The sequence below is a fragment of the Ursus maritimus genome, unplaced genomic scaffold (assembly GCF_017311325.1).
Source record: "Ursus maritimus isolate PB19 unplaced genomic scaffold, ASM1731132v1 scaffold_12, whole genome shotgun sequence".
NCBI classification, from domain to species: domain Eukaryota; kingdom Metazoa; phylum Chordata; class Mammalia; order Carnivora; family Ursidae; genus Ursus; species Ursus maritimus.
The window spans coordinates 9,077,330-9,149,418 of record NW_024423564.1 but is presented as its reverse complement, the minus strand read 5'-3'; the positions used below and the strand labels follow the sequence as shown (position 1 = coordinate 9,149,418).

Below are 72,089 nucleotides of genomic sequence, written 5' to 3'. Positions count from 1 at the left end.
TAGTTCGTTGGCATATTAACCCAATAATTGGTAATAGTCATTACAGCAATAATTGCAATAGTTAGCAATTACTGTTTTGTGGGAGGCTCTATGCCAAATACCCACATTATCTCATTAAAACCTTAGAGAAATGGTATGAGGTGGGGCTTATTATCCTTAGGTTACAGAAGAAACTGAGGCTTAGAAAAGTCATATATTTCCTCACGATTGCACAGCTAGCCAAGGGCAGAGCATGGATCTGAATTTAGATTTGGCTGACCCTGCAGTTCTCTCAGGCACCATATTTGTATAACATACTCAATATGTAGGCTCTGTGGAAAGTCAACTTCGTAAGCCTGCCACCCTAGTTTGGGGCCACCCTGCCCCCCTAGATTGGGTCCATCCTGCCCTGAAGCCACATCCTCCCCCCTCCAGCTCAGATACGGAGCAGGTTGGCAAGCTCAGCAGGGTTCACTGCCAGGAGGGACTTGTCTTCATCACAACCACAGAGACTGCAACAGAAGCAAATAAAAAATGAAGAGAAGGCTTCCCAAAGCGCCCAGCCTCCCTGGTGGGGCTGGCTGTTTTAAATCCTTCAGCACAGCATGAAAGTCATAAAATGGGAGGCTGCAATTTCCTCCCTTCTGCACCGTTCTGGCAGCATACGGAATTGATGGAGGAAGGGGACACTCTAGTAGGGTCTCCACTTCTTACTCAGCAAGGCCTGGGATGTTTCATTGGTTGTGCTGTAGTTGGGACTGAAATGGCATTTCCATCTCTGGGTTCAGGAACTTGGGAAGTGGTGCCTCGAAGAGAATATCAACCCCCACTAACACTTTCTTGAGTTTTATAATTTAGAGAACATTTGTGCTTTATACTCTGTACCTGTATCTCCTGATTATTTTCCAAATTCCTGAGCCAAAGTTTATGAGTCTTTTTGACCTCAGGTATTGACGTTTCGATAAAGGCTGGAGAGTTAATCAAGAGAGTTGTCAAATTATTTTGGTCCTTTTGCCCTTGAAAGAGCACTGCATTAGGAGTCAGAAGAAATAGATTTCGAGCCCTAGTTTGCTCATGTGTAAAAGGAGGATAATGCTGATCTTGCCTGCTATACATGGATATTGTGAATATCTAGTGAAATGCAGCTAAAGAGTTGTTGGAAGCTCTAAAGTCCTAAAGCCAGGTATATTAGAGATAATGTATTATTGCTCCTACAATGCATTATAATTTAATTATAAATGCATACATTTAGCTTCTTATTCATGCCTTGCAAGTATTTCATTGCTCATCCCTAAAATTTATCTATACTTTTAAAAAATTGCAATTTATTAACTTCCATTAATTTATCAGTGCATAAGCTTTTTAAAAAAAACTTTATTTTTTAGGGCAGTTTCATGTTTACAACAAAACTGAGAGGAAGATACAGAGATTGCCCACATGCCCCCTACTCCCACACATGCATAATGTCTCCCATTATCAACACCACCTCTTCGGATGGTACATTTGTTACCAAGGATGAACATATGTTGACACAGCATGATCATCCAAGGTCCAAAGTTTACCTTAGGCTTCACTATTGATGTTCTACATTTTATGGGTCTGGACAAATGTATAGTAACATATATCTATCATTATAATATCATACAGAGTATTCTCTCTGCCCTAAAAATCCTTTCTTCTCTGCCTATTCATCTCTCCCCCACCTCCTGTACCCCTGGCAACCACTGATCTTTTTATTGTGTCCATAGTTTTGGATCTTCTGGAATGTCATATAGTTGGAATCATACAGTAGATTAACTTCTTTCACTGAGTAATGTGCATTTAAGATTCTTCCATGTCTTTCCATGGCTTGATAGCTCATTCTTTTCAGTGCTGAGTAACATTCCATTGTCTGGATGTGCCCCAGTTTATTTATCCATTCACCTATTGAAGGACATCTTGGTTGTCTCCAAGTTTTGACAATTATGAATAGAGCTGCTATAAACATCCATGTGTACATTTTCGTGTGGACATAAGTTTTCAGTTCCTTTGGGTAAATACCAAGGAGCACAATTGCTGAATTGTATGGTAAGAGAATGTTTAGTTTTGTAAGAAACCACCAAAATATCTTCCAAAGTGGCTGTACCATTTTGCATTCTCACCAGCAATTTCTGTGGCTCCACATTCCTCACCAGCATTCGGTGTTGTCAGTGTTCTGGATTTTGGCCCTTCTATCGGGCATATAGTGGCATCTTCTTGTTTTAATTTGCATTTTCCTGATGACATATGATGTGGAGCATCTTTTCATATGCTTATTTGCCACTTGTACATCTTCTTTGGTAAGGTGCCAAAGTCATTGGCCTATTTTTAAATTGAGTTGTTCATTTTTTTATTGTTGAATTTTGAGTGTTCTTTGTATATTTTGAGTAAGAATTCTTTATCAGATGTGTTTTGCAAATATGTTCTCCCAGTCAGTGGCTTGTCTTCTCATTCTTGTGATAATTGTCTTTTGAAGGGCAGAAGTTTTTAATTTTATGAAGCCTTGTTTATCGATTATTTTTTTCATGGATTGTGTCTTTGATGTATCGAAAAAGTCATCATCGTACTCAAGGTCATCTAGGTTTTCTCCTATGTTATCTTCTAAAACTTTTATAGTTTTGAATTATACACATAGGTCTCTGATTCATTTTGAATTAATTTTTGTGAAGGGCATAAAGTCTGTGTTTAATTCATCTTTTTGAGTATTCATGTCCAGTTGTTCCAGTACCATTTGTTGAAGAGACTGTCTTTGCTCCATTTTGTCATCTTTGCTTCTTTGTCAAACATCTGTTGACTGTATTTATGGGGGTCTATTTCTGGGCTCTCTATTCGGTTCCATCGATCTATTTGTTTATTCTTTTGTCAACACCACACTGTCTTGACTACTGTAGCTTTATCATAAGTCTTGAAGTTGGGTAGTATTTTTTTTTAAGATTTATTTGTTTATGGGAGAGAGAGTGAGAGAGCGAGAGAACACAAGCAGGGAGAAGGGGCAGAGGGAGAGGGAGAAGCAGACCCCCACTGAGCAGGGATCATGATACAGGGCATAACACTGGGTATTATTAGTTATCAATTTTGTTCTTCTCTTTCAATATTGTGTTGACTATTCTGGGTCTTTTGTTTCTCATATAAACTTAAGAGTAAATTTGTGGATATCCATAAAATAACTTGTTGGGATTTTTACTGGCATTGCATTGAATCTGTAGATCGAGTTGGGAAGAAGACACCTTGACAATATTGTCTTTTATCCACAAACATGGGATATCTCTCCATTTATTTAATTCTTCTTTGACTTCTTCATCTCTTTTCTGATATCTTATAGCAACCATGATCAATAATATTCATTTAGTAATAAATCATGAATTGTTTCATAATAACCCAACTATTATTTTGAGCTCTTATTATCATTTAAAGTTTTATGTAATTCTAATTCCATATTTTCTAATTATATTTTAAATGCCACCCTCAGGGGAAATGAATTTTAGAAAGTTTTAGTATCCTGCAGGGTCATGTGTGGCTCACTGAGGTTAGCATTCTCTAAGAGTGGCAGCTTTCCTTTCTTGACACTGTAGCTTTCATTGCAGATGTCAGTGGGGTCCATTTCGAACAGTTCTAACATCCCCTCAATTTCTTTTAAGTTGACTTTCAATAAGAGCAACAGGGAGATGTTTGATAGAAACTGAACCTATACTATAGAAGGAACAGTGTAGAATTTATTAAACAGTTAATTTAAGAGCATGGTGAGTGTACGTGTGTGTACCCCAAAATACATATGTGCTAAAAAAAAAAAAGCACAGTAGTACAGTTCTGGTTCTGGTGCTTACTACCAAAAAACCTTGTTCTGTAGGGCACTAGTGAAATTCTGGGCCACAAATGATTAAGGAGGATGGATTCCAGTTTGGGGCCTCTACCACTATTGTTCTTTTCTGAGCGTCAGTTGATTCAGGATAGCACGTGTACATCGGTCACTTCCTTTGACTACTCTGTGGGTTTATACTAACTATGGAAGATGTGCTCCTATGATTCTGTGCCTGGATTGGGTTAAGGTACAGAATTACCATCCCCTTTATAACTGCAGTCTTCACTCTGGTCCTGCTGTTTATCATATGTATTTGTGTAATGCTGAACCTAAGAAAAAGAAGGACTTTACTTCACTGTCTTTTCTGCAAATTTTCCTGCTTTGATGATGCGTTATACAGCACGTGTCTCTATGGCCTGTGGCAGTTAAGGAGGATTTATTCCATATATTCCATATGACAGAACAACTCAGGGCTGAATGATGCCACCTTTGTCTTCCCCCATCACTTATGGTTACTTTCTGCCCACTATCAAACCCTCCCTCCTCACCTGCTGAGGTAGACTGAGTGTTTAACAGCATCACATTTATCGTACATCTTACACTTAACACTTCTTTTATAAATTTTGTTAATGTGGTTCTTATTTTGATTTTTAATGATTTCTGTTTTATTGCATGTTTTATGCAGCATTGACATTGGGAAAACTCTAAGGGTGGTTGGGTTGGTCTTTGTGTCTTTTCCTTGGGTTGGGGAAAGGGCACCTCCAGGTGTCCCATGATCCCTTGTCACCTCTTCCAGACAACAATCTGTGGTTTAGGACAGCTTTTCTTATAAATCTGTTCTTAGCTCACAGAGAGAAGGTGGTCATCACTGATGTGGGTTCTACGTAAAATCATGTGTCTTTCAGGAGGAAAAGGCAGAAGACTGGAGTCATGTGTCATGATGCCCCAAAGTATTAGAAAGAATAAATGACTTCTGGACTCATAGGCAAGGTGGAAAGAATATAGCAAGATAGAGGTCAGAAGGGAATGTATTCTAGGAAGGAAGACAGGGATGAAAATGAGTGCCAAGGACAGCATGAATGAGGGAGAGATCGCAGCAAGGGGAGAAAGAGAGGGGACAGAAGCAGTGCCTTTGGAGCTATGTATAGATAGCAGGTGTGAGAGGCCGCCCTAAAAGGTGAAGCCGAAATGTCTGCAGAAGCAGCAGAGCGCCTGATAAATTCTGGTAGTACTTCATACATTTCTCTCTTAGAAAATGGAAGAAGCAGTGAGGGGGAACTGTCAGTCATTCTGGACTTCATCTTTTAAAATGTATTATTTTATTTTGAAGAAAAGTATGGAAAAGTACCCAAAACAATCTAACAGAAATGAATGTACTAACCTCTAGAATTGACAAATGTTACAGCTTCAAGATCGAGATAGACTTTCGTTAGAGAGGTAAACCATTTTGGGATCAAGTGAGGCTCCCTTTGTTTCCTGACCTCAGTTCTGTGTCCCTCTCTTTCTGAAGACTGCAACTGTTTTGAATTTGAGAGAGTCCTCAAAGTCTCTGGACTCAAAGGTGAGCAATAAGAAACAATGGATTTTGAAGCTAAGGAAATCACAGAAAAGGTGGGGGAAATAGTCCTAGATAGAAGGAGCCAAGGATGGCAGCACAGTTACCTTCCCTAGATTTAGGGAAACTAATGCCATAAAAAATCAGATGTAATTTCCGGTCTCTGTAAAGCGGAAGCAGATTTAAAAGTCGGAGGAAGTCTCAGAAATAGATCTGGTACTACTCAATTGCAAAGGAATCTGCTGAGGAAGAAAAAGGTAAACAGCCTTTAAAATAATGTAATTGCCTTCAGAGCTCTCCTTGAGTTCAGCTTTCCAAGAGCACATCCCAGAGACTTGGGAGGAAGTGAGGAATCCAAGGTTAGCACTGAGGAACCTCATTTCAAATGGAGTCGGGAGGCCCTGAAGGGGGCGCTGTCGCGCAGATCCCACTCAGGGCGGCCTATGCAACTACAGAAAGAAGGAAGATCAGGATTATCTTGACAAAAGAGGACATTTTTCACGTAGGAATTTCACAACCTGCTTTTAAGAGATCCCTTCCGGCCCAGCAACAACACACTAACCACTGCTTGCGGCTAATGAGGAACCACCCCAACCTTGAACTCTTGCTTTTCCCCAATGAACTTTTATTTAAAACAACCCTCCCTAAGTTCCTCCTAAAACCTAATAAAGGTGACGCTCCCTTTGTCTCTTCAGACTTGCTAAGATTCACCATAGTTTGCTTGTTCCAAATTACAAATGCTCTGCTCTTCCTGAAGAAACTCAATTTGCTGATATAATAACTGGCTCTTTTATTTTTAAGGTTGATGGCAGAGACCTGTAAGAAAAGCATCAGAGTTCTGAAATTGCTCAAGGAGATGCAGTTCTCAAGTAATGCTGAGAACAAGAACCAAAAAGCTGCTTTTAAGGCTCTGATCAAAACAAAAGAAAGATCAAAGGGGTTGCAGGCCCACTTCTTGGGACAGCTGGTGAAATGTTAATGGATGGTAGAAAGAACCCAGAACAACTCATCTTCCGTTTTTGTTCATTTGTTCATTTCCTCCATTTCTCTATGTAAGAAAAATGGACATCAATCAGTTACAGCAGAGCCTGAGGTCTCAGAGAGGTGAAGAGCTGGTAAGAGAACACACAATGTGGCCCAATGAGCCATTATCCCAGAGGCAGATGAATTACGTGCCAGGGGATGAGTACAATTTCAGATGTGATTATAGAATCTTAAGTGCTTCCAAACTTGGGATGGGCAGATGTCTTAATTTTCAAAATAGTGGAAAAAAATATTCAGGATTTAGAGACCAGAAAACTTGCTTTCTTTCCTAAGCAAGATGTGTGAGGTGTGGTATGGAGAGAAGCCCATAGGGGCAGATCTTTGGCAAGAGATTTCCTCCACCTGAGGTCCTTCAGTTCTTGGTGGCAAAGGAACCAGAAGACATAATCCTGAGGGGACACCCTACCACCAAAGGGTACAGTTCAGAGTGGAGCTACTAGGAGGTAATGTGTTCACCTTTGTGACCCTGAGGAATCCCTTCCATCTCTGAACTTCTTTTTGGAAGAGTCTCCAAAAATCCTTTACCAGCGTCAATTTGAGTCATGGAAGCTTAGGTGCCTGGATTGGCAAGGTCCTGAGAGAGGAAGCAACCTGTCCAAGTTTACACAGCTGTTAATGGCTGAGCTGGGCTCAGAGCCAAGTGGGCTGAGTCACCACCTGGGGTTCTCCTCCTGCATGCCGCACTTGCATTGCCTCGCGTGCACTTTTCTTCGGTGCCTATATAGCTTTTATCTACCCAATAAGACTGCATTCATTTCACATTTATTGAGCATTTATTGCATGGCAGACACTATGCTAGCTGCTTTGTGGATGTAAAGATGATGAAAATATGGTTCTTGCTGAGCTTCTAGTGTAGTGAGGGACATGAGCAGTGAACCACTCACAGCGTGAGACTCAATGAGAAGAGGAACAGGCAGAGTGCTATGGTGGAAGGTGCCATTGTGGCCTGGAGGATCCAAGGAGGCTCTATCAGGAGGCATGAACTTTCTATGGGCAGGGAAAATACTTCACACGAGTTTCTGTACTCTTCCCAGAGCATTGCACAGTGTGGTGGAAGCCGAGAAAATGGCGTTGCCCCTGTCATCCAAGATATCACGGAACTTCTTGTTTTAGAATTCAGAGAACTAGCTCAATCTGCTCTTTTTTTTAAGATTTATTTTTATATTGGGGGGGGTGGAGAAGGGACATAGAGGGAGAGAGAGAATCTCAAGCAGACTCCAAGCTGAGCGTGAAACCCAAGGTGGGGTTGGATCTCATGACCCTGAGATCATGACCTGAGCCAAAACCAAGAGTTGGATGAGCAACCAACTGAGCTACCCAGGTGCCCCTAGCCCAACCTGCTCTTGATTGCTGCTCTGAAGGATACCTGAGACCAAGATATATCTCTTTCTCCTCCCCCCCTCTTTTTTTCCTCATGCCTTTCAGTTCTCCTGGGCTCCTCTTCAAAGATTTGATGGAGATTAAAATTCATTTTTGAGCCAAGATATGTCACTGGCTGGGAAATGAGAGGCCAATGAATCATACCAGGAGGCCGCCAGTTTCTGGTGCTTGCACTGGCTCTGAAGCTGGACTGTACCCAGACCTGCCTGCGGGAATGAGAGGAAGTTATGGGGCAAGAAAAAGTTGCATCGTGGGGCCTCCACTCTGAGGCAGCATAGAAGCATCCATAGCTCAATGAAGAAATTCAGAGAAAGAAATGGAATCAAGGATATGGATGTTAGGAATACATTCTTTCCCATTGAGCCTTGGTCCCTGGGGTGCAGGCCTGTGGGGTGGTTTGGAACAGAGACAGCTCTGTGGGTGCCTGGACTACACTGGCAAGGACCAGATTTGACCTGGGGCTCCTTCAGGCTAGAAGCCAATGGTGAGAACAAGGATACTGTGGGGGCAGCCTGCTGCAGTCTCTGCCCCCAGCCCTATGTACCCACTAACCTTCACTGGGTGTCTGCAGCAGGAGCCTGGTGTAAACTAGGTAGAGGGGGTTGGGGAGGACAGTGCTGTTAGAGCCATTAGATCTTAAAAGTCAGCTTCGTTCTCTTACTAGGTTGACCTTCAGTTCAAGCGCACATACCTAATTCTCCAACGCTAAGGAGGACTTCATGTAGCTGATGGATGTTTGGAACAGAAAACCTCTAATGCTCTTTCTATCTCAGGAATCTGAGAGTCCATGAGATAGAGTTTGAGAAAGTCCATTTGCCTTCTTTTCTGTCTTTGTCGCTATGTTCCCATCCTCACTTACCAGCTGTGTGACCTTGGGCTCTTACCTTCCCTAAGTGTCGGTCTCCTTATTTGTAAAATGGGCATAAAACTTCCTACTGCTCTGGTTTGTCACAAAGATTTAGTGAAGTGTATGTGAAAGTGCGTGATTAAGCTTCATAGGTTACAGTTTCCTCCCTCCCTCCCTTTCTTTGCTGCTTCTCGCTAATATCTTACAAAGATGCTGAACACAGCCAAGCATGAAAACTGAAGCAGGCCTTTTACAAACTCAAGTTGCCCAGGTGAAATAACATTAAGAAGACCCTCCTTGCCCTACCCTAGTCAAAAATGTTATCTTCCAAACCCTGTGATGATGACTGTGATAATGCCTGGTGAGGTGCCATTAGTCATTGTTTTTATCATATGATATCGTACTATATGTATTAGTCATTAAAATCTTAGTGGGAAGTAATTTTAAAAGCATAGCTTCTCAAGGTTGGAGGTCACTTTTTCCAACTTCCATCTCCACCCCACCCCCAAAATTGTTTTGATAACTCCCTGACAGAGGGTCATCCAGACTCTTCTTGATGCCAATGGCAAAGTGTTCAGTACTTTATGAGGTAGACCATTCCACTGTTGTGGAGCTGGAGTTGACAAGACATTCTTTTATAAGTTGAAGTAAGTTTACCTCCCCAGGTCTTTGTTTCATTGGCCCAAGTTCTGTGAAGTAGAGCAAGCAATCTGTTCCCTCTTTCACTTGACAGAACTTTAAATATTTAAAGATAGCAAACTTCTCTTTTCCAGCCTCTATAACTTGGTTTATCTGATCGTTTCTCTTGTGACAGTTTCTAGATCCTGTACAACCCAGGCTGCTCTTCTCTGAGGTTGCCCACATTTTCCTGTGTTCTCTAAATGTCTCACCTCAGCCCTACCAGGAGGGTTCTAACATTGTGGAGGACAGAAGGTTAAAATCTTCCTTGGCCTGAATTTGGGCTGTTAGCATTACAGTTTTTGTTTTTAAAATCAGATTGCATGATTATCTAATATTCAGTGTCTAATAAGTTAAAACCCCAAGACATGTCCATAGAAATTGCTATCAAGTTAGGCCTTACTTGGACTAACATATTAGACTAATACATTAGACTAGTGTATTAAGCAATTAATATTTTAACCTAAATTCAGATAACTTTATCATTAGGTAAAAATTTCTCTCTCTCCCCCTTCTGTTTGTTTCAGGCCATTGTTCTTGTCTGTGCACTGAATCTTAATTTGTTCCACACCTATTAGTGGCTCCTCCTGGCTTTGTATCATCTGTAAGTCTGAATAAGCAGGTGCAGTGACAGAGCCCTTTAGCCCAACACTGAAGTCTTTCCCAAAACTGGCACATATCCACCATCCATGAATAAGTTTGCTGAACTGCAAAATTATTTAATAGTGCTGTCATTGAGTACAATCTTGAGAACTCCCAAGTCCGGATGCTTCCATAGTCATTCAGTTAGCGAGTGGAAGTTCATTTGTTAATAATCTGAGTAGGGTTCTTAACATGCATATGCTTGGCAGACAGTATTAATCAGTATGAGGTTTCTGGATGCTAGCAATGCCACCTACACAGTGGAGTGGCTCTGACCCAGAGGCAATATACTCATTCACTGAATAACAGGAATATTGAGAAATGCACATGTGAAATTCTTGATTTGCCTTGATGTCTCAGAAGGTTGAGGAAGAGCTGGCTGGGTTTAATTCTGACAGCCAATGGAATCCTGATCCACCCAGGGGCCAGGATGCCCAATCTTCAAGTGTTTCTCTGTTTCACTTTACTCCATAAACCAGCAATTGTATGAGAGACCTCTGCAGTTGTGAGAAACTGTTAAGATATTCAAGGACTTGGACAATAGGAGAAGGAGGAGGGACTGTCATTAGGAGGAAACCTAAGCCTTAGACAAAGGAAGTTTTGAACACTGGGCTCCGTGTTGGGAGAAGTGGGCTGGAGACTGAGGTCAGTGGGAGGAGGAGATTGTGCTATATAATTATTTTCCTGAGACCTTAGACTTAGCTTGGACATTTGAGTTGATTTTTTCCCCCATCAACTGGTATGCATTGTTGTAGGAGACCAGCATGAAGCAATCACCACTCTCAAGTCTGGTCCCAAATATGTAGAATCCCTCAGCATACTGGGAAAGCCAGTTATCAGGGTCCTAGGCTCCTCTGGAAATATTTACCAACTTATCAGGGATGTGGAAGACAGGAACTTTGGGTGAAAGTATCATATTTTCATGTAACTGGTCAAGGCCAAAGGAGGGGATTTCTTGTTGAAAATGGCATATGGCTTGAGGGTCCCAATACATCTTCTCAAAATATCCCAATGACATAAATACCTCTGAAGGACCAGCAAAAAAGACAAAAACCAATGAAACTAAATTAAACTAAAAACGATGGACAACCTGATGCTAGAATCTAAGAAGAATCTCTTAAGTATAAGAGAGAAAGAACTAAATTGGGGTACTAAATCCTGTGTAGCTTTCTCTTCATGGCACATTCAAGTTTTGCTTAAGTTCATGAGACAGAACACCCGTAGGGAAGAAAAGTCACTTCATAATCCATGACATCTGCTTCATTGATTAGAGGCTGAGGGTTTTCACAAACCAGAAAATAAGGAAATATTCTTTTTAAAAATTTTTTAAAAAAAATTTTATTTATTTATTTGACAGAGAGAGCGACAGCCAGCAAGAGAGGGAACACAAGCAGGGGGAGTGGGAGAGGAAGAAGCAGGCTCCCAGTGGAGCAGGGAGCCCAATGTGGGGTTCGATCCCAGGACCCTGGGATCATGCCCTGAGCTGGAGACAGACCCTTAACGACTGAGCCACCCAAGAGCCCCAGGGAAATATTCTTTTAGAGCCCAGGGTAGAGCATTTTGAGGTTTCCTGAAAATTGTTCTCCTACCACTTAGCCATCTTTCATAGAAAGACAGATATAGTCTCATCAGTTATGAAAATGATATCAGTGAGTGTACTGGGAAAAACTACTGAACATCTGGAAAAGAGTTGCAATAGCAAAAATGGACAGGCAAGAATTAGGGAAGAGCTGGAGGAACCAGGGGGAACAATGCATTTACATAGGTATTCTCCCGAATAATGTAGGTGAGAAAAACAGTGAAATAACAATGTCAGAGAGAAAAAAACAATGTTGATAACACACATGCTGGAAACTATAGATTTTCTTTAGCCACACTTGTTCAAAGTATTAGAGCCTGGAACAGTAAGTATAAGGGAAAATGCCACAGAAGCTGAACTAGCTGAACTAGATATTGTAGCAACGTGAGCCATGAATATCAACCTGCCCTTTATCTGCAGAACTGAGGAGAGGAGTCATCCTTTAGCCTAGCAGTGGAGCCAAGGACAATTTAGACACCCTGTTATTTGCAGAGATAGATTCTGCCTTATATGAGGATGAATGAAGAAGAACACTGTCCATGGAGACAATCTAAAAAAATACTGTAGAACAAAGAAAATTTAACAAGAGTATGAACACTCAGAGGAAGAGGGCTTCAGTTTTTCATGACATGGAAGAGACTGGAGAAACTCTCCATGTGAAGAAACCTAAAGATGCTGGATAATTTATTTAAATGCTTTGTTGAGTTGATGGAAAAATAAAAGATGTCTTTAAAGTCTGGAAATGACAAGAACATTCTTGCCAACCCTTGCCCCAGGGTTTATGTGGGTCCCTGGAGCTTAGGATTTAACTGGGCAGAAGACAGAGCCTATGTTAGGTGGAAGGTTAGTCAGATCTGAGACTCCTGCTTAAAGCTGGCATCACTGAAAAGCAACATCTTCAGTGGTAAACTAGTGAAAAACCCCACACTACAGAGATAAATAGTAGGAATCCGTGCATGTCCTGGCTTTGAGTTTGGGTGGAGGAAAATATGACAGTAGTCTTCTACTAGAATTCCCAACCCCAAGCTTACCTTGGGGTATCTGGGACCAAAATTTACAACACTTTAAGATTTTAAAGCTGTCTTCAAGGTGAATACTTATTTTAAAGAAATCTCGGGATTCGTTGTCCACCATGTCCCTGGAAGAATTAAATGAAATCCTGTCTGTGGGAATATTTTTTAAATTTCAAGACCCAAAAATTCCTGTAGATAAATTTCTAAGGACTATGAGTTCACACACACACACACACACACACACACACACACACACACAGAATGACAGAGAGAGAGAGAGAGAGAGACAGAGAGAGAGACACCACCATGTGCTAGAATCAGAAGACACCATAAACTGCAGAACAGAAACAGAAAGTCAAAGCCTGAAGTATTGAAATTGTCAAAAATAGGATGTAAACTATGCTCAATAAACTTAAAGAAATAAGATGGCATTTAAAACCCTACAAAGGGGAAGGAGACTATAAAGAGTGACTGAAAAGAACTAAAAAGGAACCAAATGGAACTTCAAATTGAAATTAGAAATTCAATGTGTGGCTGATTGGGTGCCTACTCTTGGCTAGGCACTGGGGGGTAAAGTGAGAAAATAGACCAGGTGTTTGTCCTTGTGAATAAATAAGGGAGAGGAAATGAAATAATCCCATAAATACATGTAGTTGTAGATTGTGGTTATTGCTATGAAAGCAAAGCAAAGAAGGCAGTGAGAGTGTAATGGGAGTCCTTCCCTGAGGAAGTGGCATTTAAGCCACTTCAGTGCAATGCCTGCCAAACAGAAGGCCCCCCCTATATACAATTTTTGGATGATTGCTTCTTCTACCTTCTCTATTCATTCAACAATATGTATGAGGAACTTCCTCTATGACCGGTATTATTATAGGTGCTGGAGATACAACCGTATCTCCTTATAGAGACACAGCCAATAAACAAAGCAAGTAAATTGCATGCTGTGTTTGAAGGCATTGAGGTCTATTGAGAAACATAATGAAGGAAAGCAAGGCAGAGAGTATTGGGTGGGTGTTGGCATTTAAAATAAGGTGGTCAAAAAACCTGTATTTTCTTGAGAATGTGAAATTTGAGCAAGGCTTGAAGGTGGTATAAAAGCAAGAAAAAAATTGATCAATCTACAAAGGGGAGCATAGAGATGGTTAAGAGGAAATTGAGGCCCAATTTAGGTAAGAAGTAGTTGCTTTCATTTCCAATTTCCAAGCCCAGAGACCTTTCATCCTAGGGGATTTAAGAAAAGGTGTATAGCATCTCTTCACTCAAATGGAGACACATAAATATTCTGTTTTTTTAAAGAAAAATCAGGAAAGGTAGATGCTCGCACTGACCAACCAGTTAGATTTCTCTGCATCCTTGATAGAATTCTAGAATCCATAACAAATGCAAGATTTGTGAGCATTTATTTTATTATTTTAAGTAAGCTCTGCACCCAGTGTGGGGCTTGAACTCATAACTGAGCTAGCCAGTCACCCTGATTTGTGAACATTTAGACAAGGAAATAGTTAATTGGTGCCCAAATATACCCTATTATATAATATACCTTGATATCCTTACACTACTGTGTATGTGTGTGTGTGTATGCGTGTGTGAGTGCATGCCCAGCACAGATTCCCTGGTCAGCTAATGTGAGATTCTCCATAGAACACCACTCTAACTAAAACTTCACAATGCACATTAGCATATTAAGATCTCCATGGTAAATGAACTAATTTCGTTTCTTTAACCCAAGAACCACTCCTTAAAACAAACAAACAAACAAACAAACAAAAAAACCCCAATAACCTATTACTGACAGCAGATGTGTTCCATGAAACACACTTGTAGATACATTGTGTGAGAAGAAAGGATCAGGGATGGGGCTAGAATGTCAAGGAGTTTGATGAGGCAGGGGAGGGTTTGGGAACAAGATTGGGCTGGACTGGACTAGAATAAGCAAGAATAGCCCTGTGCGGTGACCCCGAGCCACTGGGTAAGTGGTGTAGAGGAGCCAGGCTGGCTTAGAGGCCACAAGGAGGGCAGACAAGCATGGAAGCCAGCATAGATGCTCTAAGAGCAAGTCGTTCCAAAGTAAATAATTTTCTTTGATGGGTTTATTGACCTTGAAGATCAAGGGAATGCTATAGACAAGTAGGTTTTGACTCGAGGAAATCATTTGACGGAGTTTCGTCTAATATTTTTATGGAAAGGATGGATGGAAAAAGTTAAATGATAGTGCACATGTTTGACTTCTAGCTGGTTGACTCCGTGGTTCCTAAAGAGCATTGGTTGTTGGTTTAATGACGTCAAAGTGGAGGGAAGCCTCCTGATGTCCTCTAGCAGGGACAATGCAGAGCAGTGGGTAAGAACACAGGCTCTGGAGCCCGACTGCCTGGCCTCAAATCCTGCCTCCGCCATTTTTTACTCGCTGAGGGACCTTGGCAAGTTACTTAACCTCTCTGTGTCTCAGCTTCCTCATCAGTAAAGTAGGGATATTAATAACACCTATATATCAGGATTGATGAGAGGATTAAGTGTGCTAATTCCTAAGAAGTGTTTATTTATTCATTTTTAAAAAAGATTTTATTTATTTATTTGAGAGAGAGAGAGAGCACCCGAGTGTGGGGTGGGGGGCCGGTGAAGGGAGAGGGAGAAACAGACTCCCCGCTGAGCAGGGATCCTGATGTGGGGCTTGATCCCAGGACACTGAGCTCATGACCTGAGCTGAAGGCAGGCACTTAACTGACTGAGCCACCCAGGCACCCCAAGAAGTGTTTAGAACAGAGCATGGTACATGGTAAACACTCAGTAAATGTTGTTAACTGCTATATATTCTGTCCTGGGCCCTGTTGTATACACACTTTTTTTTTCTCTAGATTTTGGGCTTGGATTAAGATTAAGAAGTCACTTTCCTCACAAATCTAGAGGGACAGATGAAATGTTAGATGACAAAGTTACAATTTAAAACAAGTTCAATAGACTAAATGTAGCCTATAAACTGTGAACATAAAGCTTTCAGAGGTGAAGGTCAAGGTCAGCTCTATGCTCAACAAAGTCCAGGATGAGGGAAAGGTGACCTAAAAGCCTGTTACTGCAGGAAACACACAGATAAACTGCAGAATGCTATGATGGTGTTGGTTTTTTTTAAAGAACAAAGGACAAGGGAGATAGCAATTCCAGTCTCCTCTGGACGCACACCACGTCTAGAGGATTTTATTCCTATCTGGGAGCATCCAGCCTGTCTGCAAGACATCTTCAAGCAGGAGCATGTCCGGGGGCTGCCCGAATGGGAAAGAGTTTGACAATCCCAGAGCTTGTGGGCCAGGTTCAGGAAACCAGGACTATTTAGCCCAAAGAAGGGAAGACTCGGAGGAGGCCTGTCAACCATTTCAACATATTTGACTATCTGCCACGGGAAAAAGGGATTTGATGTATTCTTCGAGGCTTCACAGGGTAGAACAGGTCTGATGGTTTGAGTTACAAGGAGCAATTGAGAGTGGAATATGGAGATGAGCTAAAGAAAAGAGGCCTGGGCCACCCCTTGAGGTGGCAAGCACCTGTCATTGGGAGACCCCCTACAGAGGGGAGATGACCCCCCCAAGCACCTTGTGCTAGAGGAAAATTCCCAAATGGGGAGGAGTATCCCACTGGATGAGAATTAAGTGTCCCGCCTACTCTGAGATTCGCCATTCCGTGAACAGGGTCTGGTAGGTTCGGGAGAAATTCCTTTGAAGAAAAAAAATTCACGAGTCTGTCTGGAGGGAAATGCAAGGGGGTCTTTGGGAGTTGGTCTATTATTTCTGGAAAGATGGCAGTGAAAGGGGCCACTACCCACCCTGTGGTCTCAGCCTGCTGGCCAGTTACTGGCCTGTACCCTCTTTCATATCATGGACAATGCCTTGGAGACAGAGCCATTTTTGGAAAAACATAAAGAGAAATGAAGCAAGTCTATGCAGTATAGAAGGCAGGCACTTGTTTGGAGAGTTTGTTTTATTCTCTTCCCTTGGTTATTTTCTAAACAGCTTGGCGGCAGGACCTATTGGAAATGGTGTCTATGCTCCCGCGTGTGAGTTTCCGAGCATTATAGGCACAGATGTTTTGGAAATCTAAACAGGCTGTCTGAAGCTGCTTTTTCAAATGAAGGACTGTTTTCAAGTAATGTGGCAGTCCATTTGGATGGAATATTTAAAAAAAAATCCTGTGTTTGGATAAAGACCAGTTTTAACTCCTTGGCCTGACCATAACTTTTTCATGAAGATGATCAGAAGAACTTCTGCGCCGTTGAAATCTGGGGCACAGAGAATGAATTCTACAGCAAAAGAGAAGCCCCCACCCCCAAACCCTTTGTTTCCACCCCTGGAGGACCTTTCTCCTGACTTCTCTTTTTTCAGGGTGGATTTAAATGGACTTAATAAGGCTTCTGTGCCTGAGTGATAATACAGGTAGACAGAAAAACAGGGCCCGGGTCTTCAGGAAGCTTAGAATCCAAATCAGGAAATAGGTTTACCTGCACAAAATGACTTGAGGTTAATTGTAAGGCAATTAACAGATAAACAGGTCTGGCCACATGGCCAGGGTGGAGACAAGCCATGTTCACCACCGCACACGCCAATGCAATTTTTTTTTTCTTTTGTAGAACGACTCATATGATGGCAGCTTCTTAGGAAACACAATTACAGAGAGAGGTAGTTCCCGAGTCTGTTACATAAATCTCAAAGTGCCATGGCTGAGACAACTGCTCTACTTGGCCTCTGCTCCTCAGGAGGCAAATTAGAAAGTATCAAGGAGGAGCTTGGTATGAACTTGCTGGCAGGAGGACACGCGTATCTTTCACTTGGCTTTGAGCAAGAATGGAAAGTAGTGAGAGTTCAGACAACTTCATTGAGTAACCCTGGTTAATTCATGCTCATCAGATGAGTTGATAGAGACTGTCATTCAGCATTCACGTTTTGAGTCGTTTTTATGGGCTAGTATCTGCTACACGTGCAGCACCTGACTGCAAGGGAGAGCTCATGCCTGTGCAGGAGACAGATTGGTGAACACAAATCCCAACACACTAGATGTAAAGAATTAACCAGGGTACCCTGTTTTCCAGCCACAGAACAAAAGGAATTCTGCAAGAACTTCTTTGCTTGTCAAGTCTTCCAAATGGAGCCTTGAAAAAGTCTTATTTTCTTAACTTCTAGTACATGGTGATTAAAAAGAAAGCATTGATAGGAAGGGGTAAACTGCATTTCATTGGGGGTTGGGAGAAGGAAGAATGCATATCTTCTTTTTCTTTTCTTTTTTTAAAAGATTTTATTTATTTATTTGAGAGAGAGAGCAGCAGAGGGAGAGGGAGAAGCAGGCTGCCTGCCTGCTGAGCAGGGACCCTGATGTGGGGGCTCGATCCCAGGACGCTGGGATCATGACCTGAGCCGAAGGCAGTCACTCAACTGACTGAGCCACCCAGGTGCCCCTTCCTTTTCTTGTAATGATGACCCATCTGCAGGGATTATGTAATTATTTATCCAATTCTCATGAACCTCATTAATGACAGTGTTTTCCATGCAGTGAAAATTATTTAAAGGGAGGGAAATTGGATGTAAGACTCACCCTCTTAACCCTGAAGGCTTCCTGCTGTGTCCCTTGCCTGAAGGACAGGGGCTGCAGAAAGGAAGTTGAATGTGGTTAACCAGACACATGTACTGATTGCATTTCTTTTAAGATTGCAACACGATGCAGCCATTCTCTCTTTTCTGTCAGGATTCTTTCCTCATGAGTTTCATGTCTTCAGAGAGTGTTGGGACCATAGCCCCTGGTTTTAGGCTGGACACGCAAACTTCTCTTAGAGCCTGTAGGTCTGTCTTTATTCTAGAGGAGACCATCCACCCAAATGCCGAGCATGCATTAGCATCTCACACAGAGTCTTCATCAAGGACCCCAAAGTATCTGGTTCCTTCTCTCAGAACTTTTTCCCTTTCAGTTAAAAAACCATGTCTGCTACTTCAATTTCCTTGCTCCCAGCTGTCTGTCTGCACAAGAACTGATTATTGCAGTGAACAGAGAGCTTTGGGGTGGGCGATCGTTATCTGAGATTCTGTGAGTCTTCGTGGTCAAACGTGCCCCTAGAATACTGCAATGGCAAGAAGTTTCTTATCAAATTCCCATTGCCTGGAAAACTTGGAGTCATCTTCAGCCTCTCCTTCTTCTTTATCACCTATATCCCACTTTCTAGCAAACCCTCCTGATTTCACCTCTGTGGCGCCTGGTGTTTTCTTCCCATTGTCGCCACCCCAGTCCAGGCTGTCATCTCACCACTGTATCTCCATCCAGTCCCCTCTCTGCTGCTCAGAAAGCTACTGTGCTGCTCACCACTGATGCCAGCCATCCCACCTCCTCTTTCTGACCTCCAATGCCGCCTGCCATCAACGCATCCTAGGCCCCTTTCTCACCGCCGTACTTCTCCTGATTCATTAACATGCATTCCCCACTCTTAAAAAGAAAACAGATTTGCCACCACAGGAATGTGACTTCAACTGTCTGATTTTTTTATTCTTTTAACCATTTCAGTAAGAGATTTTTTTTTCTATGCCAAGCATGACACTCTGTGCTGATGAGTCAAAGTTCTATAAGACATAGTCCTTGGTCTCCAGGTTGTACTGTGGAGTGTGAAAGATCTGGATTCAGATCTTAGCTCTGACATTTGCCAGCTGTGTGATCTGCATAATCTTTGAATCTCAGGTTTCTCATCATAAATGAGATAATGTGCCTGATTGACCCATATTGTTGGCCTTCCATAAATGTTGGGTTTGTTATTGTTGCTGTTATTGTTATTAATGAGTCAAGTCACCCAACTCCTGGAATTGATTCATTGTAAAGAGCTAAGGCAGGAAAGAAGGACCTGGTGGGCCCCACCTGCGGTAGACAAGAGAACTGTATTTGAAGGAACAAGTGAGCTATTCCCTGGTACTGTCATGAAATAATTGAGAAGAATTTGGTGGGAAATACCAGTTTGTTCTTGTGCTGGGTCCTATTCTGGCTTGTGTGGCTCGGAGAGGCATGGTTACACTCAAGGCAGGGGCCATTCTCCTAATCGCCTGCCTGAGAACATCAGGAACACCTACATTTACAGGATGTTTCCCATCTTTACACTCTGTGCTTCTGTTTCTGCTATGAAACATAGCAGATTCTGCCTGTGCTACAGAATAACTCTTCTGCTTCCTGAGGTCTTGTGAGCTCCTGGAAGGCAAGGAATCTTTTATTAATATTTATGCCTCCCATAATGCTATAGGAGTAGGTGCTTCAAAAGTATGTTATATATACTTAGCCTGAACTTCAGTGATTCCCCATTGTTTATCTTGGTTCCAAACTCAGCCTACCGCCAGAGTTCTCCATCAACTTTATCTTCTGCTATTTTCCAGGGCTGCTTTAGACAATCCTGTCTTCTTGTGGTCCTGGGAAAACATAGTGCTTATTGCTTTCTTGGCGTGGAATAGAAAATTTCACAGGCTTTGGGACCAAGGACACCAGCGTTGGAAGGCCAGTTCTGTCATTATTGGAGGTATGTTTTTGGGAGAACAAGCCTCATGGTCAGTCTGAGACTCAGTCTCATCTATAAAATGGAGAGCATAAAATGTAAACCTTCCTACGAAGTACCTGTAACATAATAGGTGATATATAAATTTTAGTTCCCTTCCCATTTTTCTCTGTTGGTTTCCCCTCTTGTGGAGATGCTATTTTCCTCTCTGCACCCCATACCCACTCACTTCCCCACTTTTAATGGTGTGTTCATGTCCCACCTCTGTCACAAAATCTTCACTTACTATTCAGCTCACATGGATTTCTCATTCATTCATTAATTCGTCAAACATTCACTTAGCACTTTCTTTATTGAGAACTTGATTAATATTGTCTTAGATTGTTGTCCAGTTGCTGCATGTATTTGCGACACATTTATATTCATATTTGATACATTCCTATTTGATATATATCATAAAGATAGACATTAGTCCTGCTCATCAGTATTTCTGGTTCTCCTCCTTGTGGGCACACTAGGATCACACTTCTTGCCTCTTGATGTCAGTCATGACATGTGACCTGCTTTAGCCAAAGAGGTCAAGCAGAATTGACAAGTGTCACATTCAGGCAGAAGATGAAAAGTCAGTACGGATTCTCCCTCTTCTCCTCCTGCTTTGCCATGACCTGTGACACTCCACAAAATTGTTGAGCCTTTGTTAACCTGGATCCCCGAGGATGACAAGGAGCAGAGAACCGCCCCCCCCATGACTTATGAAAGACATGTAGCATATATGAGCATTTAAGCATTGGTTATTTTAAGTTTCAGAAATTAGCCTAACGAGGTGTCTTGTTTCCTGAGTAAGACTAAGCACCAGGACTGAGACTTCACTTGCTTCTGTGGGTCTCGTGGTACCACTGGAGTATGGTGCATGTACCAGGCTCTTGGTGTTGGTTAAAGGAACATGTTTTAATTCAGTCATCACACCTTAGGGTTGAAGGGATAACTAAGGTCACCTAATATCAACATTTACTTGTTTGTTTGAATCTCTTCCATAACTTTTCTGCCTGGTGCTCGGTCTATTTAAATAATTCTAGTGACAGGAGTCTTCATTCATTAAAAAAAAAATTATGCTAGAATTCAGTCTTACATTGATCGAAAACTGATTTCAGTATAGCATCCTTAGTCTCAACTACCTCTCAGGCTGTAAGGAAAACATTGGCCCATGTGCCCAGCAACTCACTGTGTTGGTGCAGAGGGGAGGGGTGGCTCCCTCTTATCTGAGAGAAGGCACATCAGTGAATTTCATGACTTGGGTTGAATATTCCTGTTCGAGAAAAGCCTCAGAAGGCCCCAGGTCACTGTGGAACAGCTCTTAAATATATTGCTGTGACATAGGCATCATGTGAAGGAAGATCTTTCCTTTGGCCTCTCCCAAACTGCACAACACACTGGTGGGGGTTTGAGGCAAAGTGCGGGCTCTCTGTGGTTATGAACTGGGAGGACAAAGAATCACTATGTGGAACTCCACTCACTTATCCCACGGATATGATGAAGCACTCCCAGCTGATGGCCACAAAACCATGCAGAGCTGCTCACCTCATCAGCCCTGGCCTCGGCTGTGCTGCGTCTGGCCGCAGACCCTATGCTTTCTCCAGGGAAAGTTCCATGATTAAAAAGACGCGGGAGAGTCCACTTGCAAGGCTGCTGCTGACGTGGACCTGAATAGAAGCCCGGGGGATGGTGATTTATTTCTCTGAGCTGCATCTCTGGGCTCTGCAGCCAGTGGCGGGCTCTGCAGAGGAACCGTGTGCTCCGCCCTTAAGAGCACTCACAGCCTTAGAGCTCTTCCAGCCTCAAGGAGTTTAGAAAGTTGAAAGCTGAGCAGAGGAAATAATATCACAAATTAAATGGCTTTGAACCATAACAAAATGAGTTTTCCTTGGAAACTGTTTTGTTTCTTTAAATCAAAAACACAACCTCTCAGACTATGGAGAAACACGACCCAGAGACTCAGGCAAGGTGGGGAGCCTGGTCCTCCTTTCTGCCCTTCCCTCAGCCTTTCCCTCTGCTTGTTCACTCCAGGAGGCATGGGGCAGGGTCACATTGAAAGCGGGTGGCGTGCAACTCCTTTGACAGTTGCACAGTCCCCAGAAAAGCGTGTGACTTTCTGAGACCAAGAGATTGAGTTTTCTTCAGGACACTAGAAAGAAGAGAATAGAAAATGTGAGGAATTTATTCAGTTCCTCCCCCAAACAATGACCTAACCTGTCAACTTCCCAGGCACTGGAAATGTGAAGAGGAATAAGACTCAGTCCCTGTCTTCAAGGTGGAAGAAATACCCATTCAATAAATAATTGTGTTTTGATACATAGATATTATTCATTATATATTAATATATCGTATATTTGTTACTAAATATTAAATATATTTGTTATAGATTTATAGCCCTAGAGTGGCTTTCTTAGGAATAATTCACATTGGTTGAGTGCCACTATGTGTCAAGAGTTCAATATTTCTCAATAAATCCAATGAAAGTAGAGATATCACTACTCTTCTCCCTTTATAGATGGAGAAACTGAGGCATAAAGTGTCTAAGTAAATGCTCAAGGTCACAGAGCAGGTAAGAGGTGACACCATCACTAGTACCAGATCTGTTTCTATCACCAATGGATTTAACTGTAGAGTTATGTACACACACCTTATTTAACCCACCAAACAGACCTAGGATGTGGGAAATCATATTGTCATTTTACTAAATGAGGAAACGGAGGCAGAGATAAAATAATAGCCTGCTCCTCATCTTATATTTAGTGAGTGGCAGAGCCAGGGCTTGGTCCCAGGTTTATGTTCAGCAGTTAAGTTCTAGAGAACAGTCTTACACAGCTGGTTAGGAAAGCTCAGCAGAGGAAATAATAGCAGAGAAGGAGCTTTTCATGTCAGGGAGACACTCAGCATGGTGCCTGGAACCTACCACAATCTCAGTAGGTGTTTGTTGAATAAAATTTAATTTGTCCTTTAACTCCCGGATAAATGAAGAAACTGAGAATCAGAGAGGTAAGTGACATGTTTGAGTTTGCATAGCTAGTAAAGGCAATGAACTAAAACTGGGGAGTAAGAGGATTTTGCAAGAAGACAAGAACCTGGTTATTATAATGGGGTGAGGCAGTATACCTGTATTCATCAAGATATGTGTGTGTGTGCACGTTTCTATAGCATCTCCAAATCTCAGTGATTGAAAAGTCCGTAAACCAAAGGTTTCTTTCTTTCTTTCTTTCTTTCTTTCTTTCTTTCTTTCTTTCTTTCTTTCTTTCTTTCTTTCTTTCTTTCTTCTTTCTCTTTTTCTTTAAGAGAGAGCTAGAGATTAGCACAGGGTGCGGGAGAGGGGCTGAGTGAGAAAGAGAATCTTAAGCAGGCTACACACACACCATGGAGCCCGATGCGGGGCTCCATCTCATGACTCTGAGATCATTCATGACCTGAGCTGAAATCAAGAGTCAGATGCTTAACCAACTGAGCCACAGGTGGCCCCTCAAAGGTCTATTTCTTACTCAGGCTTCAACCCTGTAGGTTGATGGGAAAACTCAGCTCAGCTTGGTCACTCAGGAACCAGGCTGACAAGGGCCCTGCCCTCTTATGATTCCACCATGTGTACAGAAAGCTCTCGAGTTCACTGCAGCAGGGAAGAAGAGTGTGGAGAGCTGCACCCTGGTGTTTGGATACTCCTGCCAAAACATGACTCACATCACTTCCACTCATTTCTCATTGACCAAAGCAAGTAAAGTGGCCACTCCTAACTTTATAGAGGCTGGGCACTGTAATCCTCCCTTGCACCTGGAGGGAGTAGGGAACTGGAAATAATGGTGAACACTAACTGTGTCTTCTTCAGTGGCAAGTGGTTATGTGGGGAGACTCTGCAGTTGGACAGTTATACCTTTGAACTCCATCTAAGACACATACTTGCCATGTAATCCTGACTGAGTTAGTCTCTCTCAACTGCGGTTTCCTTTTCTGTAAAATGGTGACAGTAGTAGTAACATGTGAAGCCCTTCATCCAGGGTCTGGCACAGTATAAGCCCTCAATAAATGTTATCTACATCTATGAGGTCACAAGCACTTGGAAAGTATGACAGTAACATTTGTAGCTTAAATAGTGTGAGCTGGGAGAGGGAGGGGGCAGCTATGAGGGCAACGAGACTGGAGGCAGACACATCAGGGAGGAAGCAATTGAAATATTCCAGGCAAGAGATAATGAGGCTTACCACAGGGCAGTAATTGCTGGGAGAGAGGGAACAGGTTTGAAAAAACCAGAAGCTAAAACTGGCAGGATGATTGTTGATTCTGAGCTGTATCTTAAGGTTGCTTAAATTCTCTTCACTACCTTAGCAGTCCACAGGGAGTGAGGCACCATGGCAAAGCAACGGTATCTTTGGAAGCAGCGATAGTAGGGGGAGCCCAATACTGCTCCTTCTCTGCTCCCACCTTAGCCTGAGAAAACCTGGAGTGGGTGATGTTGGGGTGGTATCCTCAGGAGATGACAGACTTCACCTAAGGCCAGAGGGAAAGAATACAATGGAATGAAGTTTCTGAGGTTGCAAAGGGATGAGAGGAGGGTACCTGTGTTCGTTGGAACCAGGGATGAATAACATAGCGCCATGAATACTTATCAGTGGATTGATTTGAAGCCACCACCCATACCCCTTGGGCTCTAGATCCCCTGAGGAGAGGCCAAAATGTGCAGATGTGAAGTCTGAGGGCTGCCAGTGCCTTGACCACAAGACCACAGTGTCTGGTTTCTCTGTGTGATCCCAGGATCTTGCACGTGGCATAGGGGTCACTGTCTGATTAACGTTTGTTAAGTTGGAAGGGAGATTGACTTTAGAGAAGAGAGCAAAACTGAAAAGCCCTCTTCCCAGCCAGACCTGAGTACTAATGTTGGACTGAGGACATTAGGCAATAAGTGTCTCCACCATCTGAAGCTGGAAAATGTGCAAGCCTGTTCTTGTAAATTCTTCTTCAGACATTATGAGGTGTGACTTTTATCATTGTTTGTCTTTGAGCAGGACAGGGAGTGTCCATGAGCAGAGGGTTCCCTGGACAGCCTCCCTGACATGGAACTAATAGAGCTTCTGAGGAAAAGACCTTGGGAGAGAGCATGTGGAAGTCTCTCCATGTTGCTGTGTCTCCAGAACAGCCTTTCCTACCATGAGCAGCTGTATGCTTGGAGAGTACCAATATCATCATATCATCCCATTTTAGCACCAGTCCAAGGAAAGCAATCACAGAAAGAGAAGCAAGTGGCTACGTCTGTGTCTGCAGCTCTCTGCCTTATGTCTTCTTTGATGCTTTCTGAAGAAGCGCAGAGGCACTTTCTTTGCTTGATCTCCTTTGGGTTACCTATCAGGCCCCTCTACTCCCTATGGGTAGTAACCTAAAGTATCATATCCTAAAACATAATTGACAAATATTCCCCCTGCCCTTACTATTTAACACCTAGTAATACCCCACAGAGCAAGTATCTTGTAGAACACACTCTGGGAAGAACTGAGCCACCTCTAGCTGTCTTTTCAGAGATCCTGTGATCGTCATTAACATTAAGATTTTCTGTTAAATAAATCAAGATAATACCACATGTGAACCACCGAATGTATATGGGCCAACCAGTCACTGGTGTCAGATGAGTTAAAATTCTCCGTGACTTTTCAAGATTACAAGTTATGTCTCTACATGGCTGCCAGGTCAATCTTCTAAAGTGCAAAAGGGGCTTCATGGGATAGCCATTGCCTATGGGATAAAATCTAGATTCTGGAGAACAATGTTCAAGGCTCATCACGAGTAACTGCTTTCCCAGCATCATCTCTTTCCTGACTCCTAAGGATATCTTGGACTCCATTCCTCCAGTTACCCAGAATCCCATGCTTCCCTTTGCCTCCCTGCCTTTGTAAATGCCGTTTCCTGTGCCTGGGACTTCCTTTTGTCCTTCTAGTGTGCTCCTACTCATCATCTGAGCCTCAGCTCAAATTGCCCCTCTTGTCAAATGCCTTCCTGGCTTCCTTAAGCAGAGTTAAAAGCTTTCTTTTACCTCATGTTACCTTTTGTCACATTCACATCTATTCTATTACTCACTAACTGGATTGTGTCTGGTTTTCTCACTAGACTGTGGGCCCTCTGAGGGCAAATACTTTGTCTTATTCATATTTTCCCTCCAATGTCTAGCACATAGTAGAAACTTAATACATGTTTGTTGAGAGAATAGATGATTAAGTGAAAGAACAATAAAAGTAGAGAACGTTGCTGCCTGGACAGATTTGCAGCTTGTGTTCAATAGTCCAGGAATGAAGGAAAATGAGCTTCAAATTGCTTGGTCACCAGCTGATATTTCTTACCAACAAGGAAAAACATTAAACAAGTGGAAAGCATTGCGGAATGATGTGATCCTTACGGAGTAGTGAAACCCTTTAGAGAAAGATATCAGGCAGGCACTTAGTGTTTCCTCAGGAAGGACTTTGTTTTTCACCCATATCAGAGCTTCTCTAGCTTCCATAGCTTCTCCCTCTTTGACTTCTTCCCTATGCTTTAAAGTGTGTTCATACATTCCATGTTAAACAAGAGAAGAAAACAAGTAACCTCTAATCACGCCTGAAGTTCCACTTCTAATACCCATGATGAAACTTCTCAGGGTCATGATACACACAAAGTATTTTGACTTCCTCAAGGCATTTGACAATGTAGCTCACGAAATCCTTGCAGACAGGATGGGGAAAGCAGATTAAAGGTTTATGACAATCGAGTTTAAGGAGCACTGGTTATAGATTGAAACTAATCTGGAGGCAGGTCTTGGTGACAAGCCAAGTGGCTCTCTCCCATGGCCTCATCTTCCTTTAGGCTCCCTGTTCTGCATTCCGTTCCAGCCATGCTGGCCTCTTTTCAGCTTCCCGTACTTTTTGGACTCTCTTCACCACTAGACCTTTTGCAGAAGGCCTTTGCCTCTGCCTGGAAACTTCTTTACTTTCATCCTCACCTGGTTGGTCCCACGTATCCCTCACCTCACACATGAGTTCCTTCTCCCCAACTGGGTCAAACCCCTTTGTTATGACGCTCAGTGGCCCCTCCTATTTCTATTTGTAGCACTCCTCATGGCTGCAACTTTATTTATTTGGGGGTTATCTTTCTTCTTCACTAGACTCTAAGGAGATGTTTCTTTTCCCATGTCTGATTTTTCTTACTGGTGCATTCTCAGTTCCTGTACAGCTCTTGGCTTGGATGAACAAATGAATGAATAGGAAAGCTACAGTCCAAGTTAAGCAAATGCAAGACCTGAAGGTATGTGAGAGGCTGCCTGGGGTCCAAAACTGACAGGAACAAGCAAACAAATATGTCCAGACAAAGTGAGTTTGCAGTGAATTCCTTGGACCAAGGTCACATATGTTGGCATTTCTTTTAAAGTTCCAGGTTGGCCTGATTCTTCAAGTCTCAGCTCTCTGGAGGTTGAGAGAATTGATCAGTACGTTGGATCACCAGATCAGGCAGGATTTCAGAAAGAACACAAGATCAATGATGGTTCAAATCATTGAGCATCTCTTATCAGTCCTACATTCTAACCTCTAGGGGGAGCTCTAGGCTTCTCCTCCTCTCACCAGGTGACCAAAGTAGTAGGGGTGGGGCTCCTAGTGGGAAGAATAATGCAATTATAAGTGGAGCTGGACCCAGCAAATCCTCTTTTATTCACTCCGTTCCACAGTTTTCTTTTGTTCTTGGTTTCTTTTCTTTTTCTTCCCTGCTGTGTTTGTCATCAGATGGGCTTGTTTGGATGAGTTCACACAAGTTCTACAACAGTCGGAGGTGCTCCAGTCCAGGTTGCCAGGGTGGGAGACATTATAGGGATGGGGAGGGGGGCAATGCTATACTTAGGAGTAAAGATCAAGCTTTTGCCTGGTGCATTCTTGGTACCTTTATGACTTAAGCTGTCATCATGATGAGAAGCAGCTGTTACAAGACATAGCTAACACGTCAGTGAGCCAGGCACCTTGTTAGGCTCTGCACACCATGACGGGTTAGACATAGTTCCTACCCACAGAGGCTTTCGATCTCACCGTTTAGTCAGCCACACTCCTATGTTTAACCTAAATAATCACTGGCAGAAATGCAAGATGGAGGAGTTCTGGTTTAATAATAGTAAGAAAACAAAACATAACAAAAACCCAAGGAATTATAATTTACCATAAATTCAAGATGAAAATCTAGAGTGATGTGGCAGCTGAAAAAGTTTTTGTAATTTTAGGCTCCATTAATAGAAATATACTATGTGGATCAAAGGAGTTAATAGTCCCACTGTAATTAGTGCTGGTCAGTCCACATCTGGAATATTGTGTTTCCTTCTGGACACCACATCTAAAGAGAAACATGGACAAATTAGAGTGTGTCTAGTTAGGGCTGCCCAGGATGGTAAGGGGGCTGGAAACCCTATCATACACAGATAATTGAAGGACCTGGGAATGTTTAGGCTGGGAAATAAAAGACTTAGGTGGGAGACATAATAGCTATTTTCAAAGATTTGTCATACAGAAAGGGCATGGGCCAACTACATGTGTTGTTACAGAGAACACTTCTCAGGGATAGCACTTGGGTGAACTGGTGGAGATGTTGGGCAAAGATTTTTAGTTTGACACGGGGAGAAACTTTCTAGCATCCAGGCTGTCCAACGGTGGACTGGGTGTTCTCTTTTCGTAGCACTTCCCCTTCTTGTCTCCTTTTCTGCCTCTCTTTCCAAGAACTGGTTTGCAGGTTCTCTTTTCCTCCTAACGATCTCAAATCCTTGATTCTTCTTGGTGATGATGGAATGAAGACTTAGAATTTACTTTTGTGTGAGAGAAATGGTAATATTGACAACTGACACTCTGCTAAGTACTTTATAGTGGTGATACTGATTGCTTAAAGCTTAGTATGGAATAAATATAGTCATCATTCCATTTTATAGAGGAAGAAACAAAGCTTAGATAGCTTGTTCAAAGTCACATACCTAGTGCTGTGGACTGAATAATGTACCCCTAAAATTCAGATATTGAAGCCCTAACTCTCAATGTAACTGTATTTGGAAATGGGGCCTCCAGGGAAAAAATTAAAGTTAAACGAAGTCTTAAGGGTAGGGCTCTGATCCAATACGGCTAGTGTCCTTATAAGACCTCTTCCTTTTCCTCCCCCTTATGCCCCTCCTCTCTCTCTCTTCCTCTTCCCTCCATGGGAGGACACAGTGACAAGGCAACATCTATAAGCCAGGAAGAAAGTCCATACCAAAAACCAAATCAGCCAGCACACTGATCTTGGACTTCCCAGCCTCCAAAACTGAGAAAAATTAATTTGTGTTGTTTAAGCCATCCAGTCAACGGTATTTTGTTAAGGCAGCCCAAGCTGACCAATTCAGTCAGTAAATGGGAGAGTCAGGATTTGAACCCAGAAATTCTACTTTAATAGCCTATTCTAGCCACCCTGCTATACTTGCCTTTTTTCTACCAAAACAGAAATGCATGAAAAAACAAAAAACAAACCAGGCAGATTAGGGGTTAGGACCTAAGTGGACTAATGGAGTAGGATGTTTTTTTCCCGATGACCAGGGGGCAGAGGAACATGGCAGAAATAAATATGTAGCTTGTGTGAGTGCGTTGAGGGCAGCGTTGCTCGGTGTGTGCTTCTGGACTTGTCACTTCTTCTACCTGAACTGTGCACAGTGTCTTTGTTAAAAGAAAACAGTACTCAGATCCACCCCATGGTCCAGATGGTGTGCACGTGTCACCAGGCTGAGCCTACTTTATTTAGTGGCACGGCCAGGATTCTGATGTAAATATTGCCTTCTTTCTCTGACACTCTCCCCTGATGCCACAGGGATCTGGGTATTCTGTTCTAATTGTGTCTTTATTGCTTTACGTGGGACGAAGTCCTTTATAATGAGTAAGACAATTGAAAAGCTCTTTCCTCCTAAAATCCTCTATGACTCACCAAATACATTCAAACCACAACTCAATAAAGCCATGATTAGAGTCTATGTCGAATAAATCTCTCAATGAGAAGAGTTTTGCATGCTTTTACCACAAGTCATCCAAACCCTTTGATGTATGTTGGGCCCTCTTGCTCATAGACCTCTGTCCTATCATCACTTTCCCCAGCCATGAATCTTAGGCTCGTGTGATTTCTCAGTGGAGAAGAAGTCTTGTCTAATAGGAGGCACAGAGGGAAGGCTTCCTGGAACATGTGGAGAAAAACAAGGAAAGTGACCCAAATGGAAGGTAAGACTAGAAGAAGAAAATCAGCAGCACATGGATAGCTTTCCCAGCTGGAATCCTTGCCTGTGCTGAATCCAGGGGCTGCTGGAATAAGTGAGCAAGACTGATTTAGAGGGAGTTTTGCCCACATTTTTGTCTTCTGGCTCTTGTTCTGTGTAGAATCATGTTGTGGAAAAAAAAAAACACAAAAATACAAACCACCCTTCAAACAGTGTCTGAAACAAAATTCTTTCCAGAGATAAATTTATATTTACCACCTGAGGCTGTAAGTACCAATAGCAAGAGGTTCACTGAGTTATCTGAAGGTACGATTTCTGGTATACACATACAACGTTTTCTTTGATTTTATTGCTTCCAGCAACTATTAATTCAGAGAGAACTAACTGGCCATCTGTTGTGATAAACTTGAGGTGGCTTGAATTCTTTGCAATTTTTTCCAGCAAAGCTCCTCGTAGGGCCATTGAAAGCCTCATTTCTTTGTGTGTTCATGATATTTTACTCAAAATCGTGGTATTTTTACTCAACGGGTAAAAAAGAGATTGTAATTCCAGCAGCAACTGTCACAGATCCAGAAAGGAGCCACCTAAAGAGAGAAGAATAGAACCGCTGTCATTTTTAAATAATAGTCTTCAAATAAGACTGGACGTAAATAAACTGTATATTGCCCTTTAAGGGTGAGAGCCAGAGGTGGAAACTCCACATATGGCCATCAAGAGATCTGGTTTGGGGTTTTCAAATGCTTTGAGTGCCTCCTGACATGGTTGGGCTATGGAATTAATCTATTTAAAGCTGAAGGGAGACAAATTCTGAGACCGATGGGAGCTCCTTGTTGTACACACTTAACTGCGACATTTTTCATTTTTACAACCATTGCCGATAGCTATATCGAGTGTTATGTAAACTGTCCCAGGGAAAACAGTAAAAACAGCCCCTCGGGGAAATTTTAGGACAGACCAGAACGTCTCACACTGTTGAGGATGACTTTTCATCCCTCTGTTATCCAGACGAAGAAACTGAGGGTCAGAAAAGGATGGGAGCTTGCTCAGATTTATCTTGAGGGGGAGAGACTCTGTTGTGGTGCTTTGCTTGTCACTGACTCTGTTTCTGCAAGTAGGACGGAGCTCGGTACTGTGGGGCAGATGCCCCTTTTCCTGCCTCGCTGTTAAATACCCCTTTGAGACCTGACTCTTTCGACCCTGCCTTGGCCTCTGGCTTCCCTTTGGGACGAGTTCCTACGTCTTCAGGACTTGGTTGGAGCCTCCCTTGCTTTCTTCCCAGGATTCTATGTATAAGTCAAGTCTGCCTCTTGCTGACGTCTCCCCATCAAGGGTGGGCAACTGTGCTGAGTCAGATCCCCAGGTGATTCAGGTCCACATTAAAGCTTGAGAAGTACTTCCCAGGGCAGGGTCAAGGTCAGGGGCATGGGCCGGAGTTTGGAACTCAGTAGGGGCGAGATGGGCATGAGAGCAGGTCAGGACAAGCAGGGGGGTCTGGGGGGGGGCAAGGCGAGTAGCAGGGTGGTTACTGCCAACACCAGGGGGTGCTTGAGCCTGCCTCTTGCGTTTTGGTGTGGGGCATGGGGATATATCCAGACTAAAAGCTCTATTCAGCTTCCTCCTTGAATGTAGGGGTCTGGAGGATAGGGACCTAGCTTACCCTCTGTCTCCTCAGGGCCTCGCATGGCACTTACACAGCAGAGACGGGCAGCTGAGTTGTCTGCCCAACGAAATCGGTCCCCTTAGCCTCTCCTGTCAGTCACAAGGCCTGGGAGAATCAGGGTGGCAAGTCGCCAGCGAGTTTGCATTTCCCTCCGGGGTCTCCTGGTAAGATAAGGACATTTTGGTATTTTCTTTAGCAGAAACCACCCAGCTGGATCAGAGAGGGTCCAGCATCAGAGCCCTTGAAAGCCCAGGCAGCGGCCAGAAGACCCAGGCTCCCAGCCGGGTGTCGACCCGTCCACGGGCCACCTCTGCGCAACGGAAAATGGACCTGCTAAGTTCTTGCTCTTATTGCCAAGAGAGCTGGTGCCTAGCTGCTGGATCCAGAGCCCTGCCGTGCAAGGGGCTGGGGGCTCCTTAGTGCCCACCTCTGCAGAACCTCAGGAATGAGCTCCGCTGGCAACTGCCTTCTCTGGCAAGAGTTAGCGCTAAGGTGCAGCCGAAGGAATGTGAAGGCCCTGGAGCCTGCTCAGGGGATTGCTATTGCAATCAGAAGACGGCCCAAGTCAGAGCTCCCAAGTCCTTTGAAGGGATGCCAGCCCGGACACAGGTTTCCAATTATCATATGCAATCTTGAGACAGCGTGCAAGTTGCACTTTCATTATGTCAAAGTGAAAAGAATAGCGAGGGCGAGATAAAGGGGGAGAGGCCGCCGGCCTGAGACGACACTGAGCTGTGCTCGCGAATGTCAGCCCCCACGGCTAGCGGGCCTCCAACCCGAGGCCTTCCCTGAAGCCAGGGGCTCGTGGTGCCCACTCGGAGGGCCAGTCTTTTTCCTACTTAGTTTGGGCATTAAGAAAGCTGGCTGATAAGGCTGGAGGAAGTCGCATCTTCAAAAAGCCATCTGACCAGCTCTTTGGCATTTGGGCTGAGGACGAAGATTTTGTGGCCGGCATACCAGGACCTTGTGTTCATCCGCAGGATTTCACACAGCTCTTCCCTGGATTTCCCAGGGTCTGTATTTGCAGGAGAAGCTAGTTCCTTTGCCAGCCTGTAGCTCAGAATGAGGCGGCGCTCCTGTCTCTCCTGTCTAGGCGCTGGGCAACCTCTTGGGTGGGCTTTACATGGTGCGTAAATCTGGGAAGAGTCCCAGAGCAAATGATAATTTCATTCAAAGACTTTTTCCAAAGGTTTTGAAGTTGTTTCCTTCAGGAAGTCTTCCCTGATTTACTCTTTGCACCAATTGCTTCTTATCACTGTCGCTGTCGTTTCGAACATTTACCTGCACTGATTTGTATGTCCCTCTGTGTTTTTAAGTCAGTGTGTGGGTGCATGGGAGTGTAGCAGGTGCACTTCCCGGCTGCTTCGTAGCTCTCGGGGGCTCTCTTTGTATATGTATTTGTGTGTTGTGTCTATAAGTGGGCATATACGTACATACAGTCGTGTGCATATTTACGCGTGGCTTATATACAATAATTTCCAGTGTGCCAGGCCCGGACAACTCAACAAAGTAGGTTCTATTGTTATCACCCACATTTTCCATATAAGAAAACTGAAGTGCAGAGAACTAAGGTCATTTGTCTGATATCACTCAGCCAAGCTTGCGGTGAGGCCAGGATTCGACTGTGGCAGTCTGAATATGATCGTTGCCATGACACCAACCTCTGGAAGCTTTTTGGATGACTCTCACTCCGTGGCCTCAGGAAGGACCTTGTCTTTAACCCCTTAACCCATTTATTGCTGACACAGGGTAGGCACAGACAGGGCAGGGGTGGTGGAGGTGGTGCAGAAGAAGATGGGAATTAAATGCTGTCTTACCTGCTCTAAGACATTGATTGAGTGCCTATCCCATGCCGGATGCCAAGGGGAACACGGATGGAACGCATCTTGGATTTTAAGGAGCAGCCCGTGGTCAGAGGGAGTCTCTTCAGGCTTCTGCTGCGGGAATTTGATCTTGGCCCTGGACCTCCTGAGCTGTCTTCACAAACTCAGGTGAATGCCGAGAAGGTCACAGCTTTTTTGGTTGCAGACCCAAGTGAACTGGAACAACACAGATCCCACGTGCTTGGCACATGGAAACGCTCAGAACCAATGGTTTATAAACTTGCCAAAGGCTGGAGGAGTAAACACGTCCCGGAGAACTGTGGAGTGGTCCTCTGACCGTGATGCATGCAAACAGAAAGCCCAGACTTCTGGCACTCGCCTTAAGGTGCTCTTAGTTTTAGAACCCAGAGGCTTGCTCGGAGCTTGGCCACGTGAACTGCTTACTGCCGAGTTCTGTGCAGGCACATAGCAAGCTCTCAGTCATTGCTAACTGTCACTGTGAATATTGCCTGTCACAGAGTAAACCCATGATGCATCCACGAAACTGTCCGTTCACGCACCTCCTCGCCTTGTTGAAAGCTGCTCCACCCCCTTCTAACATCCTTCTAGCTTTCCACAGCCCACTCGCTTCTCACAACTGAAATGTACTACATGCTTCTGAAGGGCCAGGTGCTTGTGTGTATTTATATACTGTCTCCTAGAATCATCTCTGAGAACAGTGCTACTCTTATCCCCCATTTCACAGATAGAGAAATGGAAACTCAGAGAAGCGAAGCAACTTGCGTAAGGTCACACAGCTGAAGTAGAAGCCCCTGGCTTGTCTGACTCCAGAGCCCACGCCCTTCCCTGTGACGCTAGAACCTCTAGAATGTAAGTGGCCTTCCCGAGCCCGGATTCAAACAGAATCTGAACCTGAAGAACTGCTGTTCTTGCTCTTGACCTTCTGGGCCTGGCTGTGCTATCCCCATACTCATATTCCATGACGTCCATGGCCCAGATGGTTTCCTTTACCCGGTTTATACCTCCACCAATAAACCAATGTTTCGTGAGTACCAGTATAGTTGTTACTTTCCTACAATCAGCACAGGAGTTGTTCCGTTGAGGATAAATTACTTTGCCTTACACTTGCATGGGACGTGGCTGTTTACTTTCAAATACGAGGTTCTGCTTCATGGTCACAACTCTGGGAGATAGGCATGATTACTTTCATCTCATGGCTGCAGGATCTGAGACCGAAGAGGAGCTGTGGCTTGCCAAGGCTCACAGATAGGAATGGGGGAGCGGGGCCTAGAACCTAGCGCTGCTGACACCGGGCTCCCTGTTGGTGGCATCACACCCGGCTGCTTCCTCAGTGCCAGGGGCCTGGGGGCTCCCACTCTTCCATTCAGGCCCGTGGAAGAAGGCCCGAGGACACCGCCGAGCTGGGCTCCTGTGATCTTCATAGCCCACACCTGCACTCACTTCTGCACCCCCATTCCTAACACCCCCTTTTCTCTAAGGAGCAGAGAACACGTGGCCTGGGAGGGGCAGATCCTGCCCCTCTGTCCTCTGTCCCCCAGGTTTGGGGTGGACTCTTCTCCCATAATACAGATTATATAGAAGAAAGGGGTGAGACTTTGAAGAAGAACATTCCCGTATCTCATGGGGATAAAACTAGCCGTTTGCTGGCTGCTGAAAATCTGTCTGTCTGTGGTAGGTGTTTTGCGAGTGCCCGAAGCAGCTCTAGGGCTGGCTAGCGCCCTGGCTGGGGGAGGGGAGGTCCGAGGGACAGACTTGGAATATAAACCAGAGCCAAGCACCATAGCTGCTCTCGTCTTCCAGAGCCAGGAGTTCCGCTTTGCCTGGAGGGCTGGGCTGTGTCAGGCTGAGGATGAGCCCGGGTCTCCTCTCATTTTCTTTGGCATGCTAGAAGGAAGCCTTCCGGCGGAGGAAGCTGCCAGGGGAGGGTGTCTGCTCTGACTCCCGGGAACTGGGGGAACTGGGCGGGAAATAGCGTGGCGAGCGAAGGAAGGGCTGGTGGGGTCCGCAGCTGCCGCCCTCCGTGGGACACAATGGGTGGTTTTGAGCTATTGTTTCAATGTGTTCAAGCGCTGGGCGCCCGATGACCTGGGCCAGCCTCTCAGGGGCAGCCGGAGGCCAGAGCTCCCCCCGGACGTGGGGGCAGAGTCCAAGCCGCACCACCCCCAGGCTCAGGGTTGTTTTTGGACTGCTCCCGCTCTCTTGGGCCGCGCTGATATCCCCGCGCATGGTGTGCAAACACTGCCTCCCACACGGCGACTCGGGGGCTGGGCCTCCAGCTCTGTGCCTTTGGGGAAGGCCTTGGCGTTAGTGGGGTGAGGGGGCCCTCCTCTTACCTGACCCTCGCCCTCCGTCCTTCCTCGGAGGCTTAGACGCTGCCTTCCCTCCAGGCAGGCCGGGAGAGTCCAGAATATGTATTTTAGATGTCCCAGCGGCCTGCAGTGCCGGGACAAGCTCCCCAGACTCTTCACGCCCTAGTAGCTGCTCACAAACAAAGCTTCGGGGCTGGGAGCTTCCGAAATGCCTCCCTCACAGCCTGCCCTCCCCACAGCCAGGACCCCGCAGGCCTGCCAGCCCCAGGAGGAAGGCCCCCAGGAATGGTCTGCCGGCGAAGCCAGGAGGGCTGAGGCCACAGGCACTGGAGCCCAGGGAAAAAGCCACAGACACAGGCCAGTGGGAGGGCTCCCTGGCCCCAGCCTTTATCTGACCGAGTATCTCCGCACGCAATGTTCTGCTTGATGTTTCTTGAACATAAATCTTTACTCCAATTGCAGTAGCTTTGATAGGAGAAACAGGGCACATTTCTTCATGCTTTCACCCCAATCAAATGTCTCCCTTGCCAAAGTGCTCTACGTTTCCCATTTGCCCTCTTTGGATTGGGTTGGGGGCGGGTGGGACAGATGAAGTTACAGAGGAGTGCACATGACCATTTGCTTTTTTTTTTTTTTTTAATCCAAGGGACCATTTGAGTCTAAAAACTAGAGTAGGATGTGCCTTCAGGGAAAAAATAAAAATGTTACAGGGGAAGGTGGCAGCTTGAGGATGGGTGGGGCCCTGCTCCAGGCTGTCCTCTGGAGTCTCTCTGTCACCCCCATTTCTGGCCAAGACCTCTTTAAGTACTACTTAGTGTTGATGAGTACAATCCCCCCAAAACGACTACTCAGGGTGTTGGGGTTCCTGGAGGCCCGGGATACGGATGCGGGTAGACACAACACACCTTCCTCCTCTTTCTGCCCTGGCGCCCCCTCCTCAGTCAGGGAGGGGCAGGAAGTCATTGTTCCCTTCTGGCTTGGCTCACCTTTCCTCTGCACTTCCCTGGCCTTTGTGTCGGTTCTCACTCTGTTTACCTCTCTTCTCCCCCCCACCAGCTAGTCTGCAGCTCCCTGACCCCTCCCACCTTCGGTCACTTGGGGAAATCCCCCAATTAATTCTTTCTGGGAAGATCTCTGGCCTCTCTGATTCTGGGCCAACATTGGGGCAATGGAAGCTGCTGTGGGGCCATCAGTGGGTGGCAAGAGTGTTGGAGGCCCTCATGTTTTCTCGGGTAATGAAGTCTTTCTGCAGGAAGCCTCTGGAGGAGCCACCATTGGTCCTATGGCAATCTTAACATGCAATCAGATCTACTATGACAGCTCTCATGAGATTATTTCATTACCATTCTTCCACACAGCATTTCAGCCAAAAACAGTTCTCCCCATAAAAACTAGCCAGGCTCATAGGCCTTTGGTGCAAGTCTCACCCTACTATATGGTGAGTCCCTCCGGGACTCTGAGGTGGGGGACCTGCTTCTGCTGAGGCTCCATAAACTTCCCTGAGGCCCATGCTTTGGGGTGGTGGGCCAGGTAATCCAAGGATTAGGTAGCTTTGGCTCTGGAATGCAGAGCAAATTTGCAATCCAGCAGACTCCCCTTTCTAATCAGGTCCAGCTTAGGTGAATCTGTGAACCCAGTCAGCCTTCCCTGATGTTTGCAGAGCCAGCTGGGGTAGGGTGAGGGTGACAGCCAGGGGACGCTGTGGGTAATTCACCCTGCAAGACTTGCAGATGGTCACCCTGGGGAAAATGACTGGAGTGCCGGCACACGGGATGCTTCCAAAAATTTAATAAATAATGATTTTTTAAAACTGTATAAACTATAAATTACCATGCAGTCCTTATAATTTAAAATAATTTACAGGTTGAGGTAGGGAGGGGCCCAGGAGGGTGTGGAGGGGGAGCTCGGGGAGGGTGGGGGCCGTCCTGCAGGTCAGGCTCTTCTCCCAGCCTTCCTGCTGAGCACGCACACACAGGCTGTGTCGATCCGGATAAACCGCCAGGCAGCCTGCTTGCCGTCCATGGTCAGCGCCTTGACGAAGGTATGGGTCGTGGTACAGTATGAGTTCCAGTGCTTCGAGTCAATGCCCCTGCACCCGCTGTCCACGGGAGTGGGGTCCCGGCACTTGGTCTCAAAAAAGTACTGTTTGAACACACTGTTGTTAATGTTCACCTCTCCCAGCACCATCACCTCCTTGCCCTTGATGTCCGTGGCGGTGGTCTTGTCCCCCACCCACACGCTGACGCTGTCGCACACCGAGAACTCCCCCCGGTGGAAGACAGGGTGGGACGACGACCGCTTGCTCCTGTGAGTCCTGTTGACCGAGGCACTGCCGGCCTCCAAGTCCAGATCCTGAGTATCTGTAGCCACAGGTGGGGGGTGCGTGCTGAACAGCACGCGGGGTGAGCGCAGTCGCCGCTTTTTAAAGAGTTTGGGGTCCACAGTGATGTTGCGGGTCTGCCCTGCCACCCTGGCAGCTATCGCCCCCGCCGGGGCGCTGCGGGCTCTGCGGAGGGCTGTGTCAAGGGAATGCTGAAGCTTAGTCCAGTGGGCTTGGGGGATGGCGTGTCCTGCTGGGACATGGCTCTCGGGATGGGGTTCTGCCTGGATGCCGATCAAAAGAGCTGTGATCAGAGTATGGAACAACATGGACATTACGCTATGCACCTGGAAGGAAACAGAAACGGAGATTAGCCCACGGGGCGCTGAGTTCTGTACCAAGGCAGCGTCTGGATCTTGACCTCCCAAGGGGATCACAAGGAGGTTTGTTTCACCCGGGAGTCTAAAGGCAAGGTGACCCTGGAATTCACCATGCAAACCGAGAGGCTGGTGAGAGTGAAAGGGGCTGCTGGCCACAATGACATAGGACAAACAGGGCTGGCTCAGATGACCTGGAGGTATGGTCACGTCATCAAGGGGGCGGGCTTTTTCAGGGAAGGACAGAGAACCTGAAATTCTGCCTTGTGGCACCATGCGAACTTGGCAGCACCGCATACAGGGTCCCTTGAGGGCTGTGCCTGCCAGCTTGCGGCAGCTGTGGCGGGCAGTATGGCTCTGACACCTGTCCTTAGCACTATGTTGTGCCCAACGGCTTGACTTCCCTGGGAAGGCAGTGGGAAGGATTGCGGGGACTTGTCTTGAAGCCTCAGCCCTGAATATACCGTCTTCAGACAGCAGCCCTGGGTCAGCTCGGAGATCTGGTGACCTGGAACCCTTGTTACAAATGCACAAAGCATCATGTTCGGCGAAAAAGTGTATAGCTCTGGGACCAATATTGCCACCCTGTTCAGCCACCAGCCAGCACTTAGAAATATCGATGCTGGGGCGCCTGGGTGGCACAGCGGTTAGCGTCTGCCTTCGGCTCAGGGCGTGATCCCGGCGTTATGGGATCGAGCCCCACATCAGGCTCCTCCACTGTGAGCCTGCTTCTTCCTTTCCCACTCCCCCTGCTTGTGTTCCCTCTCTCGCTGGCTGTCTCTGTCTCTGTTAAATAAATAAATAAAATCTTAAAAAAAAAAAAAAAGAAGAAATATCGATGCTGATAATAGCTCCTTGTTGTGGGACATTTTAAAACTTTTCAAGTGCATTCATTTCTAATTTCTCATTAGTCTGTGACTTAGGTTAGGATTTATCATTTTCTTTCATATACAAGGAAAGCGATCCACGGAAAATTAACCAACAGGCTTAAAGTCATCAGCACAACCTAGACTAGGAACAGAACCCAAAGCTGACCCCTTTCGAAGCCAGTCTACCCTTCCTTCCTTCCCCCTCACTTTGTCTTTCATTCTTTTTTTTTTTTAAGATTTTATTTATTCATTTGAGAGAGCAAGAGAGGAAGAGAGAGAGAGAGCACAAGCAGGGGGAGGGGGAGGGGCAGAGGGAGCAGCAGAATCCCCGCTGAGCAAGTATCCTGATGTGGGGCTCGATCCCAGGACCCTGGGATCATGACCTGAGCTGAAGGCAGACACTTAACTGACTGAGCCACCCAGGCATCCCCTTGTCTTTCATTCTTTTTTTTTTTTAAAGATTTTATTTATTTATTTGACAGAGATAGAGACAGCCAGCGAGAGAGGGAAAACAAGCAGGGGGAGTGGGAGAGGAAGCAGGCTCATAGTGGAGGAGCCTGACGTGGGGCTCGATCCCGTAACGCCGGGATCATGCCCTGAGCCGAAGGCAGACGCTTAACCGCTGGCGCCCCTACCTTTGTCTTTCATTCTTAAACATGCCTTTTCTTTTTATTATTTACTCCTATATGAGAATAGACCAAATGGCAGAAATCCATCTGTGCCCAAGAGGCAGTGCAAGCCCTTTTAGAGTATGGGCCAGAAAGAGCTCCACACTGCACCAGAATTGCCCACCAGTGACCACCCTCCAGGGCAGCTAACTATGGAGGGCCAAGTCACACCTGTGGATGGATATCAAATGTCACCTTCCCTGTGAAGCTTCCCTAAATCTTGGTAGGGTTAGGGGCATCCCCTAGAAAGGGTGATCCAACTTCCTATTCCATCCCTTCCCTTTTCCTCCTCCCCATTCCCACAGGTCATTCTGTACTGGATCTGGGGTTAGAAAACCTTGTTTGGATTCCCAGCACGGCTACTTGCTAGCAGAGGGAAGTCACGTAATCTTTCTGAGCCTTAATTTCCTCATTGGTAAAAAGCGGGCAGTCACCACTGTTTCACAGGGCTGTTGCTAGGATTGAAAGGTACCCCCACATCTACTTGATTCTGAGTCATTCCAATGTCCTGTGGTCAAGGACTTTGTCTTCTTCGGTCACACTGCTGCTTGTTCACTGAGCTTACTCCTTTTACGCCTTTTCCTAGCACACTCATTACCTCGATTGGGCTTCTTTTCAAGCCCAATGATTTGAGCCTATCTCCCCACTGGCTGCAAGGTCCACCTGCCCTAGTCACTCCATCCTCAGTGTGCACCTCTCTTGTCCTCCATGGCGGCTTGTGCATAACCCCATCACTTTTCCTAGTGCGGTGGATGATCAAGTACATGTCTATCTCCTGAGAGCACTTTAGAAGCTGTGCCATTGGAAGTTGTGTATTTCTGGGGCCATGTGCAGTGCTGGCATACAGTCGGTCCTCAAAAAATATAAGGAGAATGAATGAAGCAGTGAACGGGGATGGCCCGAGAAGCTCACTCTCTGCCTTCTTTTCGCTGTGGCCCATGCTTTCTTTTGGATTTTGGGGAGATGGCTGCATGCTGCATTCCTAATCTGTTTCCAAGTGATGCATTCTTCTCTTCAATACTGTGCTTTTTTTTTTTTTTCCAGCTGGAAATAGGCAGGTCTTTGGTAAGATACCAAGAATAAAACCACCAAATTCTTTTCTCTTGGGTTACTTTGAAAAACACTGGTGTTTACTCCAGTCCTCCAGCTGGCCACGCAGAGGAGGTCGTGGCACATCGGGGTTTTGACCACAGCTGGTTCTGCTGGCTAACAGTTTGGCAGGTAATTGTCCAGCCAACTGCTACAGTGGGTCGCTACGGTTGGTTGGCAGCTAAGTCAAGCCCCTTGGTTTGCTCCTTTTCTTTCTTCTCAATACATGGTATCTCTCATCAGATAGAAGAAGGGGGAAGAAACGAAACCGGAATTCATCCGTTTCTATCCAAATTCGTAACACTTAGAATTTGGGTGGGGAAATGGAAAAAGAAAACCACTAAAATTGAGAGTTTTGATGGTAATAAGGGACATACTGCTCCCTATTTCCCATGACCAGAGATGTCCACGTCCTCCTCCAGTCTCCCCTTCGGTAAGCTCCAAGGAGTCCGCCGAGGCTTCTGTGGGATTGATGCCCATACGGGGATCTACAGCCCAACTGCTCTTTTGAAAGCCAGTTCTGAACCTCCAGCAAGTCTCCAGGGATACTGACATTTTAAATGCAAGGCATCCCAAGCAAAAATCTTCACACCCCCACTCCTCATTAGGATGCTCACTCCCCGCCCTCCCTGTACTCCACGGCAGCAGCCCCATTGCGGGCCACTCGACGGTTTAGGACGGTGTTCCCCCAGCTGCTATCTCTTGTGAACATCTCCCCGCATTCCACCCTCCTAAATGGGTTTCTCCAAGCTTTTCCTTCATTCTGACACTGGAACCACCATCCCCTTTTTCCCCAGCTCCAAACCTCTGCTCATAGCCGGCCTCTGCTGCTTCCTCTGGCCCTCCCCCCAGCCCTTTGCGTTCTGTTCCGGTAGCAACTCTTGAAATCGTACCTTCTATTCTCACCTCCTGTTCCTAGTTCAGGTCACAGAACAGTCTCCCAATGGATGCTCTGGACCCCCATCTCTTTTCTTCCAGTGCCTACTCTCCCTAGCACCGCTCTGATCACCTCACCCTGCCCTGAGGGTCCAGGGGTGGGTGGTTTTCTGGGGAGCCAGGAACCTGGCAGATCATGCCCTCCTTCTTCTCTCCTCCCATGGCTTGCATTCCAGGCGAACGGCAGTGACTGCTCTGTGCTTCCCCACCATTGCCCTTGGTTCTGAGTCTTCTATGCAGGAATGCTCCCCCTCACCCTCCCTGTGCCTTTTCTGCTCCCCACCTCTGTTGGTTGGAGTCCTTCCCGTTATCTTTAAGCACCCAACTTAAGTACCACCTCCACTGCTCCTTCACTTCCCCATGTGACTGCCGATTCTTAAGGAATCTTCCGGCTTGGACATGCTTCGAGTTTAAGCAGCCGTATGGGTTGCTGCTCTGCGGAGCACTCTGCAGGCTCTGCTGGATTGACTTCACAGAGTTCTTCACGTCAAATGTGACTTCTCGATTCACTGTCAGAATAACGCATGGTAGCGGAAGGCGTTTAATTACAGTGGAGATTTGCATCAGGGACAGATAGTTTCATTAAGATTTTTGAAAATGTTGCAAATATATCTCTCATAAAAGTTTTTTTTTAATTGCCTCACCCATAATAGCACGCGCCCCATAATCTTTTTTAAAACTTTATTTTTTATATTTAAAATATACTTCCTAGCTTTTTTTAAAGTGAGAATATTGCCATGTCTGACATTTTCTCATAATGCAGTGACAATATCAAATATTTTTAATTTTATTTATTCATTTTCATTAAGTTTCTTATTTTAGTTCCAGTAAAGTTCACAGTGTTATATGAGTTTCAGGTGTATAATACGGTGATTCAACAATTCTATACATTGCTCAGGGCTCATCATAAGTATACTCTTTAATCCCCCTCAGCTATTTCTTTTTGAATTAAATAAGTCTTCCTTTTTAAAAGTCATCAATGGAGAAATAAAGAAAAGAAAAACAAGTGTGATTTCTATTCTAGTGATATAATGAACAAAGCACAATTAAAGGAACATTCTCTCCTTGGTTGATGTGAACCAGGGAGTGAGTTTTATTTATTTATTCTTAAGAACAACCTTTGAAGCCTTTCTCCCAAAGACATGACAGTCCTCGCCGAGGCTCCACTAAGCAGAGCCCTGTAAGCTGGACGATCAGCTGGGGATGACGCCGTTAGGGGCTCGCATGTGGGAACATGTTCTGTGTCACGGCTCAATGTTCTGTATTCGTCCCGCTCCTAGCCTGAGTGGAGAATAAGTGATTAAGAGAGTGTGTATGTGTGTGTGTGTTGGGGGGGTGCCTTTTATCCAGGACTCCCCAACTTTTGTGCCCTGTCTTGGACCAGTGGTACATTCTGTGGATTTCCAGTGGTTCCTATGCTCCAATGATAACAGACATTTCCTGCACCAGGTGAGTGATCATCACACAGACTCGGGCTGCACCTGGTGAGATGACGAAGCTGCTGGACGGAGCTGAGCAACTGGCCTGCATCCTTGTGGCTCGGAGGGCTGATAGCGCCTGGAGGCCGTGCCCGTGGAGGTTCACTGTCCAGGGAGTGTGATGATTCCTGCCTCGGGCCAGGGCTGCCTAGAGCTGTTAGTGATTCTGGGGCCAGAGATCGGATCAGGGAACCGAGGTCATTAGTGTTTGTGAGGCCAAGTTCCTGTGGCTGAGGAAATCCAGCCTCCTCTTCCTCCTCCTCTATTCTACTTGCCACATTATGGGAGTGTGTCGGGGGTCATTTTCGACGTACACTTGGCCTTGTTCTAAATGTAAACACACTGCTGTCTTCAGTTGTAAAGCCTGGGACACCCCCGGTTGTCAGGGCCTGTGTGGAGTGTGAGAGGCATTCTGTGGCTTCTCAACTCCCCAGGGAGCTACCCCTGAGGCCAAAACAGAGAACAGCATCGCCAGGATAGAAACCAGTGAGTGCCTCTGCTGGCATCTCCTGGGGGAGGGTGGGGGAGAGGTGGTGGGGCAGGGTGGGGGGATGGGGAGCTTGGACTGGAAGGGACATCAGAGATGATCGAGTTCAGAGGTTCTGGGCATCAAGAATCACCTGGAGGGTCTGCTAAACTGCAGATTCCTGGGCCCCACTCCCAGAGTTTCTGACTCAGTAGGTGTAGGGTGGGGTCCAAGAATCTGTTTCCGACAAGCTCCCAGGTGATACTGATGCTGCTGGGCCGGGGACTGCATTTTAAGAACTAGTGATCTAGTCCAATCCTTGAACTTGACAGAGGAGAGACATGGGTGTTGGCGAGTCTGAGTGACCTAGGGCTCTGCGGCTAGTGAGTGGCAGGCTCCGCGTGTGGGCGCTGGGCCTCGCTCAGCCTCAGCACCTTCCCGAGGAGAGAGCCCTGAGGCCGCACACGTTGGAACCCACGGCTACACTCAGTCACCAACATCAAAATGAGAATTCCATTCAACAGACCGTAAGGTTTACCTTCCTCGTGCCACAAATCTGGACACTGGGGAATACCTGGATATTCGATTATTTTCATATTTGGTTTATCATTCTGGGCATCAGGTAGATTTGGTCCAAAAGCACTTCACGTGCCCATGATAGAAATATGCAGCCAGAAAGCTCTAGAGGCACCTGCGGCTTTACTGGGAATGGGATCTACAGGTCTGAAGTCTTAGACACACATCTTAAAATGAATGATGGGAGATCGTAATTACCATCGTTATGGTTTATTGGGCATAAGTACCTCACTAACCATCACAACAAACCTGGGAGGAGGCCTTATTATTCCCGTTGTACAGAGGAGGAAACAGAGAGGCGGTAAGAGTGAGTACCCCGATGTGGGCACATACCCGGAGGCAGTGGAACTCAGTGCTGGCCTCTGTCCCCAGATCTGGACTTCTCCCCACCCTCTGCTCCATGGCCCAGGGCATAAGAGTGATCGAGGATGCTTCGTCTCACGAGGTTGCCTGCTCAGACCAGGAGATGTGTGGAGGGTCTGACTGATGCTCTCTGTCTATTTGAGGCCCTGTGTTCTGCTACTTCAGAGGGGGGCAGCTCAGACTCTACATGTCCCTGGAAGCTGCGGGGCCAGCTGAAAGCATGGGGGAATTCTTTTCCAGTCGGACTAGGGAGGACCACATGTGCTGGGTCACTAGGACCCATCCCAGACCCCTGCTGGTTAGCAGGTGATGTGACTCCCCTACTTTGGCCTGGGGCTCATTTCCAGCTGTCCCGGAGGCTCCAGAGCCAGGACCCTTGGTGAGGCAGAAGCCCCTCAATTGCTTACCTCGGTGTGGCCAGGACAGAAAGCTGCTCCCTTGGAAAAGCCGTTATTGGGCCCGGACGCTGAGCTGAGCTTGGGTGCAGCATGCCATCCAGCCCCCTGGACTGCACGACCACGGGCCAGGACTCTGTAGGATGAGACAGCTGGCATTAAATGGGTGCTTCACCATATTCTCTAGCAGGTGGATAGCTGTACTGTAGGCAGGAGAGGACGGATGTGCCAATAGGACAAACCCCATTCCCTGAGTTCTGGGAATCAGCACCTGGAAAGGACCTAGAGTCTAGCTACCGAAATTGCCAGGGGCTGATCTTGCACGGACCTACGGTGGCACCTGCCTCCCATTCTTGTGCCAAAGCACTTGGTTTCTGCCTGGATGCAGTCCATGGGTCCCAGTGAGGGCTTCCGGTCCCACCCCAGAGTCCTGCTCCAGCAGACCCCTAACCCAGCACCAAAATGGAAATTATTCTGTACATTACACACATGCAGATGTAGTAAACCCAACTTGGGACGAGCCTAACTTAAGATAAATTATACAGAAGAAAAAGTCCTGACAATTGAGAACAAGTTGGTACTTTGATAAAAATCCTGATGAGTTTTGGTGGCAAATATGACAACCTGACCACTTGATAGATAACAAAAAACTCTTATAGAATTGGGTTGTGACTCTTAGAGAACCATACCAAAAGTCACATTTTATATGACTTTCATATATTTATATATATGGTACAATAAGAAAAAAAAACTATTCAAGTTTAGGTTGTAGTTCCTAGAAGCACTGGAAGTTTTCTATTCTCCTCCCCCTTCTATAAACCTTGTATATGTAAGTACTTCCTTCATTCATTCAACAATCTTTCCTGAGCACCTGCTATTTGTTAAGCGCTGATCTGGGTGCTGGGGACCCAGCAGTGAATAAGACAGACAGGGTCTCTTCTCTTATGGAGCGTACAGTCTTACATAAATAAACAACAGATTTTCTGACTCTTTACATGTCATGAAGGAAATAAACAAGGTATGATGATACAGGGTGACTGCGGGGTGTAGCGAGGGGATCCTGTAGACACATTGCTCAGTGAAGAGTTCTTGGAGGAAGTGGTCTTCAGGTTGAGATCTGAAGGATGAAAAGGAATGAGGGAGAGAACTTTCCAGGCAAAAGGAACAGCCAGTGCAAAGGCCCTGAGGTAGAAACAAGTCAAAGTTGCTGAAAATGTAGAGAAATGAAATGGAGAGGTAGAGGGAACCAGGTCTACAAGGACATAGCTGGAGCTACGGTTTTATCCTAAGGGAAACAGGAAGGGAGTGGAGGGCTCTAAGCAAAAGAATGACATGACATTTTTAATGAATGAATGAATGAATGAATGAATGAACTATTATGTCTATTGTAGAACTTGTGAAAGATTGAATCCCCTGCCCCCCCCAAAAAAATTCTAGAATGACATCTGATCCTTCCTGTTTATATTTTCTTTCCAATTCTAAAAACCCCTTTCCACATCAAGTATTTTTTCCAGTATGGACCCCCACCACTTTTCTTCCTTCAATGCCCTCTCATCTTGTACTACAGAAGCAAACGTCAATGAAGCCACCAAGTCCCTAATCACACAGAGGAGGTAGAGGACAGGGAGGTAGAAAGAGCATCTGGGTGGTTTTCCTGCTGTTAGAAACTATGAAATTAAGGACTGGGGTGTTTCCATTCTTCTTCCTCACCCGCTCCACTCAAAATACCCTTTTTGCCTCAGAAGCACCAGAAAAACCTTCCAATAATCAATTGGGATTCAAGTCTAGAGATGGAAATTTACCTAAACACGCTTTAAAAATGTTGGATTCTGTGGCAAAATACACTGTCATACTCTCTGGGGGTTGGGGTTAGCACTGGAGAGGAAGGATGGCATGTCCCCAGGGTAACAGGTGGGCCCCTGGGAAAGAGGGTCTGGATCCAGTCCACAAATTCTTCATCTGGGCATTTGGCCAAGACTGACTGACCATTAGACTGGAACCCACAGAGCTGCATCCTGGTCCAATTCACTCTGATTCTTGGGTAAATCACTTAGTATCTTTAAGCATCTCTGAGCTTCCTCCTCCACAGGACAAGGAACTGCTATGATGATAGCTAAGGTCTCCAGTTCTGATCACCTGTGATTCTACAAGGTCAATTCATATTTTCTGGCCTGTATCCCTAATGGATGCTTTCTCCCACCCAAACACTAGAATTCATTTCTTTTCATTAATTAAATGGTAAAATTTGCAGGCCCTGTGCCAGCCACTACGTTAGGTGCTAAGGACACAAAGAAGAATATAACACAATATTTAATTTCCGAGAGCAAATAATCTAGAAGTGAGGAAAGGCAAACACATGAACATGCATTTAAAGTGCAGTGTGATAAGTACGATGTCTATTTGACACGATATGGAAACCTAATCGAAGGAGGAACTAGTATTATCTGGCCAGATAAATGGGAGACATAGGTTCATGAAGGATGTAACATCTGAGCAGGGTTCTTAAGGATGAATAGAAGTTCACCAGGGAAGAAAGGAAGGAAGGAAAGGCATCACAGAGCCCCCAGAGGTCAAGAATTGGCTAGAGGTTCAACGCAGCTCAAAGGGGGCTTGGGGAAAGGAACAGTGATGTGTCTTATACCCATACTATTTATCGTAGTAGGTGCTTATGAGCTTGCGGAGCTCACTGCAGTGGCCTGCCCACTGACTGTTATTTCCTGTGTGACATAAAAGGCCTCCACTTTACCTCTATGGAACAACTGGGGAAGTAAAAATGAATTCTTTAGAAATATTCTGGATATTCCATTACACGCCAGGATGGCCTCCAGTTTCGATGATAAGGAGAGAGAAGGTCGACCTCAAATAAAAAAATCCCACAACTTCTAGGCAGAACTGTCTTCTTGGGGGTTTGCTCTAGACCTATCACAAAAAGTTCCCTGGCCCTATAATGCAAACTGGGCCAAGCCACTTTGGTGCACCAGAATCACCTGCCACTCTAGACGCCTGAGAGCTATATTTGAGACACTGTCTAGCATCTCCTATGCCTTCGACCAAATAGATGGTTTGCTGCTGGAGAGAATAATTCCCTGTCCAAAATACTGAAACACCAAATGATTTTCATAGATGCTGCTGTCATTGTGTTTCGTCTTATGCTAGTGAAGGTTGGGGCTCTAAAATTAAATCTGATTTAAATACTACCAATTTCTAATGCAAAGATATGAGGGAAAGCAACCCAAATGCCTATCTATTTTAAAACCCTGTCTGTTCTCATGAGGTAATCACTTAATCAGATGGCTCTCACCCTTTTACAAGTGCATGAAAATAAAGCCAAGCTCATTGCAGACCCATGTTCTATTCCTACTTCCAGCACTTGGTGGAATACTCTTGAAGTCTGGTGTATCTCTTCTAGATCAGGACAACCCTAGTCTGTCAGGGTCTCATGTTTAAGGCAGTGATTCTCAAAGTGTGGGCCGTAGAAGTATCAGCAATAACCCAGAACTTATTAGAAATGCAAATGCTTAGGCTCCACCATAGACCTAGCAATGCTGAGTGAGACCCCGTGTTTTAGCAATCCCTCAGGTGATTCTGTGCACACCTAAGCTTGAGAATCATTGCTTTAGAGGGTCTACTCTGGCTCTCCTCTGTCTGCAAGCTCCCCATGGGGTGAGGGATCCAGGGTCAAGCAAGAAGGTCAACCCAGAGTCAGTCTACTACTGTGGACGGCCTGCTTGATTGGAATTTTCCATATTATTGTCCATCTTATGTCTAGACCATGACCCCAGAACCCCGGACCAACCAGCCTTGAGTCAGTTAGAACTAGAGGTCCTTCTGAGGACAGCCTGAGGTTAAGCCTACTTGAATATCTCTCTGCTGTTGCCTGCCTCCGTATCCCCTTCACTTTTTTAAGGTCTCAATGCGACCTTTTGGTCAATTTCAGTTAAGAAGCTTAGACAATGGCAAACTGTTGAAAATCCAACTTAATATACAGTTTGAGGAAACTAAGCCTCTGCGGGAGAGTTATCAGGGAGTGAGCGGCATCAGCTGCAGCAATTGCAACCTGCTAACTGTCAATCAACATCCTGCGAAGTCCTCCATGCTCGAACTTTGTGGAAGATTTCACCTGCCTCCTAGCTTCCCCTTTTCGCAGCCCTCCTCCCCCCAAATCCTCTACTGCAGTGGCTCTCCACCCCAGCTGATCCCCGGAATCACCCGAGGAGCTTTCCAAACTCCTGACAGCTGTCCCATCTCCAGAGATTCCAGCTTCACTGTTGTGGAGTGCTGCCTGGGGATTAGTATTTTATAAAGCTCTTGAGATGATCCCAAGGAAAAAGCCAGGGCCGAGGACAATTGCTATACAGGATGAACAGGAAGCTTGACATTGCCTTTGATTGAGCTAGCAATTAAGAGAAATTATCAAGAAATTAATATATCTCAGAAAACGGAAAGTGCAGACCTGGTCACATTTAGGCAACAAGAATACAGCTTCCAGACTCTCCACCCTCTGCCCGGCCAACTGTCTAGATATAATTGATGTTCATGAATTGAAAGGTTTTCTTTTTACTCCTTGCATGCCACTTAAAATGTTGTTTGGTGGTTGGAGCTATGGGTAGCTTATTATTAAGCCCAGGGATTATGTGCTGGCAATTTTAATACCAAAGATTCGGGGATGCTTGACCAAAAAAACCTCTTGGACCATTCCTCGCACGTGCTCGGAAGCAATGAATGGCTAGTCCCAAGAGCAGCTTGAGCACATCAAAGATGCCAAAGCAACTGGCGTGAACTGCAGCTTCCTTTCTCCTAGCTTCCACCTGCCAGAGTTCTGTGCTGGGAAAGCTCACTGGGGATGTTGGGCATTAAGGATGTGTAGTTGAGGGTATAATAATAATAATAATAATAGTTGGTGCTCTTGCTGTGATTTTCACTGCTGTGATCATTCCCCCCTTGGTTCTCTCTTTTCTCTGGTAGTTCTTACTCTGAGCCTGTATGCAAAAATGAAATTTGAAGTCTTTCATGTTGTAAGTCTGTTCTCCTAATTTTTAGCCTAATCAGAAATTTTCTAGAATGGAACATGACCGCGAGGTTTGCTGACTAGAAGCTCTTTTTTGGGGGGGGGGATTCAATTTTGGCCACTTAGAGATGATTTGATATGTTTTAACTATTTAGTGGTTTTCGCAAGTCCAATAGGAAAATGGCGCATCTGGCACCAAGGGCTTAGGGAGACATCAAGGCTCAGCAAAACTGCTATTCTTTTTGACCGAAAGTTTCAATGCTAACAATTCTAAAGTGTCCTGCCACGTTTCTCTAAAAGATAAATGGTCCTCTGGCTCTTTGGGAGACTCTGAGGTAAATTACAAAACCCCAGCATTTCTCCAGAGAGTCAGGCAGCTTAAGGAAGAAACCACCGAGGTTGGCTGACCTTGAGCTTCAGAATCAAGGAGCATTTGCTACAAATGTGCATGGCCTCTTGGTGTGTGTTGCTGGCCACAAGCAGCATGGTATTTACCTGGCTGAATTCATGAGCTGTGCAATGCCAACACCGCAGAGAGGCTTTCAAAGCGTGGGTAATTAGAACATCAACGTGGTGGTAGGAGATAAGACATTTAAACACACCGCAGCCTTCCATTACAGAGCTGAGGGCAGTGCCCTTTTGCAAGAATGTACTGCTAAATAACAGTCCTCGTACTATAGCCCATCGGCTTAGTAAGACTAATGATATATCTATAATCGACATTTCAGTGCCAAAAACAATCCAATCGTTTTTCAAACTTCTTTGCAACCCTAAGAAAACATCTCCTTGGTTCCAACTGGCTGATCCTTAAACCACAAGAAAAAGATCTATTTCAGCTCTGCTTTTGGCCTTTCCCTGCCTCCCGTTCCCATACTTGGGACTAAGAGCAGACAGAAGTATTGGGGGAAAAGGACTCTCAGGTTGGTTGGAGTCAAAGGTTGTTTTCGATAATACCAGCACCTAGCGAGGTTTCTAACTCGGTGCAGACCTCGGGTGACCACCTGGGAAGGAACGCATGAATGAAAACAAAACCCTGCTGGTGAATGCTAACTCGGATCGAAGCCCTTCCTTCTACTTGCTTTATAGGATTAAATGTCCTCCGCTCCTCTTGAGCTAGCCTTTTCCTCTCAGTGTGTGGTATGTTTTCCAAGCAATAGGTCAAGCAACGTAAAAGCACGTAAGTCTATAATGCAATTCAGATGTTGCTTCAGAAATAAAGACAAGCTAAAGGTCTACAGTTCTGAGACAGACCGAGAAAAGTCCTGGCCTAACAGTGCTCTAGGGCTTTTCAAAAGGCAATTGGTGAGGGATAAGGCACAAGCTATAGGACTTGAATGTAAGGATCCCAGTAAAATGTCACCCTCACTGGTCCATGACACACACTCGCCCATGAGACACACACACTTGTCTGTGAGACACTCATTCGTTTGTGAGATACCCGCACTTGTCCATGAGACACCCACAATTGTCTGTGAGACATCCACACTTGTTTGTGAGACACACTCGTCCATGAGACACACTTGCCCATGACACACCCACACTTGTTCATGAAACACACTCACTTGTCTGTGAGACCCCCATACTTGTCCGTGAGACACCCACACTTGTCCGTGAGATGCACTCACTGGTCCATGAGACACTCATACTTGTCTGTGAGACATCCACACTGGTTTGTGAGACACACTTGTCCATGAGACACACTCATCCATGAGAAACCCACAGTTGTCCATGAGACACATTCACTTGTCCGTGAGACACCCACATTTGCCCGTGAATTACACTCACTTGTCTTGTGAGACACACTCATTTGTCCGTGAGACACCCATGTGTGTCCGTGAGACACACTTGTCCATGAGTCAGGGCCATTTCTGTTTGAGCAGCTGGACCTCAGTCTCTGCAAACACGGCCGCAACTCAACCACCCTGCATCCATGAAAACCTGGATCACGGTAGCCAGCACCAAACACATCACAAGGGGAAACTGAGTCCCAAAGATGGGTCGGATGCCTTCCCATACCACACCACTCTGGAGTGACAGCTGCCACCTTGTCTCCAGCTCCCTTGCTCTTCCGCACTGACATTTCCTGGCTTGTCTGCTGACTTCACACCCAGAAAATCTGACTCAAGGCATAAAGAGATAACTCAGCCCAGCTTTGCCCAGGCACGCAGCACATGCAAATCCTAGGTAACCCGAGGCTAAGATAAGAGCTGGAAATGAAGAATTTATTTCCATGTGTGTGTTTGTCAGGGGGCTTTATGCTGTTTTAGCTACTTCCTGTGTACGGCTTTAACCATCCCAGTCCCAAATGGGTTCCTACCACACGGTAAGGTATATCCCTGATGGGGGACGTCGGAGCGTCACTGGAGTGGTTAACTATAATGAGGGGCTATTTGACGGGCATTTTCCAGCTTACTTGAAGGAGTTTCATCTAGCTCTTTCATTATCTTAGGAGAAAGGTCAGGGGAGATGAAAACCTGCTGTCCCTTTGAAAGTCCCTTGATTTGCATATAATTATATTCCAGAACATTCCCAATCTTCTAGTGTTTCTTCTTTTAGGTTTTATTTGACCATGACATCATGAACAAAAGAAAAACTCGGCACTGCTGCAATTCAGTCCAGGGCTAACAAGAGACTCACAGCACGCATCTGTCTCTGGGGACCCAGAACACTGTGGGTAATTGGAAATTCCAAAGATGAGGGCAGTTTCACCCACTCGATCACCACGCACGTGCACACATGCATGCATGCGCGTGCGCACATGCATGCATGCGCGTGCGCACACGCACACACCCACACCCCAGCCGCTCATCCTGCTGTTTCTAAAGAGGTCAATTTAGATTTAAAATCTGAAGAACTACAGACTAATTTATTTTAGAATCTCAGTTGTGATTTTATATAACGACAGACTGTAAAGAAAGGGTCACCGCTAATTCTGCAGTCTGGGTGCTTCTCTTGACAAACTGGCCTGCTGACATACTGAGGCCTGCAGGTGCTTGCATTTCAGCCCTACCCCTTATCAGCTGTGTGACCTTTAACAAGTGCCTTAACCTCTCTGTGCCTCAGTATCTCCCCTCAAACACCACAATAATTCTATCTTGCACATTGGGCTATTGAGAGGATTAAATAGAATGAGCATTTAGCCCAGTGCCTAGCACCTAGTTGATGCTACGTAAATATCAGCTATTCTAATGACTATCGTTAAAGACATCCAGCTAGAATCAAGCAGTGGGTTACTAGCAGGCTGGGTGTAGAACAGAAAGCAATGCCTTGTGTCCATCTTATGTCCCATGCCTGGCTGTCTCTGGCAGGAAGGATCCTGCTGTTTGTCCCAGTCTTGGTTGGAATGGCTGGCCAGGCACATGCTCAGTGGCCCCGTCTGAGCAAGTGTAGAACGTTCCGTCTGCAGCTGCAAGATGATTATCTGCAATCATTTTCCAACAAAAATGCTGAGTAACGAACTGAAACGTTTGTTTTTGGAATGATCCGTTCTCTTCAGCCACGTGGCAGTCAGAGGGAGGAAGCTGCCCCAGCTATGACTATGGTTTGGGGAGCACGGCGCTCTTTGGCCATCACAAAAACGTTGCCAGGCCCTGTAGAGTTGATAGCATCTTTGCTTAGGGTCATCGCTGCCTTGCAGAGAAAGTGAATCACAAGGAGACTACAACGCGGAGGTATCCTCGTGGTGAAATTAATGCTCAGGTATCCAAGGGATTTGGAACAAATCTTGATTGTTGACTTCTTGAGATCTTCAGGGTTTTTCTAACCATAGGCTGTCCCAGAGTAGGCACTTGATGAATGAATATTGAACAGAATTGAAAACTCTTTTCCCACAGCCGCACCGGTTTATTCAAAGTAAATCCTTGTTTCCTATTATATTGGGAAATAACAAGTGGTCCCAGTTTATATTCCTGGATAAGTGGTGGTGGAAGCTTCACTGAAGAAGGAGAATGCCCCACTGGTGGGCTGACAGGTGCAGTGCTGAGGAACTAAGTGTCTTAGCTCTCCGAGGACCCTCATCCCGCCTCCTGTGCGCTAAAAAGCACACACAGGTGTGGTGCAGAGCAAACTCCTGATTTCCAGCTCCCTCATTTCTCTTGTCCAGAATTTATTTGGGGAAAGCTATGCTCCAACCCAGCCACTGGTTCTATTGTGCAATCTAGTGGGATGGTAATCACCTCATTGTTTAGTTACAACCCAGGAAAAGATGAAAAAAAGAGAAAAAACCAGAGCACACACATACAGAACGAGGGTGGAGGCTGTGTGATGATAATGAAAACCATTTGTTAGTACTTCGCTCCTTTCTCTGTGAATCCGCCGGGTTCCTGGCGCCAGGCCTCTGTCTGTGCAGGGAGCTGCACCTCTCAGGCCTTCCGGGGACTCGTCCGCCATGAGCCCCCATGGCGGACGTCCAGTCTAGTCTAGTCTAGAGTGCTGCCCTTTGTCCTCAGGAGGGAGGGCACTTGGACTGGCTGCCCCAGCTCCTTCTGGGCCCCAGCCACTAGGCCTGGCTGCAGCTCTCACCTCTGCCCCAGGGCACCTCCCAGCCTGTGGAACTGTGCATTAACTTCAGCTGCTTTGAAACACCGCCTGAGCCAGACTGTGGTCTGCTCTGTGCAAGAAGGGCTCTCCTCTGTGCCTACACTGCGTCCACGTGCAGTCCTGGCTTTCTATTTAACTGCTTCAACTTTTCCTTCTCTCCTCAGACCTCATCTCCATATTCCCAAAATACAGACTCAAACTATTTTTAGGGTAAAAAAAAATAAATAAATAAAAATGTAAAAATAAAACAAAAATTTTCAACAAACAAAAACCCCCAAAGTCACAACCAGTAGAACAGTGTGTATCTATCTGCCTCAGCATGTCTGTTTTGCTTGAGTCGTCCCCGAGAGAGGAATCATCTCGAAAGGCACGGGCTGCAGTTACAGGCTTGGACCTGTGCACTTGAGCGCATTAAGTCCTAGTGCGTCATTGCCCACTTCTCTCTGTCCACTTCTCAAACCCATCACAGCATTTGTCCCAGTCATGTCTATTATTCAGACCCATGCAGTATGGCAGCGTCTTCTCAATCCCCTCTGCCACCACCACCACCATGACCACTGCCTCCTCCATCACCATGACCAAGACCACTGCCAGCATGACCACCGCCTCCTCCATCACCATGACCACCACCACTGCCAGCATGACCACCGCCTCCTCCATCACCATGACTACCACCACTGCCACCATGACCACCACCACCACCACCACGAAAGGCTTAAAGAACCTTCTGGAGTCAGGGAAGTCTGGCCAATGTTCCCCAACATCTCCTCTTAGGCTTTTAATAGAATCAGAGGAACCAGAAGAGAGCCACACCTGGAGGTCATTTATTGTCTCCAGAGTAGTTAAATGAATTGTTTAGGTCCATATAACTTCCGAAGGAGTGGTGAATAGAGCCGGGTCTAGAAATCAGTATTCCTGCTTTCCTGTCTGTTCCATTATACGTTTCCCAGCACCGATTTTGAAAGCTGCTTTCCCCCCTTCTTTCTCCTGAGATTTTGTTGTTTTGTTGTTGCTGTTATCTTTGTACGGCCAATAATGTAGACAACAACATTATTCAGTTTCAACCTTGATAAAATCACCTCAAAAGAGGAATATCTATGATGGTCCCAAGGACATTATATACAGACACACACACATTCACAAAGGTAAATAAGGAATTATGTACCTTGGTCCTCCAAAATGAGTCAGGTTCTTCCATATGCCTAATGCATCGTATTAAGGATAAGTGTACAATTTTTGCCAATACCTTTAAGGATTTCTATGTCCTCACATCTGAAGACAAGTGGATTTTGTGTTTAGGCTCCTGAAGGGACAGAAATCTCTTCCTGACCCCTCCCTTCAACCTCCAGAAGGAGGTACTCCTCAGACTAGTCTAATTCCGTAGCAGTGATTGGCTCCCACTTGTAAGTGGGGAGTTTCCTGTGAGCCCGCGTATGGCTCTCTCCCTGCCTTCCGTGCCAGCAGGAGAAGGGGACCGCCAGCTGTCCCAGGGGGAGGCTTGGCCAACTCCCTGGCATACTTCGTCCTCAGCCACAGGGGTGAGTACATCAGCACTGGAAATTTGAGTTTGTGCTTGGAGGGGGTGGGTGGGAGAAAAGGCAGGGGTGGCATAGAAATACCCCAAAGATTCCCCTTAGGCCTCTCCAGTAGTCTGTCTGAGAGGCGTTAATAAAGATAGAATTAGCTCTGTGTTAGGTGTAAAATTAAATGTAATGTAATACAATGTATTAAAGTAGGTTAAGTACTCTCATAAACTGTGGGTTAGAAGTGAATACGCCTGCCACCACTAATCATATGGAACATTTATTGTGTATTATGTGCCAGACACCCTACTGAGGGCTTTCCATGTATTATCTTTTAAAATACGTACTAGAAATCTCTGAGATCAGTATGATCCGCATTTTACAGATAAGGAAACTTCAACTCCACATGAGGTGGAAAAGCACAAGGTGACACTGCTTAGTGGACGGTGTGATGCACAAGGGCCCAGGCCTCTTGCTCTGTGGTGCCCTCCTCCACACCCTATTCTAGATTGCTCACAAATCGGACCATTCAAAGGAGCGAGAGCTTCATCCTCTGGGTTTTGTATTGAGTATTGATTTCTCCTTCTGTGATGCGGGTAATGGACAGGTGGAATGTAGCTATTCCATTACTTCTCATGTATTTTTTTTTAATTTCTGAATTTACCTAACTGCTTTTGAAAATCTAGTGCTGACATCTATAATTTTCTAATTATAAAATACCTAGACGTCTCCACTTGCCTGTCAGGAGACTCTCCTTGTTTACAACCTTGAGGGAACCCACAGACCGTACTCTGCCCTCGCCGAAATACTCTAACCACCATGAAATGGACTCTGGAAAGACCAGCTATTCTGACAGAAAGGCAGGCACAGGGGTGGGGCAGTCGGTTAAGCATCCAACTCTTGGTTTCAGCTCAGGTCATGATCTCAGGGTTGTGAGATTGTGTTCCCCATCTGGAGCGCAGGGTCTGCTCCAGATTCTCTCTCCCTCTCTCCCTCTGTCCCTACCTCTGCTCTCTCCCTCTCAAAATAAGATAAATAAATCTTAAAAAAAAAAAAAAAGAAATGGAGGCAGAGAAGATGGATGCTTAGAATCTGCAGTTGTTTTCTTCCTGAGTAATTTATAGACATTGGAATGTAGCCATTCCACTTACTTTCATACATTTTCTGGATACGATTTACTCTTAATTGTGAGACCATGAACAAAAGCCACAGGCAAGACAGGAACTACTCACTCTGGGCTGGGATGTGATTCTCTGCCGGTTGGCTTTTTGGGTGTGAAGACCAAGCCAGGGGCTGATGGAGCCAAGTGGAGTCTGTTAATATTTCCATTCATGGACATGCAATAGAAAACCATCTCATACATTTACAGGAAAACATCGAATATAATATCGTTGTTGAGCTTAATCAGAACCAGAGTAAAATTCCAGTCACTAAGAATAGAAACTTACCCTAATGATTTCATTTTTAGTCCAAAATATACAGTGTTTTCTCTGCCTGCTCTGTTTGTCACTTTCTAAAACAAGAAATTACCAAGCTATGACTTTGGTTTGAGGGATGGGTAGAAAGTAATAAACACTGAACAGAAATGCAAAGAGATCGAATATCAAGGGTCCTTGGAGGATGAGCGTTCAGAAGTGGATTCAGTCTGTGAATTGTTGACTTTATTTCCCAGAACTGCGTGTGAATTACTCAATCAGGGCTCAGTTGTCCAGGCCGCATGCTCTCAGCAGTGAGTACTTCACACAACCGAAGTCAATCAAAAGGCAAAGAAGAGGAGTTGAATTACTACCAGTGTTTTTTGATTTTTTTTTCTGTTTTTTTTTTTGTTTGTTTGTTTTTTTAGGCAGACATGGTTGTTTTCCTTGTTAGCAGGTGAAATGGTTTTTTCCGAGATGAATGAGAAACTCCCTTTATGGAAAAGAGAATACCTATGAGGATTCATGCTGCTATGTGTGCACCAGATCAGGGGTTTCCATCGGAAGCTCTGGGGTGAAAATCTGACAGTTTCTTTAGCCCACCGGCCCACAGCCTCCAGAAACTCTCTTTAAAAGACACAGGGTCTCTGTCTTCTTTTAACATCTCAAGAATAGCGTGAGCAGGAAAGTACAAATCACAGGAAGGCTCTTCAGCAGTGAGCAATGGCTGTCACCTACAGGCTGACAGTGACATTTTGGCAGACACATCAGAAGGTTACACTGGCCATGAATTAAGTGGCTTGGCCTAATCCCCACAGGGCACCATGGGGGATCTGAATAATGCTGGCACCAGGATGGGCCTGGCTCTGGTGCTGGACCTGCTGTTTCCAATTAGGGGCCAGCCTGGGGCCGAGCCCAGGTCAGGGACAGAGGGAGAAAACGCCTTTCTCATTTCCCATCAGCTGGGAGCCTGAGGGGGTGTTTGTGGCATGAATAGATGAGTCCTGGACAGATGGTATCAGACCAGTCAAACACCTGCAGGACAAACTAAGTGAGCTGGGATTCGCCCCACCCTTGGGAAACCTGATGTCATTATCGAGGGAAACTGAAGAAGCAGAGTGAGAAAGATGGAGCCACAGCTGACCTTTGAACAACGTGGGGGTTAAGGGCACCCACCCTTGTGCAGTTGAAGATCCACACGAAATTTTGACTCCCCCAGAACTTAACTACTGATAGCCTACTGTTGACCAGAACCCTTACCAATACCATCAACAGTAGATTAACACACATCTTGTATGTTACATGTATCACAAACGGTATTCTTAAAATAAAGTGAGCTAGAGAAAAGAGAATGTAGTTAAGAAAATCAGAGGGAAGAGAAAATATGTTCATAGTGCTGCACGGTGTTTATGGAGAAAAGTCCACATGCAGGCGGACCTGTGCAGTTCAAAGGTCAATGGTATTGTAAGAAGCAATCGAGAGAGGAAGGGAGTGGGTAAAGCAGAAGGAGGGTCAAGAGAGAGACCCACAGGGCAAATGAACAATAGAAAGGAGATGGAGAGTGGCCTGGAGAGGAACCAGAGAGAGCAGGCGATAGAAGAAAGAGACAGATTGACGGAACATTCTGAAGATGGCCTCAGCCTCAGCTGTCGTGAGGTGGAAGGAATCCCTGCCTATAATCGCAAACAGACTTTCACTCCTCAGCCTAGAGAAAAAGCCCAGGCAACAGGTAATCAGAGCCATTTATAATTAGCAAGTCCCCCCCCGCCCCAAAGAACCCAGATTTCACTGAACTGGCTTCTGGTAACCTTACAAGATAATCCCGACGATGTTTCAATCAACAGTCCATTAGAATATGATTTTTGCTGGAAAAATCCCAAATTTGAGCCCAAACCCAGTGATAACATTGCCTTGGCAGAATGACACAGTGATTTCATTCCATAGGTTAGGATAAGGCCACATCCCAGGGTACACAACATCTTCAACACAAAATCCTTCATCACAGAGCTGCCGTGCTGGGAGTGCCAGACTGGCCCTTAAAATAAATGAGATTGAATGACCTCACCATTATCAGATTCAGAGAAAATGACTTGGAAGAGAAATTGTGAGGGAAAAGGACAAAAGGACAATATCAGGGGAATTGGGGCTTCCCATTGATGCTTAGATCCAGCTGGAGTTGGTTATAGTGTAAACTTTGTTTAATCAAATCCTCTGTCATTAATAAAACCCCAAACCAAATCCAAACACAGATAAATGATGATGTACTTGGATTTCACATTGGCTTGCATCATTGCTTCCCCAGGTGCCATCCATAAATCTGGAAGGCAGGCTGCTGGAGCTCGAGCTGCAGAAGAGACTGGCTTGGGGGTGTGCTTCCACCATTCCGCTGGTGCCCTGCTGTTTCCCTGTTTCTGGGCTCAGGCAGTCTGCGAATGGAGGGGACCGCAGCCCTTCCCTTCTCCACACGGTAAGCATTAAAGGCAAACCAGGAAGGCGAGGTATCTGGAAACCACTCCAGAACAAAAGTGACTGGATGAATGGGAGATATTACAAATTCAGGAAGGCTTTCGAGGGGAGAGGGAGAAGAGCTGCTCTCCATTGCTCCAGGAGACACAGTTGGGATGAATGGGCAGAACTGGAGGAGAAGCAGGTCCTACCTCCACGCGAGGTTGCTCCTGACAGCCAAAGGGATGGGTGGCCCACTGAGCTAGAATCCCATGTTCAAGTCAGGCTGAATAACTGTAATGGCTTCTCCTTACAAAAGCATTAAACCTGTGTGGATTTCGTTATAAGCAATCTGAATGACTACAAGAGGGAGGGAGGGAGGAGGAAGGAAAGAAGGAGAGAGAATGGATAACGATTTAATAGTGACAGTGATTCTTCACATCATTCCACCAGGTGAGCACACGAGATGGAGACCATTCTTCTACCAGCATTAGTTCCCACTGACCTTTCATTCTGTGAGCCTGTGCGTGAATTTACTGTCAGGGTTTGGTATGTTTTAAATGGCATGTCCCCTTTGCAAGCCCACGACTTCACCTGGTGCTCAACCAGAGAAAGACCCATCTGTTCTCACACTGGAGAAAAACTAGCTGGTTGTACTTATTGGGGGCATTATGTTATTCTCCAACGTGGGGTCTTCCTTAGGGTTTTTTTTTTTTTAAGATTTCATTTATTTATCTGAGAGAGAGAGAGTATGAGCAGGGGGAGAGAGAGAAGCAGAGTCCCCACTGAGTTGGGAGCCCAACATGGGGCTCAGTCCCAGGACTCTGAGATCATGACCTGAGCTGAAGGCAGTCACCAATTGACTGAGCCAGTCAGGCGCCTTCCTTAGGGGTTTTTGAAAGTCCATTTGGCCACACTTCACAGATCTCTTGCATGCTGACTTTAGAACACAGCCCCCGCATGAAAGCAGCCAGGCTCTGATAGGAATGAGGAATGCTAGAAAAGGGTCCTGTTGGCAGGAAGGGCAGAGAGATGGCCTTTAACAGAAGGTGGGTGATGGGGGGAAGTCTTCAGGTGTACTGAAGCAATTAGGGTAGCCCCTGAGCTTCCTTCACACTCAGACAAGACCCCTTCCATATACACTTGAATTACTCATCTGTCTTAGTTGAGGCTAGTAACATATGTAACTGCTCCTCTAGAAAGCCCGGTTTTGTTATTATAATAAAACTAATTTTAAATAGACGCACATGTTAAAGACAGACACGGAAAAAACCGCTAGAAGGAAATCCAGCACATGTGAGCAGCGGTTGAGTTAAAGGGATTACGTGCGATTTTTATTTTTTATACTTTCCTACGTTTTCTAAATATTTTGCAGTGAGTCGCTGATCACTTTTATAATCAGAATGATGTATTGCAAAACTTTGACAATATTACATTTAAAGCTGTAGAAGTGTTCAGAGATTTTACCCATGAAACCCCACTTTTGAAACTTGATCCTAAGAAAGTGATCCTGAAAGGGAAAAAGCTATATTCATAACTTTTTTTTTCTAAATGATTTATAACTGCAGAATCAGAAGCGAAGTATTCTTCGATAATGGGGTAATTAGCTACATTGTGCAGAATCTTTTTTCAAGAATTTCTCTGTAGTCAGTATCTAGGAGAACTGTGAAGACAATAAGAACAGAGGGGACGTTTGGGTATCTAGTGTGAAATGAGGGGGGCAGGTTAGAGAAGGCAGTGCATGAAATCACTGCATCCAAGGGAAATCCCATGTGGACAGACCAGGCCTGGAAGTAAATACATAAAATGAAAACAGTTGTACTGAGTGTTAGAACTCTGGGTGATCTCCTTCTCTTCTCCCCCATATTGCAAATGGTTTGTAATGTTGTTTTAATGCCTTTATAATGAAAAGAAAGTCCATAAACCTTTCCATATGTTCTTTCTGTAAACCCCTCAGGTGTTAGGCAATAGCAGACACGCTCCCATGTCAGTGTTGCCCCCGTGGTGCCTAGTTTGGGCTTCTTCATCGTGCAGTGGTCCAGTCAGTGTCGCTGACTAAGGCCCCAGGCTCATTCTATGGCTTTGGGTAGGTGGGCGTCGGTCGGGGGCATGCTCAACCCAAGAGCAGCCTCTTTCTTTACTCAAGCTATAGTTTTATCACGTTGAACAGAGAATAAGAAACACATGAATGGTTCCAATGTGTGTGGACACACTCCCTATATTTGGCGGTTCTTGGGCATGAATGCAAAGGGTTGAGGACTCAGATTCTCCTTTAGTTATTGTTGACTTAGGCGGTTCCATCCTCCGAGGCTCACATAAGGTTTGGATAAAGTGTCAGCTCCTGATTATCTGTTCTATGGAAGGAAAAAACTGGAAACAAACCACCAAGCTATTTGTTGTATGCACCATTTGGTTGTGTTCACCCTAGGCTTGGGGTAAGAGGAGGAGGAGGAGGAGCAGTGGCTGGAAGAGGAAGGGAGCTACTAACATTTAATAAACCTGCCACTTGCTAGGTATTATACTGGGGGCTTTTCGGTGGCTGCTCACTTACACTCATCAGACAGACAAGGGAACTGAGACTCAGAGAGGTTAGGTAACTTGTCCTAAGCCACACAGGCTAGAAAAAAGAATTATCTAGTTCCAAAGCACAGGGAGCATTAGCTTCCATTCTCTGGGCACATCCTAATTGATAATCCACAGAATTAAAAAAACATCTAGAACTGATTTTAACAACTGGGGGTCCTTTTATCATCCGTGGTTCTCAAGCAGGGATGGTTTTGACCCCACAACCCCACACCCAGGGGGCATTTGGCAACACAGGGAGATATTTCTGGTGTCATAATGGGGGAAGGGGGGAGGTTGCTACTGACATCTCGTGGGTAGAGGCCATGAATGCTGTTACACATCCTATATGCACAAGACCACCTACCACAACAAAGAATCATCTGGGCCAAAATGTATTGAGGTTGAGACGCTGTGCCGTATCCTAATAGATGCCAATGTAACTTACCCCACTACATTCACTTCCTTGCTCACTTATGAAATGAAATTTCTGGAGTTCTAAACAATTCTGAAATGCATAAAGCATCTGAGGGGCTGTCTGTTGACTGATCATACAATTAGGAACCACTCAGCATATGTAAATCAAATAAATGTGCATAAAATCTAGACGACAATGCCAAGTTTAAATCTAAAATTTATGAAGGGAGTTTACAGTGAAATTGCCAGCAAGAAATTAACAGCTCCCCAAGTGTTACCAATTGTGGCTAACCCTAATCTGTATTAAATTCTACGATGAATAGCTACACATTCACTTGAGTCTTAGGATTCCCATACATAAAATCAGAAACTTGGCTGTTTTCCGATTACAAGGTCAAATCACTAAATTTTAACACTTAAGCGATGTCTATATAAGCCGAGAGTAAATTGCTTTAGTTTGCTGTGGCTTGCATATTTGGAGGGGTAGGGCACATTAATTTTGTTACTTCTACGGCATTAAGACAGCTTCTGGAAAACGAGAGCCATGAATTATTCAATATTCTTATGGTTCACCGTAATTTTGTAGACATAGGGTTGTACAAATATTTGACAAAGACTCTTAGACACTTTGCAAAACTTAAAAGGACTAAGGGATCATCTAGTTTAGCCTTTGTTGTTTTCATTTGGTTTAGTCTTTAATCAACTAACTAGTGTTCATTGAATAGTGGGTCTACTGTGTCCAATTCCATGCTCAGTACCACAAATACTAGACAAGGATAAAGTATGAGCTTTGCCTTCAAACAATAAACAACATAGGGGAGGAGATAAGACCCGTGCACAGGAAATCTTTAGCGCGTAACTTGGGTTCTAAATTGTGTTGGATAGACTGTCAACAGCAATGCGGTTCAGAGAAGACTGTATCACAAGAAATTGTTGATATTTATCTTTCCCATTACACTGACAGCTACCAGAGTGGAGGGACCTAGACACTTTCATCTCTGTATCTGTCTCAGTGTCCAGACAGAGCCTGACCTGGAGAATCCACTAAATTAACATACGCTTAGGAAGCGAATGGATGATCTGAATAAGAAGCGGACCTTAACCTTGGCCTTGAAGTCCCAAGAATGTCTAAACCAGTGTTTCCCACCCCCAGGATGTCCAAAGAGTTTTGGTCAAACAAGGGTTCCATGGTCAAATGCATTTCAGAATTGTTGGGCTGGAAACAGCTTTCTTTATCAAAGTATTCCACGTGCCAATATGCACTGGGAATCTCTGGAAGGATTCACTTATGTGAGGTCAAACTTACTTGATCATGGAAACATTCTTTTAGCTGAAGATTTGGTAACATAACTTTGGATCAATAGACCAAAAAATCCACTTCAAGAACAGTCTACGCTATCCGAAGAAAATGGCTTCTTGAATTGCCCACTGCTTTGATAACTAGTACGATGGAACCTCAAAAATTAGGATTTGGAGATTTTCTAGAGAGAGGAAAAAGGAAGTCTTGTCTCTCTAAGCCAGGCCTGTGTAAAGGGTAGACCAGGGTATTTTTTATGTTGCCCTTAAGGAGCTTTTGTAAGTGGCCTCAGCAGCCCTGGTTTCTTGAGTCCTGCTTTGGTTTGTTGTTAACGGCTTGAGCCCTGGATGCACATTTTTCAAAAATTTGGATGAATCTATTCTTAATATTCCCAATGGGCTTGTACTTTTATTTTGTAAATGTCTTCTGCCCTGAACTGCTCAATTGGGCTTGATAAATTCTCAGCAGATTGCTGGCCTCAGAGCCCGAGATGATCTGGAGCAGCTGCTGCTTGTTTTCCTGCAAATCTGCACTTGCTTTGATTTCGGTGGGTTTCCTTGCACAGTTTCCAATTATAAGGATCACTTACAGGCACCAATCCACTAAAAAGGTAAAAGTAAAAATACATAGCATATTAAGTTTCTTTACCTTATTAAAAGATTTTCCTTTTTTCCCTTTCATATACCTTTCAAATGTATAGTTGTTTTTCCTTTTCTCGTCAATTTTCGAAACAAGCCGTCCAGATCCCAAAGGGTTTTTATTAAAAGACAAAGCAGTTTAAAAATAATTGATGGGGAACCGGAGGGCTGAGTAACATTCTGCTCCCACCAGGAGAAAACACAAGCAGACAGTGACACATTTTGTGAATTATTTCTATTTAAACATTTGAGCCTGAGGATACAGTTGAGGCAGTGCGAAGTCCATTTTCGCAAGTAGCTTTGATTTTAAGATAAATTTGTAAAATGATTCCTAGTACATTGTGTCATGTTCTATCCCAACGTATAATCCTGAATTTTGTTTCTGGATGCCTTCCAAAGGCTCTGGTTGTTGGGAAGGGGCCTTAGCACAGCCTCACCGACACGAGGGCCTCTAGGTATGGGTCCTGAGGGCGGCATTACAGAAAGGCCCCCGTCCCTTCCCCGCAAAGGAACGCACGTGACTTCAAAGCCCAGGAACCAAGTTGTCAGTTTCTGTGGAAGGGTAGCGGAATAAGACAGGAGCGCAAAGCCTGGTGCGTCTGACTCACCGAGGTCTGTCTGCATGGTGCTGCGGCGGCCGTGTGGTTTACCCTTCCCCTCCAACACGGACCCCGTGACCCTCGTGGCTCAGGTCTAATCAGCCCCTTTGGTCACATTTGCTTCTGCTGCTTTCCCCAGAGCTTGGCTCTGAATGCACGGGCCTGGCCAAAGGTCGCTGCAGAGAGCTGGGCTGTGTCTGCACCTCCCTGTTTTCTCCATCACACAAAGCCCCGTTTGTGTGTGCCTTCCCCCCAGAGTTGCTGCCCAAGTTCTAATGAAACACTGGGACCATCTCTCAGGAAAATGAACAAAGCCTTTGGGCAAAAAAGCCTCTTGTAGATGACACGAACTGGATTTAAGTCACATAATTTGTGGCTAGTTGGTTGGCAATTGTTCAATTAATTCAACAAATGTGTAATGAGCACCTGTTCCGTGCAGGTGCGCCATGCTTGGAACTACAGGAATAACAGAGGGGAATAAGCCTGGTCTAGTCGGGGTCGTAAGAGAAGTATGCAAACAACTAAACAGAAACACAGAATCAAGTATATTGTTGAATCACTTACACAGCAAATATATAATGAGCACCTAATATGTGGCAAGGCACTGCTCCGGATACGGGGATACAGTAGTGAACAGAGTGGAAAAGTTCTCTGCTCTCAGGGAGCTTAAATTCTAGTAGGGTTAGGCAGAGAACTAAGGGAAAAAAAATAGCCAAGAATATGTCAGTCGGTGGTAAGTGCTGGAAAAAGCAAAGCGTGGCAAGGCTTGGGAACTGTAAGTCGGGGAAGTGCTAGTTTGGTCAAGGGAAGGTCTTCCTGATGAGGTCTTTCTCTTACAGAGAGGCCTGCGTGAAGTATGGGAGAGAGCTATGAAGAAATGTGGGAAGAACATTAGGTAGAGAAGATGGCCAGTGTCAAGGTCCTGAGGCAGGAGTGTGCTTGGTAGAAAACAGTGAGCGTGCTGGGGCAGAGTGCTCGCCCAGGAGAGTGCAGAGGATGAGCTCTGAGACCCAACCATGGCCAGCTTTCCTAGAACTTTATGGACACTTGTGAGGCTTTGGACTTTATGCTAAAGGAAAAAAGGACCCATTAGAAGAGTTTGAGCAGGAAAGCAACAAGAGCTGATTTATTTTTAAAGGAGCACTGAGCCTGCACCATGGACAGCAAGAGCAGAAGCAGGAAGACCGCTCAGGTGGCACCTGTCATAATCTGGGTGAGAGGTGGTGACAGTCAGGGCTAGGATAGCGATGTATGGGAGACGAGAGGACACTCTGAGCGACATATATGGAAGGAGAGAGGCAAATAAATTCCCTACTGGGCTGTGAGGTGGAGGAGAATCAAGGATGACTCCAAGGTTTTAGCTTCCACCTGGGTGCAGAATATAGGGGAAGGGGCAGGTTTCAAGGGCAGAATCAAAAGTTCAGGTTTGGACATGTTAAATTTGAGATCCCTATGGAACACACAAGTGGAACGTCTGAGTAGGCAGCTGACACAGAAATCTGGAGTTAAAGGAGGAGGTCAAGTGCTGTAAGTATACATTTTGGAAATATCTAGCTTTGGAACCTTTCTGGGATAAGGAGCCTGAAGAACTACTTCACTGACATTTATTATGTGACTTGACTTCTGACCTTCAATCTTCTGTAGAGGAAATTAAACAAGTCTCCCCTCTCTGAGACCCTCCTTAACCCCTGCCCTGCCTCCCCTGGTAAGCCTCTGGAAGCTTCCTGAAAGCAGAGACCGTCTATTTAGCTTCCTATCCCTTACACTGCGGAGCACGTACCTGGCACATCAGAGGCCAAAAACCATTATTGAATTGGATTAGCAAAGCATTTACCAAGTACCTACTACACGCCCAGAGCTGTGGCGCCTACTGTGTGATATTACTAGTGGTATAAGGCACAGGGCGGAGTCAGTGTCATTCTACGATCAGCCGGTAGAGAACCCGAGAGACCGTCTGTCAGAGGGAGGGATGCACCAACCATCGGGGCCCCGGGGTCCGGTCTGTGATGTCAGGTAAGTCATCCCACCTCTGGGCTCAGCTTCCTCATCTGTAAAATGATCTGGACTGATCATCTGTAAGATTCCTTGTGGTGCTAAATACCAGCCTCACCACATGAAGCATTACATGAGGCTGGAGGGCTTGAGCTGGGCCCTGGATATTTGTTTACACTCACGTCTATTTCAAATGAGACGAATTCAGAAAAGAAGACACTCGATATCTGCTCTTTTGCCCACTTATTTTCTGTGGTTCTTGGTGTTATCTTTAAAAGAAAAGGAAAGTGAAATATGTGTATTCATTTCATTCAAATAAATTGTTTATTTTCATATAAATGGCTAACAACAGCTAAAATTCATAAAAAATCTGGTATATGCTGTGGATTGTAAATACTTGAAATAGATGATCTCGCTTAATGCTCATAAGAGTTCTATGGGTGCAGTTGTCTGCTTTGTTCACAGAGGAGGAAACTGAGGCTGCATATATATTATATATTTGCTAAGGTAAACCTCAAAAATCAACCAGCTAACCAACAAACTCACACCAACTTAATGTTCTACCCAGATTACATAATTTTAACCCAGAAAATCTCAAAGAAAGTCAATACGACTTAGATTAAACTTCTAAACCTTAGAGCAATTGAAATAGTTTATTACCTAGCTAGAATTTCAAGATAAACTTATCTTGAAGGATATTGCATTTAAAGAAAAAGATTTCCTCATAACCTCAGGAAACCTTGGAAAATTCTTTGGGGATTGAGTGGAATTTTCTCAAACAAGTATGCAAAATTCCAGATATGCCATCTTGTTTTTTGTTCTAATCCTAACTACTCAGAGATAACTAATATTAACATTTAGAGCACATCCTTCTAGAACTGTCTGTGGTATTCAATTTTTTTGTACTACTTTAGGTATCTAGAAATACTTTTTTTCGACCCAGACTTGTGCCCTCAGAGTGTGCAACAGAGAAGAGAAGGCCCTTCTCTCTTGCCCAGTTGGTAAAAACGGAGTTTCACACGACAGTGAGGAGAGGGAGGCATGGCTCTTGTAATTTTCCAACATGATGGCGCTTGCGTGGAGGCACCATCTGTTTGCAGGGCAGCTCTGAGGGCTGGACATCTGATTTCAATAAGCCTGGAGAGTGGTTCCATCCTACAGCACATTAGTAGGCAGGCACATCTGCTCTATTTCCACACTCCAGAAGCCAACGGAAAGTTGGTCTCGTGGAGCCTGTGGTCCAGCTTGACAAGAGAAGACGGTAGTTGCTGTTGGGTCCGGTCCAATCCCTGTGGAGGTCAGGTTTTGACCCAGAGCCTTCTGGAGCTCAGAAGCCAGGCTAGTATTGCTCTTTATCATTAGTTGTGTTGTCTCAATAGGAAAAAAAAATCTATGAAGTCTGGATGCAGAATTCTCAAGTCTGGAATTCCTCCCACGTATGGAAAACAAGACTCACTCAAGGAAACAATGTCACTGTGTTTGTCACCCACATACTTTGGGATCTGACCACGGAGAATAATTCGCACTTTATCTGAGCACTCTTCACCTGGGACTGTCAAGGAGCTGCCACCCAGCGGAGCCAGTCAGGAGACCCCAGTCAGGTGACTCTGGCAGCAGAGCCAACACTCGGTGCTCGTTGTATAGCTGGAAATGCATCCCTGCCGCTGGCAGGAGCCCCATGTTCTCTGTGATCTCTGGATAATTATCAGCAATAAGATGTTTTATTTAACAATATTTAGACAATGAGCATCATAACATCAACACGTTAATTACTTCGATGTTAATAAGGAGAGACTCCCTTCGCCTCTAGACAGCGTGCATCTCGGGGGAGTCAACCGATAAAACATGCGTGGGCTCCAGGAGTCATTAAGTGGGCAACACTGGTCCTCACCTTTCCCTCTCACAAAGGGGGCCTCTCCTCTGTCCCCCATGCCTCCTGCCTTCCCTCTTCTCAGCCGGATCATAGGGAGCTGCTGTGTGCATTAGCCGAGGGTGCCCTTCGCTCAGGCAGACGCAGCCCCCTGCCAGTGGGAAGGCTGCGTTGGCAGAGTCCCCCCCACTCATCCCCATGGCTAGACACCCCAGTACACAACCTGCACAACCACACCAGAGTCTGTCCACTGTCCCCACCACCCATGACTCGTCAGGGGTCCACTGCGGACTTTCTCACTGACTCACAGCACCCAGGCCGGGACCCTCAGATTACCGCACATTGCCAGAAGGCCGGTAGAGCCCCTGGGGACCCAAGGCAGTGTCACGAAAGGCACAGGGAAGGGGATGTAGCTTCTCTGCAGGGCAGCCGGGGGCTTCACATCCGCCCCCCCCTTTCCTGCATTACTGGGGGCGGCTTCCCTGGAGCCAACCTCCTTTCCCACCGTTTCTGTGATCTCTGGCCACCCTCCCCTTCATGGTCTCCTTCGTACTCTGAACACACAGCACCGACCAACGCAACGGCTCTGGCAGCAGCACCTCCCCACCAGCCCGGCAGCCCCCCTGCTGGCCTCCCACCCACACCCTCTCTCCCTGGGAGACCTCTCTCCCTCCGCGCATCCCTCCCCGCCACCCTCGGCGTGCAGCCGGAGGATCTAGAAGCGATTCTGACACTAGGTGTTAGTAGGTGGTAATGCTGCCGTGATCACTTTTGGTTTTGCTTTTAACAGAAGCCTCCTGGAGACTCACTGCCAACCCAAGCGGTGGTGCCTGGAGTGGGGCTAGGGGCAGATGATGCTGGGGGGCTTCACAGGACCCCCTGAATCACGCCTATTCATGCCCAGATTTCACAGTGAATCCTGGCTGGGAGGCTTCCTGGTGTCGCCCAGCTTTCAAAGCAGATTGGAGGTCCAGGTGGTAAATAAATGGCTGAACTTCCATAGCATATGGGGTGCTTCCCCAGCAGGGGCCGACTGTGGTAGCCACTGGCCCCTGCCCCGGAACCGGAAGGGAGCAGCCGGAAAGGGATTCTCTCCATCTCCAGTGCCCAGCTTCTTTCCCCAACCAGACCCCACAGCTACTCTCTTCCTTTGGGATTCTCCATCTCACAGCCCTGCCTGCCTACCTCACGTGCACCTGCACCACCATCCACAGCCACTGCTTGCTCCCTCGTGTTCTGTCTGCACAGCGGACGCCATACACGTGCATGCGCGCACATGCACATGTGCCCTGGAAACGAGGTGCTTCCCCTGCAAATCCTGTCTCCGAGATGCCCACCCGTCCTTGCTTTCTGCTGGTCTTTGTAAGGACCCAGAACTCACTTTTTCTTCTGGCCACTCTCCTCAGAGAATTGGCAGTGGGGGTGCAAGGATAGCAGCATCGGTTGTTCTAGAAGCTTGACTAAGTCATATATGGTGAACGCTGACCTCCACTCACTCAGTGTTTCCTGTGCCCAGAAACACTGGGAAAAGGAGCAGTGGTGCCATCCCCTAATCCCCTTCAGCCCCTGGTTCTTGTGCCCTGAGCAGCCCAAGTTATGTTAAGGAAGAACAATGTCAGCCCAGCAGCCTCAGCCAGGCTCCGAATTCCTGAGGGGTCAAAGCCTGACTTGAAATCTGCCCAGCCAAGTGTCTCATACAGTGCTGGGCCCGCGTGGGTGGTTGATAAAATATCATTAGATGGCAGGGGGGTGACGAAGACCGCAAGAATGGGCTCTTTCTTGCTTGCTACTTGCTTGCTATTAACTTGCTGGGATGTCCTGGATCCCAGGAGAAGCCAGATGGCCCAGGGTCTGAAGTAAACAGCCCTAAGGCCCAAGTAACTTGTTGACAGTGCCTTTCTGGGAATAGGCTCTTCAAGGAGTTTCTCAGGAAGGGGATCGGGCATTTGGCCAGAAGGGCAGGGTCTGTGCTACCCACAGCTAGGAAGCAGGTGGGATATACGGAGCCCATGGTCTGTTGGTAAAATTGGCTCTCCGAAGGGAGCGGAGTCCCGATTTGTAGCACCTACTGCTTTCGGTTGAGTGAATACTCCCACCAGGGCCAACTGGAAACTACCAGTGTGACCTCACTGAGTGTGAGCCAGGAAGAG

General features: G+C 45.6%; 1 protein-coding gene across 1 annotated transcript; it reads right to left on the bottom strand.

The window, feature by feature from the left end:
* Positions 1-37,891: 37,891 nt before the first annotated feature.
* On the bottom strand, positions 37,892-45,994 carry NGF (nerve growth factor). Its single transcript, XM_008697772.2, has 2 exons — positions 45,647-45,994; positions 37,892-38,764 (listed from the first exon to the last, which is right to left on the bottom strand). The coding sequence occupies exons 1-2, from the start codon at positions 45,791-45,793 to the stop codon at positions 38,030-38,032; spliced, it is 882 nt and encodes a 293-aa protein (XP_008695994.2). The 5' UTR covers positions 45,794-45,994; the 3' UTR covers positions 37,892-38,029.
* Positions 45,995-72,089: the final 26,095 nt, after the last annotated feature.

What these genes read in the sequence shown, in the direction of transcription:
- NGF (XM_008697772.2), bottom strand. Translation starts at nt 45,793, where the DNA reads ATGCCAGCTGTCTCATCCTACAGAGTCCTGGCCCGTGGTCGTGCAGTC. An exon ending in TCTGTCCTGGCCACACCGAG is followed by an intron (nt 38,765 to 45,646) that starts GTAAGCAATTGA and finishes GTTTCCTTCCAG; the next exon opens with GTGCATAGCGTAATGTCCAT.